General features: G+C 42.1%; 1 protein-coding gene across 1 annotated transcript; it reads left to right on the top strand.

The window, feature by feature from the left end:
• Positions 1 to 56,722: 56,722 nt before the first annotated feature.
• On the top strand, positions 56,723 to 61,410 carry LOC309700181 (uncharacterized protein; the record flags this gene model as incomplete). The annotated part of the gene is made up of 7 exons (XM_082523629.1): positions 56,723 to 57,188; positions 57,253 to 57,371; positions 57,444 to 57,551; positions 57,627 to 57,692; positions 57,767 to 57,855; positions 58,010 to 58,115; positions 58,182 to 61,410. The coding sequence occupies 7 exons, from the start codon at positions 56,723 to 56,725 to the stop codon at positions 58,323 to 58,325; spliced, it is 1,098 nt and encodes a 365-aa protein (XP_082379755.1). The 3' UTR covers positions 58,326 to 61,410.
• Positions 61,411 to 72,089: the final 10,679 nt, after the last annotated feature.

Below are 72,089 nucleotides of genomic sequence, written 5' to 3'. Positions count from 1 at the left end.
CGTGTCCACATAATCACCATATTAGAGATACATGTTAGCTCGTCTCAGCTGGGTTTCATGCCAGAAAGATGTATTTGCTCAAAGCTGCTCTTAGCTAAGGCGTGACCATTTTTACGCTCTTTTGACTGTCAAACTGTTTGCCTTTTCAAAATGTAAATGAGTCAGCCAATGAGAATGCAAGGTTAAGTGTAAAAGTAAAAAGCCAACAAACAAACTGTTTCAGTGTGGAAATTCAAACAATACCATCTTCACTAAATGATTAGAGACTTGTGGCTGTGTCGCATCCTCCTACACAACCTGAATCAGACTTTGTATCTCCATCAGAATGAAAGCCCTTGAATTTCTGCACATGACCATAACTAAAGAGAAACTCTGGCTGTTTCACAAACAGCCCTCAAACCGTTTTGTATTGGACTGCATAGGAGTCCAACCTTGTGAAATATTAGAAACATCCATTAGATGGATTGGCATCAGCACCTCTCAGTCTATCAGCAGGTTGGTCTGTTGGGTTCTCAAAATGAATCTTTCCTTCATCTACCCACAACAGCAGTCAGATTTCAGGCATCACACTGACCTGGGTGTCTGCTGACATGACAGCACATGTTTTTATGAAAGAATGAAGTTAATTCAATGTTAATAATAAGTGGAGCTGTCAAAACAAAAAGCCTGTTTTGTTTTCTTTGTGCCAAACCGGAGCAGATTTATTCTAAACATTATGGATGCATTTCAATGTCTTACGGGTGGTAGATGCTCTTGAAGGCTCGAGGTGAAGCATCTACAAACCAGACAGTATGCACAGTATACTTAGAATCTGTCCATCACCACCCACCTACACACACATACACACACACACACATGTAGCATTGCTGTTTTACCATTTCTCATTCCCTTTATATCTCTCTGTTCTCTCTTTTCAGTTTCCAAGAGCAGGGTGCAGGGAGTCATTTGCTAATTGGTTTTTGCAGAGAAAACGTATTCGCTCGCCTCTTTCTCCTCAATACCCCAGGGCTCCCTTCCTCTTAGATGATTCCCCTGTCTCTTGCTCCTGCCAACTCAGCCGAGCATTCTCAGAGGCTTGTTATTCTTCAGCGCAGTTTAAATCCGCAGAGCTGCAGGGGCTTCAAAAACACTTCCCCCAGACCTGGAATCTGTAAAGTGTTTAAGGGTGGGAATCTGCTGCCTTACACTTGTTTTACAAAGGTAGAAAATTATGTTACTTTGCTGTTAAAAGGCTCAATAAATAAATGCAAGGTCCCAATCATGCTGATTATTGGTGCGGAAAAGCTTCACATCACAGCATTTCAAAAAGAAATTCTGCAAGTTTCATGAGCTTGATTACATGAGAGGAGTTCAAATTTAGTGCACTAATTAATTGGTTCAGGAGGTTTTGTAGCAGGCATGAACATGTGCAGCGAGATCACAAAAGTAACAACTTCTGATATCCAATAAATCACCACCCAGTGAGAAATGATTTGTACACGACAAACATGATTCTTCTTTTAAAAAAATTTTGTTTTTTTTTAATTGTAAAATAAATACATAAAGGGATACTTTTGAACTCCAAATGAAAGACAGTCAGCTATGTTGTACAGTTCCAGGGCCCTGCTATAAAAACCATCTGAATGTATTAGGTTGTAGGGCAAAAAATAATAAATCCTGTATGTGTTCTGGCCAAGGTCCTTGTTTTAAGTGGTTCCCATGTTCACAGTCTCTCTCTGCAGTTGAATATTGAGAAAATAAATACTTCAGCCATTCATTTAGAACCACATTGTTACTGTGTCTGATGGTGTCCCACACCTGTTGCTCATTCACTTCATAACCCCACCAGTACTTAAGGAGAAGCCCTTTTTTAAGACCCCCATGTGTAATTAACTCATTGTGTACAATAAAGACTTATTGTACACTTGGGTCTTGATTTCGAGTCCGCTCACCTTTTGGCGTTGTTATGACTTGCCACCAGCGGGTCAGTCATGGATTTGCTTCCCCAGAGCCAGTGTAGGATCATTTTGAATGAGAACAAAACAAAAGGCAGCCAGTAATACAAAATATTAATTTCCAAGCTCATCAGAATTGTACAAATTCTAAATTAAATCCAATATGATGCACGGCAAAACTTTATTATGAGCTACTGTACTAACAATGATCGTCTGTCGACAGGCACATCTTTATCTTCTTCTTATGTGAGTTTAAAAGTATCACATTCACACACCTTACACAACCTTTTCATTTAACTGTGTTAACATGCTGTGTGTACCCTGGATATGTCTTCAGCCTCAGCAAGCTGTTCTCCCCAGTTTCAATGTGTGAGAAATGAAACAAATCACAGATGGGCACATCTGCTCAGGGGTATTTAGGCGTTTGTAAAAGGAGAAAAAAAAAACCTGTGAAAGTCTTGAAAACTTGCAAAACATCCCTTGCTTGTAAGAATGGAGTGCACTGGATTGTGGATGAAAAAAGCCTGAAAATGCTTGTCCTCGTTTCACATATTTCACTCTTCTGCCAAAAGCATTTCTTAGAGTCAGCTTTTAAGATTGTACGGGCTCTCAGGTGTGATTGTTATGAGCGACGGGTCGTTTATATCATAAATCACTCAAGTAGCTTGTCTGATTAAAAGTGGCAATGTCAAACGCCACTATGAGGCAAAGCACAAAGCCTTTGAACAATCATACCAACCGAAGTCTGAACTCAGGTCCCAGAAAATTAGCAGTCTCAGAGCCCAATATGATCAATCCACAAGGATCTTAACCAGTTCTTTCACCGCCCAACAACGTGCTCACAAATGTTCCCTCAGAGTTGCTTGGATTTTAGGTCCACACAAAAAGCCTTTTACAGATGCAGGTGTTGTCAAAGAAACATTACTTGAGGGTAAACAAAAAGAAGAGCTTTGTGATAAAATAAAGCAAATACCTATGTCAGCATCAACAGCCACAAAGAGAAGTGAAATATTAGCTCAGGATGTGCTGTCCCAGCTGGAAGAAGCTATACATAAGACACCATGTGTAGGCTTGGCTGTAGATGAGTCCACTGATGTGTCTGACAATGCTCAGCTGTTAGTTTATGTAAGGTTCTTCAACAACGATAAGAAAGAGTTCTGTGAAGATCTGCAAGGGGTAACTTCCCTTCAGAGCACTACAAGAGGAGAGGATATTTACCTGGCCATTAAGGAAATGTTAACAAAGCGAGGAATAGAGCCAAACCAAGTGGTTTCAATAACCACAGATGGAGCCCCTGCTATGATGGGGAGAGAGAAAGGAGCTGTAGCAAGAATGAAAGAGGACAATCCTGAGCTAATCTCTTACCATTGCATTATTCATCAGTCTGTCTTATGCTCCACCCTGTCAGACGAGTATGCTGAGGTGATGAAAACAATGATGAAAATGATAAATTTTCTCAGGGCATCTTCTTCTTGTTAGCATCGCATGCTCAGGGAATTTCTTAGAGAAGTTGATGCACATGCTGATGATCTTCTGCTTCACAACAATGTGAGATGGCTCAGAAACAAAAGGAATGTCTTTGATCATATAGTTTGAACCACGACTTACAAATTTAAGTACAATAATGGCAACATTTAACAATTTGACTCCAACACCTACAGTTTGTTTTTTTCTGGTCCAAATCAGTTAAAGGGTGTTTTTTTTAACTTGTTGTTTTTGTATTTTATTTTCATACAGAGAAAACCAAAAAAAAAAAACTCACTATAAGCCATGTGAGAATGTTCACAGCACACAGGCTTATCAGGCAACAAAATTAATACAAGAATAAGGTGCTGTATTCTGTACTGCCGGATAACTTTTAGTGGACAAATTACACCTAACTCATATTTATTTGAGCCATACTTTACTTTGCATGCTCTCCACATCTATAGTACTCATTGTATTTACCTCAAACTTACAATGTACCCCTAGTAGTTGGTTGATGGACATTTGCTCATTTTCTAACCATAGAAAAACCCATGTGGACTTCTTTTGGAACCGTAGTAAGACCACTCTATGGTCAAAATATGCTAACCTTTGGCACAAATAAAGTAACACTGAGGCAGCTAGAACAATAATGTTGAGGATTCAAAATACAGAGTATAGAAACCCGTGGATGATATCGCCATCCCTACATACACTAATTCTGCACACTTCACAGTAAAATAATAGCTATAAACCTACCAAAAATACTGCTGCTTCCGCAACAAAAAGAAAAAACACAATCCAGCAAGAGCAGACACATTCACTGTCACCCTCTTGATAAGTTCACATTAAAACTCTCAAGTCACACCCATGTGACTGCCACTGTCTGGTCGGACCCTGGGTGACAGAGAAGAAGTCGTGTCCTCGGGGTTATATGTGCATCTAAGAGCAGAGATGAAGCTCCATAGGCAATGTTTTGTCTGCTGTCACGCTTAGTTTTTTTTTTACACCCTAAGTTTCTTTGACTTTTGGGACTTTACTGCTGTCTTCCTGCTCATGAGATTTTTCTCATCCAGTGAGTAGCTCTGCTGTCAAATTCTTGGATTTGTTGAAAAAAAAATCTTACTACCACTGTTATAGCAATGTATTTTGATGTATATTGTTAAATTTATGATGTAACTGCTAGAAAGACCAGGAAATAACATGGAGAAAAATGCCCCACTGTAAGATAAATGCTGATTTTTCCATTAATATTCCAATTAAGTGAATATAGGAGAAGCGCTTCTTGATTTTTAGCTTTTACTCCATAACCCAGACACTGACTACATTGCAAAGGCATCCAAAAAAGGGCTGCACTAACCTGGGAAGAAAATGTTTCCTGTAAGGCAGAAGGGAAAGAAAAGGAACACGCATTTAAAGAAAGCTCTTAAAACATTTTGTTATCCCAACTGGGTCTTGATCAATTTGGCAAAGACACACAAGAAAGAAGGTCAGACACCAACTAGGGAGAAACAGAATGATGAAAAAACCCAACATTGTCATCCCTTATGTAGCAGGTTAAAAACTAAGGACAATTTTCTTGAAGCATGAGATCCCAGTACACTTTAGACCTATCTACACCCTCAGACAAAAACTGGTTCATTCCACGGGCAAAACTCCCGAACACAAACTAAACAACACAGTGTATGCTGTGCAGTGCACCAAGGAGTACTCAGACCTCTACGTTGGAGAAACCAAAAAGCAACTTCATAAATGCATGGTAAACATTCGGTGGTGTGAAAAGGTGTTTGCCCTCTTCCTGATTTCTTATTTTTTTGTATGTTTGTCAAATTTAAATGTTTAAGATCATCAAACACATTTACATTTTGGACAAATATAACACAAGTACCAAGGTGAAAACCACTGCTGAGCAAAAACAACACAAAGGCTCGTCTCAGTTTTGCCAGAAAACATCTTGATGACTTTTGGGAAAATACTTTGTGGGCTGATGAGACAAAAGTTGAACTTTTTGGAACATCTATCATCTTACCAAGAATAAAATATGGTGGTGGTAGTGTGATTTTGTTGCCTCATGACATTGGAAGACTTGCTGTGGTAAATGGAACCTTGAATTCTTCGGTCTACCAAAATATCCTGAAGGAGAAGTCCAGACATTCGTGACCTCAAGCTGAAGCACACTTGGGTTCTGCAACAGGACAATGAACCAAAACACAAGTCCACAGCTAAATGGCCTGAGAAATACAAAATGAAGACTTACTAGTCCTGACCTGAATCCAATCAAGATGCTGTGGTGTGACCTTCAAAAGTCCATGTATATTTTTTTCCCCCTTAATGATAAACACCTTAGTTTGGAAACAGAATTTTGTGTTTGCTTATCTACGTTATCTTAGTTTAATATTTAAATGTGTTTGATGGTCTGAAACATTTAAGGGTGACAAAAATTAAAAAAAAAACAAAAAAAAAACAGAGGGGGCGTGGGGGGGGGGGGGGGGGGCTGTACATCTACATCTAAAGGATAAAGGTCACTCTGTCAAGGATAGCACTGCTCACATTTTGGACAGAGAAGACAAATGGCATCTTTCACTCCTTCAAACCATCTATGTCCACTGTGAATGACCATCTTTGAACAGAGGGTGTGGCTTATGACACCAACTGTGTGCCACCTACCTACAATGTAGTTTGAGATCCCTTCCTAGGTGCCTTATTGCCCATGCACATCTTGTTTCAGGTGATCTCCCATTATAGGGTGAGGCTGTCTCACGATGGTTTCACTCGAAACCTCTACTGTTAATGACCCACACGTTTCTTCACACCTTGGCACATGTGATGAGCCACATGATCAATAGTGGTTCAACTGACCTATTGAGGGACAACTCCCACTAGGGATTAAATACCTGGGACTCTCCACCATATGGTCTTAGAACTGAAGAAGCTTCTTGGATGAGAGGTGAAGAAGCAGAAGTCCAGTCGCTTTCTTTCCACGCTCCTTAGACTACCATGACCTGGATGACTGAGAATCTACACAGACATCATACTTCTGTGTTAAATCTTCAGTGTAGGTATTCCATATCTTACACCGTAACCTGACATGCACCTCCGCAGCAACTGCCATTTCCTCCTATATGTTTCCTGCTACTGGCATACCACACACAGGCACAAATGCTTGCAGTGGCCTTTGCCACTGAGTAGGCTACAATGTAAACACTACATATATTTCAGGCATGAGTATAAATTAAACTTTAACCTCAATTATCCAAATTTGCAATGCGAAAGAAGAGCCTTGTATTGTATGTACAGACCATCCATCCACCTTCTCCCACTTACCTACAGTTCGGCTAGTAGAGACCCAAGACAAGAGTATAAAATAAAACCTGAGATGGACAGTTTTTAGAAAAGTATTTATTTGTTCCTTATGGGAACACTAAAACAGGTGGGCATCATGAGGAGCAAGAGGAAATGATCATTCAAATACAGGGATTAAAGTAGACATTTTCTGACAAAAAGGTGGTGCGTGAGTCATAGCACAGTAGCAAATTCCATGCAACGCATGATGGCATTTACAAGACTATTTGGCTTTCCTGTTCTTTCACTCCTGAGAGATGGAACACAGAAACATCCAAGTGTTGCACTAAAAAGAGCTTCAAATATCTTCAGTGCATCTTAAGCAAGTGGTTAAGGGGTAGGGCAATCTTACCAGTGCTAAATGTCAATGGAGAAAAAAAAATGCATTATGATGTAAGTGCAAAATGTGTTACGGAAATTGCTGTTGTTAATATGCCATTTCATAATACTCGACCTGCTCCTTCTGCTAAACTGGGCACTGGGGGCTTTACCTTTCTTTTGCACATCAGTTATCTAAACCGATATTTGCATCTAAACCAGTTTGCAAGCTCCAAGGGTGAACAATTGGCCCAATATGGAAATGCCAAAAATTACAGTTCCTCTAATGGCTACTTGAGGATGGCTCAGAAAAGCAAGTCAATTTCCAAAGATTCCCATGGTAACATACCCAGTTTAATAGCATTAAAAAGCATTTTTACAGCCTAGTACAAAAAAGTTCTTGGCTGCTATGGATAGTTTGCACTTTCATTGCAATTGTACACTGGAAATTATAGTACCTTATTAGACTGTTGTCCAAACGGTAACTGCTGGTTTGTTTGTTTTTTTCCATTTCTTTTTTTGTTGAGTTCAACCACCTCTTCGCCTTTCACCTGTGTAAGGCTCTTTTCCTGTGACCCCACTCAAGACTGAACGTGCAACCAACCATAAACTCATAAACATGGAGCCCTCAACTCCAGTGGGGATCAGAAAAATCTTGACATAAAAAAAGAAAACTTTCTACAGGTACAGTGAACACTTGTTTGGCTGTCATCCCAAGGTTGCACTACCACTGAAACCGCCAGCATGGTGATACAGAGTGTACAGCAACTGTGACAACCAAAGTTGAAGTCAGCTCCCAGTGACAGAAGAGCAGCGAAGGCTTCTCTCCAGAGGTAGTGTAACCACTGTCAGGTATAGGCAGGATCCCATTACCATCCTCATCCATCTCCTTATTCACTTCCTTTTCTTTGTAGTAAGAGGAAGGGGGGAAGGATATAAGTAAGCAGAGATTGACAGAAACAGATGGTCCCGTCTCAACAGAGCTATGGTCACTCTCCATCTAACAGTCCTCCCAATGGACCTCACACAGAGACTCAGCTTGGGCAAAGTAATCCCTGCTCTGCTTATGCTGGCCAATCTCTGTGCCCAGTCACAGTGTGATTGACCCTCGAGCAGAGGCAGCTTGCCTGCTGAGGAACCCTGCCAGGCACTGTCTTAAATGGCCAAAGTTATCTTACGCCACTTCTTCATGTCCCACTCTGGCATAAGCTGATGTTTGCTTTATAGAACTGTTGTAATAGAAAGATGCCCTTCGAATTTGATGAATAAAAGTGAGGCTTTTTTAATGAAAATATGTTTTTATAAAATGTGCAACTTTGATATAGAAGTCTGTTTCATATCATCGTGGTATGTTCAAAGCCTCTTTTATTGTGTGTGCTGCATAGGGAATATTCCATGCAGACAGTTTGGATTTAAGTGCCAAAATTTGTATAAAACGCATTGTTTTCATTTTTAATATTTAATGAGCTTTCATAAATCTTACATAGCATGTAGTTTCAAACTGCTCACATTTGTGCCAGTTGCAGTTTAGCATTTCTGATGTTTGGGAAGCAGTTTGCATAGCTGAGAGGCTGGTCTAATCCTCAAACTTAAAGACATTAATATGACTGACCCACTGAAGTATTTGTACAAGAGGAGGATGACAGTGTAGGTACTAGTGTGCCTCTGCAGAAAAGAAACTACTGGTAAGGGTTAATAATTATTGTTAATAAATGGTAAATTAACATTTTTTTTTATTGTTAAACAAGTATAAAGTAGAATTTTACATTTCAGTTAATAATTAGCATATAGAAATGTATATGGATGGTCTGATAAGGAACGAAAACTATAATTACAATGTAAAATGTAAAGGGTTCCCGACTGTAGTTGATATGCATCTAATGGCATGCCTGAATCTAAATTAGAGCCAAACTAATTGCTAGTAAGCTTACAAATAGGAGTAAATAAATTGTAATTTGTACCTGGCTTGGTTGGTAAAATGACCTTGGCAGAATAAATAAATAAATAATGACAACAATTCAGGCACATCCCTGTGTCAGTATCTAGGCTGTCCTAGATACTAATATAATCGTAAAGCTGTAATATTTGAAATACATCAGAGCTACGGTTTCATTTTCATAACACCTTTAAATAAATGTAAATAACAAGCAATAGTAGATCATATAACCAGTTACTCCTGCAATAGCTGAAAATTACATATTGTTTCAAGATTAATGTTTTTAACATGCTATTTTTGTTTCTCTTTTTGTTTCCAAATGTCCCTCTTGCACAAAAATAGCACATCACTTCTGACACACTTTCTGTGAGAAGTAAATTACATTAAAATTACATTTCTGATATGTTAAGTCTAGTTTTGTTAATTAGCAATTCATATATGGCACTAATTGCCAGTGGAAACAAAAATTGCATTCTGATTACAGCATGAAAATAATTTCTAAATAATTTCAAATAATTGGTCTGTTTCATGATACATGATACTTAGCATAGATTAACCTACCTTGCTGAACGCTATCTTGGTCTTGCACATTGAAAATTCAGTTATGTGACTATAAGAAAAACATGCTGTAGTGGTAAGTGATACAGTTTGCTAGTATTTAAGTATATTATTTGTTGCATTTTGTTGTTACAGCATTTTGTATGATATTTAACGTTAGCTGACTTCTTCTGCCTCTTTACACCTAAAGCGGTGGAAGAAAAAGAATTGGTGATACATAAAGTTCACTGGGATTCAGTGTTGTTTCTGTCACTAAAAAAAGCTAATGGTAGGTCTGCTGCGTTTTTTAAGAGAACACATTTGCTGTAAAAGTATGAAAGACTTTATACTTCTGTGTGCTGACACAGCAGCACAAATTATTCATTAAATCCAGCATCGTGTCCTTCATTTGATTTTGTCTCCTGGTTTTCTTGTGAGAATGTGTTTGCAGCTCTTTTTAGTGTTGTTGTGGACTGAACAGATTGATAATGTTGTGTTAAAGGAAAGAATAACTTTCCTGTCTCAGAGACTGTCCCACTGTTAGTGTTACTGAGTTAGCTCTGTGGATAAACAGATTGATTTGCGTAACCCAAGCTGTCTCTCCCTCCTTATGTGTGTCCCCAGGCCCCTTCCAACTGCTGCCTGACTCATTATTTAATAAAAAGACTGTGTTTTCACCACACTTACCATCCCAGTCTGTGTCCCTGCCACAAAGCAAAAGGAGAGTATGACAGGCAGCATGCCAAAACAATGATTTTTTTTTTTAAGTGAAGATCACAGTTGCTACTTTAAAGTAACCAGCATTGAGCTGCCCTTTGATTTAATTTATTCCTTAAATAAAAAGATTTTGGAAACACCCTTTGTTTTAGTTTTTTAAGCTCTGCAATCAGTGATGCTGGAAATGCTACAAATTGTTTTACCACAAAGTCATGATGGCCTTTAAATGGAGATTTGAATGTATCACCTGCCGTTTCAAACCTTTTTAGCACATGCCTCTGTTTAGCTTATGGGATATACATTTCCAGTTAGATTATGTGATGTCATACTGGAGATATTTTCAGTCTATTTTAATGTCCATGGGTTTCTGACTTTAGGCAGTGAAATGATTTGCATCTAAGAAACAATCCTTTCATCATGTAAGTTTGTCCAGTTACTGTTGAATTCTGAAAATGAAGGGACTATGTGAAAATGTATTAAAAGTAAACTTTTTTTCATAATATTGTTGAATTAAAACAGTAAATCTTAAGTAACACATTTATTGTGATATTCCAAATACATTGTAGCTTCATAAGGAGAAAAAAGTATTAAAATTGTGTCACTGAATGTAGCAGTCGCTGGATGATCTACAGTCAACCATTACATTTACTAACTGTATCAGAGGAGATTGGATGGAGGGCATACAAAGCTTCAAAAAGCACTAGGATTAAAAAGATCTTTTTCTAACCTCAAGAAAAATGAAATAGTGAGGTAGCATAAACACTACAGTTTTTCTAATGGCCCGTTGAGGTTGTTGCACAACTTTATAGCAGTTAAAAAACTATTTATTAGAGCTGCACCAATTGCAGTTTTCTCCTTTAAGATTTACGGTTTTCTCAAAGTGTGACCTGTTCGTGCCAGTTTCTACTGACTCAGATTTTCTTTTTAAGAAGTACCAAACCTTTGCCTTTCTTAGCTTCTTTAAAATATTCCTATTCGGCTGGTGTAGGGTGATTTAAGTATCCGTGTAGGTTTCATTGTTACAGATGTGTTTGTGGTGGTCCATTCACGGTTTGGTTTGCAGAACTTTGTGTCTTCACTCTCAGAGAGGAGTTGCCAAGCTTCCATGTTAGCATATGGATGAGAGTGCAACTATTTGCCCATGTAGCTGTGCGTGTGTTGTGCATGAATGAAGCTGATGATTGAATGATCAAACATAATGGGGCTGACAGGTCACCGGTCAGTGCAGAGAATGCTGGAAATCAACCAAATCCGCTCCCTGGTCAGCCATTTGGAGCAACTGTATCGTTTTTAGAGTGACTCAGAAAAAAAAAGTCTGGTGCCACATTATGAATTAGTGATGGTAAATTTGATTCTTTTTACTGAATCGAGTTTTAATGAGTCACTCACCAAAGTGAATCGGATTTTTTGAGTCATTTGATTCACTGAGTCAGTTGACCAGAGAGTGCAAAAAATTTACATTTTCACTCAAACTTAATTTGTTTCTCTTTTCATGTAAATCCTACTGCTAAGATGAGAGATTCTAAAAGAAAAAAACTATTTTATAGAGCAAAAAAGAGCAAAAACATTTCTAAAATTAAGCAATTTCCTATCAAAATTGCTTAATAAACATTTATTAATTTTTTTTTATTATTAGTATTTTCCTTAAATGTGTCAAATATATATTTTCTCATCTAAATGTCCACTGAGCTGTGAGCCAGGGGCGGTAATGCGCCTTAACATTCGTAGCCAACCAAGAAGAAGAAGAAGAAGCTGTGAGCCAGGAGGGAGGGGGTTAGCGAGTCCTGAGTGATTCGCTTATGCTTACGATTCAGCACAGGAGGGAGGGGGTGAGTAGCTCAAATGTGCTGTTAGCATGTTAGCAAAGCGATGCTACTGTGAACCGAGGAGCTATTGTCTTGATGTGAGCTTCTACCCAGGGTTTTTTCTTCCAGTTCAGAGCAGAAATTTTTTTGTTAAGATACTGGATGTTGTGTTTTTCTCCACAATTTTAATTATAAGCTAGATACATTGCTGCTAACAGCAACAGGGATGAGTCAGTGAGTCAGTTGGGCTTGTGAATCATGATTCATGAGTCAGTAAAGTGATTCTCGAGTATTGAACGATTCGTTCATGATTCGCGCATCACTACTATGAATTATTTTATACCACATATGTATCTCTAACATCGCTAACAAAGCTTGCTAGCATTTGCTAATAACTTAAATAGTAACATCCTGGAAGCTAAAACACTAGTACTGAGGTTGAGAATGTGGAGTCCAAAACTAATGGGTCATGTCAGCTATGTCCATCTTTTATGTACAGTCTATCTTCACCAAGCGCTGTGAGTGTTGAAAGACTGGCAGTGCTCAACCATTGAAAGGTTGAGCACTGTCATCATCAAGTAAATAATGTAACTTGATAGTTTTATAGGAAAAGTTGACTATATAAATGATAAATCCCTACCAATGTATTTACAACTTGCCAAAAAAGATTATTAACGAGGTTTCCTGCTCGCATATGTTTAATTGTATGGAAACATATTTTATAGGAGACAGGGTTATTCACTTTAATAAAAAAAAAAGGGTTACATATTTGCTTTTCTTTTTGAAAACCTTTGAGTCTTATAAAATCATTAATTTTTCAGGCAAAGCCATGAGACCAGGCCACTAGAGCTAATAGTTCATTCATCAGTTTCAGCTATTAAGCTATCACTCTTAAGATAATAAGAATTTTCCACTTGTTATTTTCACACCTTTGGAAAAAACTTTCAATGTTAATGCACCCACCCGTTTCCTGGCCCCCGTACTCCACTTCTCAGTAAAGTCATTGCTTGGAAGTTCATCTATAGCAATGTGACAATTTTTGGATGCTCATAATTTTGTAATCTTATGGTTTTTGACAGAGGTGCTTAGAGGCTTATTACAAAAGGTTGAAAACAGTGTGAAATGATCAAAATTCAACTATTGTTGTTGAACTTGGCTACCCAAGTGATGCTAATTTCCTAAATTCCACAGCTGATCTCTTCAGTTGGTCTCCAGTTACACAGCGAGTCTCTCAAGGTGATAGACAAAAAAAAAAAAATCTTGGCTTGAGGGATGCACAAACAAAGCTTTTCCTTTTCTTTTTTTTTGTGAGGGAAAAAAAAGTTTTGTTATTGGCACAAATTTAAACATATAACATCTTTTGACCTCCATTTGGCCTTAAACTCAAACACAGTGAGATTATTTTCTGCATGTCTGCACAGGCATGCTAGAAATTGTGTGTACTGTATCTGCACACAATCATACACACAACTGCTCTCTTCCGACCAATTTAACTCACACAAAGCTGAGCTAACTAGTAATCCCTGTTTTCTCCCTGGGGCTGTCTTCACTTTGCACTTGTCTCCGTGAATTATTGGAGGCCCTGCCTTTTCTTTGCAGGGTTCCATTTATATCAAAGTGCTTAAAAACAAATGTTTCAAACAACAACAGGTCAGCTGCTACCAAAAGCATTTTTTTTCTGATAACCCAAAATCAAAGTGACATCAAAAAAGTGTTTAACGCAGTAAGCATCCACTTGGTCCTGACAATTTTGCAACCATGGTTTGGCTGACTTCCTTTTGAAAAACTGGACCTTCCCAAGTAGTTAAGAATATAAAGCAGTGTAAATGTAAAATATGTCCTTTCTCATGAAACTCAAGTGTCCATATTGCATGAACGATACACGAACAGACAGGCTTATTATCAATCTGTGCCATGTTCTCAGACATAATGTCAAATTTTTTCGTAGTTCAGTGACTCTCCAGTCAATCAACGGCCAAGAGACCGTGAGCCATGCCCAGCAGGCAGCACTGTATCTGTGCAGCCGTACAGTTCAAACTGTGAAAGCTATAGCTGGCCTGCTGTCAGGTCAAGAATCTTTTACAGCCTTATCTCCATCTTACATTTTTTTTTAGATGCCACACCGCCATTAATTATGATCTCGTGCTGAATATGCTCAAGCGATGTAAGCAATTTGTATGGAGCTGGAAACAAAACGCAGCCGTATACATCTGCTTTGCATGTGAAGGCCTTGTAATGTATTGTGCTTAGTCTGAGTTTTTGTGCAATGAGTATGCAAAATGATGGGAAGCTCAAGGGATCTTAGAGGTTTCAGGGCAGAGCTAATTTAGGCGGGGATGTTCATTTCAGTGAACATTAATTTTCATAAGAGAGATCTCGTTGTGCCCTTCTCTTTTATTTAGTCATTTGTCTTCAAGTGTGGATGATATGAATGAAAGCTGTAGGCAGAAAACTTCTGTCTTAAATACTTGAAATCTAACAGGTCATTGGCAGCCCATCTAGGCTGTGGGTTTAGTTCCTGTCCACCACTTTTTAACAATGGAAAAGACTGGAAAAGATTTTAATAAAAAACTTAAATGCCAAAATGTGTTGTACTTCATTTGAATTAAACATCTAGCATGCATTTACAGTAAGGAAATTCACTGTCTACAAAAAGAGATAGATAGATAGATAGATAGATAGATAGATAGATAGATAGATAGATAGATAGATAGATAGATAGATAGATAGATAGATAGATAGATAGATAGATAGATAGAGAAACCCTTTTATGTTTCTGTACTGATTAATCCTCTAGTATGTGCAAGCACTTCAATCAAGATTATGGTTTTCATGGTAATATATATTTATCATTCTTGTCCATTAATTTTCAAAATGACAGTTTTCCAAAAAAAAAAGCAGATAAAACAGTAAAAGCAAATGATTATTTTTTGATTAAGTCGCCAAATTGCAGTTATTTACTTGCATTCCTGAACAGAAAAAAATGGTTTTAATGTTAAAAAAAACTTATGTTGATCTGGCTGTTGAGAATGTTTCCAGCTGGTTCTAAACCTAGTTCTTAAAACCTAAAAGGGGACCAATAAACATGTTTTAGAACTTAGTGCTGTCTGGATTGGGTTTTTGATAACAAGTAGAAAAGCCCACAGATGTGAAGAAAGTCACAATACAATACAATGAAAATCTTGAAAACTGCCAGGACTTTATTTTATACAGGTACCATCTTTCACAACTGTATATATAGAAATCTGGAAGATGATCTTTGTGTGTATAAAACACTGAAACAGAATAACAACCGGTCACGGCAGATTGCTGCCCCTCCCTGAGCCTGGTTCTGCCGCAGGTTTCTTCCTGTTAAAAGGGAGTTTTTCCTTCCCACTGACGCCAAAGTGTTTGCTCATAAGGGGTCATATGATTGTTGGGTTTTTCTCTGTATGTATTATTGTGGGGTGTACTTTATAATATAAAGTGCCTTAAGGCGACTGTTGTTGTGATTTGGTGCTGTATAAATAAAACTGAATTGAATTAAATTGAACAAAATACAGAATTATTATTTCTCTTAAAATTAAATTAGCATGAGGCGGAAAGTTACTCAATGCCTCACCCTCACCCTTACCTCATAGCTGGTTATGATGCTCGAAAGAGGGATAGTGACAATACTGACCAATATACAGTAGTGTGCAAATGTTTTGAGCCAACCTCCCCATATGGAAAAGATATATATAAATCTTATAAAGTTTGTATCTGTCTTGTGTGAGACTTGTATGAAAAGAATATAAGAGTGAAAACAGATATAAGATCCCTTGAAAATTTATATAAGGAAACTTGTATGTTTTGGATACTTACTAAAACAATGTATGAAAGTAATGAGAAAGTGGCCACTTTCATGAGTAAATCATGTAAGCCTTATATGATTTACTCATGAAAGTGGCCACTTTCATGAGTAATCACATATAAGTTTTTACTATCTCTTTTCCATATGGGTCATTTCTTTATATTTTCTAAGAAAATGAGAAAAGGGTACATTGTTCAATGAAACGTGGAAACAAAAATGAAAATACAATATATAAGGCAAAAGCCAAGTTTGTACAATTCTAATGAGCTTGAAGCGTCAATATTTGCTGTGACCTATTCCTCAGCACAGTTATCTTCAAGAATAGTTCTTCAGGCTTCTTGAAAGACATTCTAAGCTCTTCTTCAGATGTTGGCTGCCTTTTGTTCCATTCTGTGTCAACATTATCCCACACTTCTTCAATGATTTTGAGGTTTGGGCTCCGGGTAGGCCAATCCATGACTCAGAGTCTTTGTTTGTGTGTTTTTCTATCCATGTATGTTTTTAGTGCATTGGCAGTGTGCTTGGGATAACTGTCCTGCTATTAACCTTTTGCCAATAGGAAATTTTTCTGATGGTATTGCATTTTGGCTCAAAGTATGTCATTCCAGTGATAACGCCATCAATTTTGACATACTGAAGATAAACCAAAATAGTTATTCTGTAATTTGACATACCTCAGCCCGATCTCTCCTTAAGAATTACTTAATTTCTGATAAAGCCTCAGTAGACCTATCAAATGCATTTCCCAGAGCCTCAGTCATGTACAGTGTTGGCCATGTTACTTTGAAAAAGTAATTAGTTATCGTTTTTAGTTACTTCTTCAAAAAAGTAGATTCTAAAAGTAATTAATTACTTGAAAAGTAACTATTGCGTTACTTAAAAAAAAGTTTAACCCTCTATAATTGGCCATTTTTAACTACTTTTGATTTTCCCTCTACATTTCACCTTTAAAAACTATTTATTTTGCCTTGTTTGGTATCATTCTTTTCAGCACAACCTCACATGTTGTTAACACAATTGATCTAAAATCAGACAGAAAACATAAAATCAGAGTAGAAAAAGTTATATTTTTTTTACCGTAACAACCACAAACATGTTTAATGAATCATATTTCATTAATTCAAATATAAATTGTCAATTTTAAAATCCTACACACAAGTTTTGCAAACAACGTTATTTGCAGCCATTTACCTTTTACGCCTTTTTAAATAACCATTTCAAACTATTTACACAATAATCAGGTGTTTTGCATTCAATAAGATGCCACACAAATTATTTGGGCCACTCCAAAAATTTCGGTCCACTATAAATCAGAATCAATCAGAATCAGAATACTTTATTGATCCCTGGGGGAAATTATTTTTTGTTACAGTGCTCCATTTTAAACCAACATTAAGACAAGACAGACAATACACTAACTAAGAATAGTACAATATATACATATATATACATACATACATACATACATAAGTCACTCATAAATAAATAGTTGGAAAAGAAACATGTGTAGTTGTAGCAGTAACCAGTGTGTTAAGTGGATGCGTTGTACAGGGAGATGGCCACAGGCAGGAATGATTTCCTGTGTCGTTCAGTGGTGCTTTTCGGTAATCTCAGTCTCTCACTGAACGAGCTCCTGTGACTGACCAGCATGTCATGGAGTGGGTGGGAGGTGTTATCCAACATTGTCTTTATCTTGGACAGCATCCGCCTCTCCGACACCACCTTGAGGGAGTCCAGCTCCATCCCCACAACATTGCTGGCCTTACGGATTAGTTTATTAAGTCTGTTGGCATCTGCAACCCTCAGCCTGCTCCCCCAGCATGCAACAGCATAGAGGATCGCACTGGCCACAACAGACTCATAGAAAATCCTCAGCATTTTCTGGCAGATGTTGAAGGACCTCAGTCGCCTCAAAAAATAGAGACGACTCTGGCCCTTCCTGTAAAGTGCTGTGGTGTTTTTAGCCCAGTCCAGTTTATTGTCAATGTGTACTCCAAGGTATTTATAGTCCTCCACAATGTCAACACTGACCCCCTGAATTGAAACAGGGGTCAAGTGTTTCCTGGTCTTCCTGAAGTCCACGATCAGTTCCTTGGTCTTTGCCACGTTGAGCTGCAGATGATTCTGCTCACACCACGTGACAAAGGAGTCGACCACAGCCCGGTACTCTGTCTCATCATCCCTGCTGATGCATCCAACCACCGCAGAGTCATCAGAAAACTTCTGAAGATGGCATGTCTCTGTGCAGTGGCTGAAGTCTGTGGTGTAGAGGGTGAAGAGGAAGGGGGAGAGGACAGTCCCCTGTGGTGCCCCTGTGTTGCTGATCACCTTGTCAGACACACACTGTGGGAGACGTACATATTGTGGTCTTCCTGTCAGGTAATAAACAATCCAGGACACCAGAGAAGCATCCACCTGCATCGCTGCTAACTTATCACCCAGGAGGGTCGGCCTGATGGTGTTGAAAGCACTGGAAAAGTCAAAAAACATGACCCTCACAGTGCTCGCTGGCTGGTCCAGATGGATGTAGACACGATTGAGCAGGTAGATGATGGCGTCCTCAGTTCCGAGACGAGGCTGATAAGCGAACTGAAGGGGATCCAGGTGTGGTCTTACTATGGGTCGCAGCTGGTCCAGGATGAGCCTTTCCAGGGTCTTCATGATGTGGGAGGTCAATGCCACGGGCCTGTAATCCTGGGGGCCACTGGGACGTGGCGTCTTTGGTACAGGGACGAGGCATGATGTCTTCCACATCACCGGGACCCTCTGCAGACTCAGACTCAGCATAAACAGACTCCACACAGCTGGGGGGCACAGGTCTTGAGGACAAGGGGACTCACTCCGTCTGGTCCAGCAGACTTGCCTGAGTGAAGTCTCCTCATTTGCATCTCAACCTGGTATTGAGTGAAGGTGATGGGTGGGGGAGGGGTGTCAGGAATCTCACAGGAGGCAACATGTGAAGAGAGAGGCTGGCACAGTGGTGTGGCTCTGGATTCCAGGCTGACTGCAGGTGAGGTTGTGGGGGTGGGAGCAGACACTGTGGTGTCGAATCTATTGAAAAACAGATTCAACTCATTGGCTCTATTCTCACCTCCCTCAGCTCCCCTGCTGTTGGTTGGCCTGAATCCAGTGATGGTCTTCATGCCCCTCCACACCTCTCTCATGCTGTTCTGCTGGAGTTTCCACTCCAGCTTCCTCCTGTAATTGTCCTTAGCCTCTCTGATCTTGTCCTTTAGTAACACCTGGATCTTCCTCACCTCCTCTTTGTTGCCCCCTCTGAAAGCCCTCTTCTTGTTGTTGAGGAGGGCTTTGATGTCCTTAGTCACCCACGGCTTGTTATTTGGGTAACAATGAACAGTCTGAGCTGGAACAATGGAGTCGGTGCAGAAAGTTATGTAGTCTGTGATACACTCAGTAAGCCCATTGATGTCCTCGGCGTGAGGCTCACAGAGTGTTTCCCAGTCGGTCACCTCGAAACAGCCCTGTAGTTCTGCTAAGGCCTCCTCTGACCACCTCCTGACAGTCCTGGTGGTCACAGGTTCCCTCCTCACAATTGGCACATAGCGGGGGGTGAGGTGAATCAGGTTATGATCTGACCTACCAAGTGGGGGGAGGGAGGAAGAGCTGTATGCATCCTTGACGTTAGCATACAGTAAGTCTAAAGTTTTCTCTCCCCTGGTGGGACAGTCCACATATTGTTTGAATGTTGGTAGTGTATTGTCCAGTGATACATGGTTGAAGTCACCCGAGATCACAATAAAGGCACTCGGGTGCTGAGTCTGTAGCCGAGCTATGGCAGAGTGGATAGTGTCACATGCAGCTGTGGGGTTAGCAGAGGGGGGTACATAAACAGCCACCAAGATGACGTGAGAGAATTCCCTGGGTAAATAATACGGCCTGAGTCCAACAGCACACAGTTCAGTGTCCGGGCAACAAATCCTTTCTTTGATTGTTATGTTGGCAGGGTTACACTACCGGTTGTTAACTAAAACAGCAAGCCCACCTCCTTTCCGCTTACCGCTAGCGATGCTGTCCCTGTCCGCCCGAACAGTGTGGAAGCCTTCCACGGAAGCATTCTCATCGGGAATGTCCTGGTGCAGCCATGATTCGGTGAAACACATCAGGCTACACTCTCGGTATTCCCTCTGACTCCGTACCAGTGCTGAGAGCTCGTCGATTTTAATTGCCAACGATCGCACATTACCCATCACGATAGACGGCAGACACGGTTTAAACCTCCTCCTCGCTTCGAGCCTCCGCTGTCTCACCGTCACATTTTTTCTTCTCTTCTGTCCTTGACCTCTGCATCCCCGATGTGTTTTCCTCCAAATTTCAGCTGGTACTTCTGCGGGCCTGGCCAGCGAACCGGCCGGCATCAGGGCGATCAGCTGATCTCTGGAGTAAACAGTCCGTGCGTGTAGGAGATGTGCCGCGGTCCCGTTCCTTGATAAAAGTAACAGTTCCACGGCCACCAGAAGAACAAAAACTCTCTCAATCCACATGATTGAGTAAGAGATAGAAAACGGAGGAAAATACAAGTCAGGAAAAAAAAGAATACGTAAGAAAAAAAAAAGCTAAACTAAGAGAAAAGCAGGAGTGACTGTAACAGGCTGCACGCTGGTTGGCGCATGCGCACTAAAGGAGAACATCACAGCCTGATACCTGCAGGACTGACAGCAGCAGGTGTATCACTCCTGTTCTCTACCTGGAGACAGCAGTCACCTCATTGTTCTGACACACAACACAAAACTATCCACAACACTACACACTAACTACACAAGACAACACATTAACTACACACTACAAACATGCTAAACGTCACAAATCTCTCACATCTCAAAACTCGCTCTCTCTCTTTTTCTGCTCTTTCTTTCTCTCTCTCTCGCTATCACTCCTAAAACTTCCCCCCTCTTCCTAAACAGCCAAATGTCATGTTGCCATATCATTTTTGATTGGTCGACATGGTGCATTTTTCCACCAACACGAAATGGCAGTTTTTTGTTTTGTTTTGGGGTTTTTTGTCATAAGCAGAGAGTGCTTGCTAGCGCTGTCCTTAGACAGTAAATGTGACAAAACTATTGAGGAAAAAACGCCGCGTATATATTGTTTATCCTGACTTTTACGTGGCCTATCAACACAATTTAAAAACTTGTTGCTTTGTCATCTTGAAGTGGTCATGTGATTGGCTTACCACGACTACTTTATTCTTCCTCAGTCAAACAGCAGTGCTCATGCGATTGTTTTGCCCCCTAGCTCCAGGTGTTGTGCCAAAAAAGTGATCGTCGGGCAGAAAGCGATTGCCGTCCGCGTGCAGCTGCTTGAAGCTGTAGCACCCAGATTACTTACATAGACAGCTACTTCCATGCAACTGATAAGCTGCGGTAAGCTGAAGACAGCTTCAACCGTCTGTTTGTTGAAAAATAGTAACGCGACCGCACCGCATTTTCTTGTTAGTAACGGTAACGGCGTTGTAACGATAGAAATAGTAATTAGTTAGATTACTCGTTGCTGAAAAAAGTAACGCCGTTAGTAACGCCGGTATTCCCATCACTGGTCATGTCTTTGTTGGATTTCTTCTTTTCATAGATTCAACTACACGTCATTGAGTCATAGGTCAGTCTTACATGGCTTAACAACCCAAAGAAAAATGCTTTGAAAATGGTCATACACGATTGCAGTGAAAATGAAAGAAAAATCATTGACAGTGAAAGATGTGCTCAATACTGCTTTGAGAAATTTCAAGAAAATCCAGCTCATTGAATTCAAAATATGAGGGGTGGCTCAAGACTTTTGCTCAGTACTGTATAGTATCTTTCTCTTAAAATGTCTCACTAAGTTTATTTACAGTGTTTACAATTAAAGGTTAATTGAAGGTTAATTGCAACAATTGCAACAAACTCAGGACTTTAACTTTCAAAAACTGATGACCCCAAACAAAATGTATTTCAGTTGTTTGTATTGATTAGTGCTGATAGTGTGCAGCAGTTTGCTGAGGTCATGGGTGCCAGTGATTATTTTATACTGAAATGGGTCAGCAGCTTTGGCAGCCTATTGATTCCACATAAAAGGCATAATAACAAGTTATGAAGTGTGCTGTTCTTGTCCACTGGACTGTAAGTATTCTTTGTGATGCTATTTTGGGGGTATTTCTAGTTTCTTAGAGAAAAAAAAAAGAACCCAGATGAACCCACTTAGACCACGTGAAGCACAATTGTTCTTGTTACAACTTTAAACTGAATATTTACTACTGTAAATATTTTAAAATAAAGTTTGAATTCAAGTTAAAGGAAAATAATTCACTGGAAAACTACTAAAAAATAATGAGGTAAAATCCATGTCAACTAAAAGAACATGACTTGTGCTTTGAGATTAACCCATTATTTCCGCAAGAAACAATGTCAAACCTGTGATGTTTTTCCAATTCTTCATTGCATTTTTAATAATGAGTCAAACATAATTCCTGTCAATCATGAACCCAAATTTTGGTCAACATTTAATTACAACATAAAACAAACATGAATGGAGAAAGTAACACAGCATTTGCAGGCAGATGATGAATCGGGAAATGAGAAGATAAACTGTATTCATAGCAAAAATAGTAAAGAAGCTCAAATATTCATGATTTTTTATTTTTTATTTTTTTTAGTTTTAACATTAAATTCCATCTCTTAAATGTTTTTTTTCTTAACCATGTCTCACACATGATTTAACCTCCTAAGACCCGAACTCTTTCATGGCATGCATTTTAAATTTTTCTTTGCTATTTGGGTTGATTGGGACCTGAGGAATGTAAAACCAAAGAATTACCAGATTTTTTTTTACCTAATTTTTGTTTCTGAGACAAATGAGATCCACATATGAGGACAAATTTTGATAGAACAGTGGCAGTATAATGTCCTTGTAAGTGGATATCAGGCCCTTGTAGAGAAAAATTAAGTATTTTCGTCTAGACATCCCAAAATATGATGTCCACATATGTGGACGCCAGGTCCTAGGAGGTTAATTGATTGATTGATTGATTGATTTTGCTGAAGTATTTCCTCATCCTCAGCTGGCAGATCATATGATCCTTATGTCCATTTGACAATGTAGGACCTGAACTTGTCTCCGCAGTTCTCAAACACAGTGTTTTTAAATAAAAAGACAATCAAGATGTTGGCAAATTCAAAATCACATCAAGTGTGTTGTTGCATTTTAAGCTTTGTTGACATGTTGTCTTTGTACTTTTTTCATTAAGTTACTAGCCAATGATTACATTTTATTTTTATTTAATATTTTACATAGCACCTCATTTTTCAATAAACAATAAACAAAACAAAATTAACTAAAGATCATTCTGAAGTATTTACCACACTTAAAGAATCTAATTCTACTGACCTATAATCCTTTTCTTTGGCTTTTTTTTTTTATCTAGTTTTACAATTTGTCCATTATTTAACACCAAATGATCACAATATTAATTCACATAATATGACTAATAAAATAAAATATATACAGAATAATTCCTGACATATAAACAACCCCCCTGGACCACATTGCAACTGATTTTACAGCATCAGACTGTTAACAATAGTCTCTCCAGCGAGTGAGATGACTGCAGTTCAACCGATGAAGGTTGCTTCTAAAAACTAATTAGAGTGAACACAGATCCCATTTGTGTTGGCAAGGGTCGACCACTTTCCGATCGGATTTTCCAGCCTGTTGGAAATTCACGCCGCACTAATCTTGTTGTGCACTGTTTGTTTTCAGCGCGGCGTTTGCGGTGACAGCGTTGTCACATTAGAACAGACAGCTGGGATTTAAAAGGGAAACAGTAGTTCAAGCCACTTTTTTTGTTGTTGTTTGCAGAATATTTGCATTCAAATGTGAAATATTTTGACATTCATAAAAATGAAAGTCTGCAATATAAATTCAAATTGACATTGAAGTGGATCTCTGGCTAATTCTATGGAAATGCCTGCTGGACATGCCGTGCTTTTTTTTCTTCCACTGTTTTACAAGCAGAGTTCAATGAAAAATATTCATGACTGCTGACAAGTCCCTGTGTGTGGGCTCTGCTTCTCACAGTTTTCACCATGGAAACCGCAGATGGTTGGAATCAGAATGACAATGGCTGATATTATAATCCAAATGGTGCTTGTTGTTGCAGATAGAGAACAATGATGATGATGTGCACTCTTGCGTGATGATGATGTTTCTTCTTCTTGTGAAACTAAAATGAACCACTTGACTCTATGCTATGGTTGAATTCCTGCCTTAATTTACCTTTCTTCTTTTTTCTTTTTTTTTTCCTTCATCCCAGCAGTCTTTCCCTCTTTAGCTAGAGCTGCAACAGAGGTTGCTAACATTTCAAGAACTAGGTTTGTGATTAAAATGTCACCTGGTCAAACCTGGTTAGGAAATTCTGGCTGAGGGTGAGTAAAGGAGACACACTCTGGCCTCTGCTCAACAGTTACTGTCAAGGTCTGGCCCGTAGCACAAGACTGTGGCAGGACTTCAGTGGGAAGATCCCAAATATGGGTCTGTCTTCGTGTAACACTCGCTTCCTACGCAACTCCCACCATGTTAGCTGTCATTCGAAATACAGGAAAATCCAAAGAGAATCATGAATTTGTATGAATAGGTTAGGATTAAGCAGAATATAATATTTTGTGTCCCAAAAGGTACTTCTTTCAGAAAAAAGATTTTGTCCATAAGCCACTTTGAAAGCTTAAATCACCCTGCTATGTTCTTTTTAGAGAGAAGATGTTTTCTCCTGGTTACCCTTCCAAACAACCCTGCTTTACTGTTGTTGGGTTTTGTATTCTATAATACTGACCCCCCCCCCCCCCAAGACCCCAAATTATTGGTGATAATCAGTTAATCACATGTATTTGATTAGCAGTAGCTGGCTGCTACTTACCCTCTTATTTTCTGTGGAAGCAGTAAGGCTGTACTCTACATAGTATTCATAGTATTTTTAAAAAAACTTCCTTTTTCACATCACTACAAATTCTTGCATTTACAATACACTGCAAAAAGGAACCACTTTGTTTTTTCCTTGAAAGGGGGGATTCAGGCTTCCACCGATCCTTGATGTTGTGATGACACAATATTTTGTTGGGACCAGTCAAATTTCAGCAAGGTTTTTATATATAGTATAAATTGTCATCATATAAATCACAATCATATAAGTTGTGTAAAAAGACAATATTACTACTTTTATGCCTGGGACTTTAAAAGTGGTAATTCTAGTTTAATTTTGAAAGGTGTGCGTTCTTAGCAACAGCTCTAAAATCAGATTGTGATGATGTTTTTGCTTTAAATTACAGCCTTTTATTGCTGACCATTTTTTTCTGTAATAATAGTGTAGTTACAGATTGTGCCAGCTAAAAAATAACGTCTTGTATGCACCCTCAGTTTGTTGCAATCAAAACGTAGTAAACACCTTTCTAAAGCACCCTCGGTCTACATAGTCTTTATATCTGCTGGCGCACTAAAACTAGACTCCCACTCTGTTTCCATTCCAAAGTCCAAGATTTTTGTTTTGTTGTCTGTGTAAACCTTTCCCATGTCACAACTATTGAATCCTGTTAACACAGAATGACTAACAACGAACAACCCACTCATGCCACACGGTACTTAAAGACAAACCCACCCTTGGAGCTGTAGCTAACAGGCGGAATGTAAACAGGATATATACAGGGGCAGGTTTAATGGGGCACGAAATAAAGGTGGAAATTATCATTACATACAGTAACTTGTAATACCTACGGCCAAGGTTAAGTAATTATAAAAAATTATACGTTATTTTTACGTAACATTTGTTTAACAGTTTGTTCCTGCTTTACAGCTTCGGTTGAATAAAACTCTACCGCTCTTCTCCTATCCTCCCACACATTAATTGCAGGGGCTGAAAATAACACATTCCAAGTTTGCATAGTATAATGTGCACTCCTCTATGTCATATGGGGTGTAAATTGTTCATGATATAAAGAAAAGAAGAAAAAGTAACTTATATAAAAATAGCCTGACGATGAGACTTGTAGACTAGAAAGCAGGGCACATGAAAAAAAAAAAAGCTGGTTGTAGTTTATTTTTAAGAACATAATCTGAACACAGCTAAAATCAAAATAGCTAGCAACTTTCACTCTTATATAAGAAGCAATTACTGAGAGGGGGGGAGCAAAGGCTTCACCTTGAAATTTGTAAAGTCTAGAAAAACACTATGTAAATTTTAGTCCATCCTATCCACTGCCTGAAACTTCTCATTTATTTCCTCTCTTCTTTCATTTAAGTCCCGTTCTTATATCACACAGAACGGGTTTTACCAGCAGGTGGGTAGGGTTTGTGAATATACAGCCCCTGCCGTGTGCCTGAGGTGGTTGTATCCTTATTGACATCATGCAGAGCCAACAGTAGAAAAAAATCTGTCTGAAATAGAGTGTGTAGACCTGTCTCAATAGAGTGTGTAGACCAGTCTCAAGCCTGAGTACTTGGATCACAAAGATTACTTCCACATAAACTGACCTCATTAAAAAGTGATAGATGGACGGATGGATTTAAAACAGTTCACATATTTGTAGTTTTTAAGGAACTTTCTGAGTTTTATCGTAATACGAATTTGATACTCCTTTTTCTTATACTTTTTGACTTGTACCCTCAGAGATTTCCTTGAGCCCCTCCATACTATGACTGTATCTTGCAGATCTGATGTCAGGTCATCTGTACAGCTCATTCCACTCCCAGACCCTCTGAAACCTGAGTTTGATGATGTCAGTGTATGTTTGATCTTGCTCATCAAATATTAACGGTATTTCAACTTTTCTTTGAATTTTCTGAAGAAAATATCTTTCTTTTTTTCTTTCCAAAGTGTGTCTGTGTGACATAAAACCTTACTCTAAAAGTTCTTCTGAGCCTTTCACAACTTGAAATGGGTTATCTATGAATTCTTGCTTCATTAGGTTGTGAATACTTTATGAGGTAAGACATGATCCAAAATGTTTAGGCATCTTCTACCGGTGGGATGTAATGGCTATAAAAATAACCATGGACCTTGAAAGTGACATCATTTGATATATCTGACTGCACAAGGACACAACTATGATTTTGCTGATACATAATGAGGTGGACAATTAGGAAAATGTTGTTGCATTTGCAAACGAATCTGTAGTGGTATGTTGCATGAAAAAAGCAATATTGATCACAGTTACAAGCAGCCTTTAGTTTGCTCATCAAAGTCAGATCGTAAAATAATTTTAATCAAGAACAGTAGAGGTTGATTTGATAATATTACCAGACTGAGTCATCGTTAACCACCCAGTCACCATCGGATCATCTAGGGTTAAAGTCGCTTTTTGTTTTGGCTATATGCTGAACTGGCAAATATTCAGGAAATGGAAGATACTGATCTCAGATTAAGTTTCATACATTCATTTATCAATTAACAATTTGATTCCTTATCTATTCTCTTATTGATTCTGAGTGTGTTCTTTATCCGATTTGAGATTCACCATCATCGCTTAAGACAGAGTATTGTGTGACTGTGGTGATTCCAGAAACAAGCTGCTCCCAAAAACGTTATGTCTTCAGTGTAAGTGCTTTCTTTTCAAGACATCTTTTATTTACAGCAAGTTTTAAGTGCAATATACATTTTCTGCTGGGGGGGAGTTTGTTTTATATGAGAAACTTGTTAAACCACACCCTACTGATGTCATGAATTAATAGGGATGGGAATTGATACGAATGTAACGAATCTGATTCCTTTATCTTTATCAATTAACAATTTGATTCCTTATCTATTCTCTTATTGATTCTGAGTGTGTTCTTTATCCGATTTGAGAGTCACCATCATCGCTACACAGCGTATCTGTCAAGAATTGCTGTGTGGCAGGCAGGAGTTGGACCTAAAATGCAGGCTCTCAGACACGAGGGGTGAACACAAAATCACAGCTTTATTGCTGGCGTGGTGGGACACAAATAACAATACAAAAACTACACTAGGAAAATATAAACTAAACTTTACAGAGAGGCACACAAGGGAACACACAGCTTGAGGGACGACGCGACACTGACACAGAGAGTGTCAGTGTCTTTGTTCGGAACAAAACAGGAGCACCAAGAGATCAAAAATGAGAAGTCCACAAGAAACACAGGAGCTTGTGTCACAGTTTGAAAACAGTTCAGGAGACCGACCCGGAGGACAGGAAGACAGAGGTCTAAAGCAGTTCAGTTCAGGAAGTCGCCCCAGGGGATGGCACAAAAGTTCAAAACAGGGCAGTTCAGGGGGCTGGCCCGGCGGGCGATGGCACAACAGTTCATAATTCAAAAGGTCCGGAGGTCGACCCGGCAGGTGGTGGCATAGGTGACAGAGCTGGTCCAGAGAAGACAGTGTCGCAGGCAAAGGAGATCCGGAGGCCGGCCGCACGGAAGGCAGCTGTGGCGACTGAGCAGGAGGTGATGATGCCCAGCCAGTGGCCTGGAAAGTGGCCAGTGATGTTGAGGCGCTGGATGTACCTTGGAGAGTGGCATAGCAACCGCAGGACCAGGCGAGGCAGGCGACGGCATGGAAGCCAGAGGCGGAGGCGCTGCAGGCTGGATAGATCCGCTGAGTGGGCCCCTCGGACCCTCCAGCGGACACGAAGAAGTGCTGGCCGGGCTCTCCAGAACCCCCAGCGGATGAGGCAGGCGGCAGCATGGGAGCCGTGGAGTGCTGGATGGGCTCACCCGAGCTTCCAGCAGGAGCTGATGAGAGACGAGATAGCCTTTATTTGTCAGTTGCAGGTCTTTTGCCCACAACCGAGATCACAGACCTTGCCGACCGTACATACAATACACAAACATCACATTGGGGAGACAGGTCAGGTAGCGAGGAAAAAGAAACATCGAAATGTGTAACACCAAAGGACAATACAGGAATGCACAGATATCAATACACCATAGCACAATAAACACAGACAAGCAACATGGGAAAGTGTTCCAGTGTGTACATCTGATCTGGGACCGCTGCAATCTTCGACTGCGCCTCCAGCTGACCCGATGTCCACATCAAAGGGGAGGTAAGCGTTGGAGGTGGCGTTGGATCCGGGGTAGGGAGGGTGATGCGTCAGTGAGTGCTTATCAGTATCAGTATATGTATGTGTGTGCGTGTCCATAGTTCAGCTGAGACAGTGTCCTTCGCCCTGCCAGGCTAAGTAAACAGTCTTCACGCCAACCCAGGTGGCCTTGCATGGAATGGGAAGGAACAGACTCAACACAGTCGTTATCAGGGTGTTTTTGTTCGGCTCCAGCCTTGAGCCCACAGCTGGCGCCGAAGGGGTAGCCGGATTATGATGGTAATTTTTCTTTTGCAACAACTCATGAGAATTTCAAAGCTGTTCTTTAACACTCCGACACTGGTCTCTCAATCTCCCGTTGGAGAACTGCGAGCTTCCCCATGATGGTATCAAACTTGCTGGTGTTGTCATTCTTTAGCTCAGATAGCTGATTCTGAGACCTCACGACTGCAGTGAGCTGTTCTACGATGTAATCCAACTTTCGCTCAAAGGGTTTATTTTGAGCAGGCCTCTCCCTGATGTATCCCAATATACGTTCAGAGGTGTTATTCTGAGTATTCACGGCAGCTGTAAGCGTCTCCAAGGTCTTAACCATGCTGCTTTCAATGAGCCCGTTCTGAGAAGTCGCGCCTCGTCCCATCGTTTCAATTCCAGTGGGGGTTGAACAGCCGGTTCCGCTGTCTTAATTCTCCGATAAGCCAGGGCCAAGCCAGCTCCGATCGGCAAGAACCCTGTTATCATGGTTCCGAATAGGTAGATATCTTCAGCGTCTTCAATCGACAGTCCCGCCAGGCACACGACCCTCCATTTCTGCCACCTGTCCATCGTGTATCCGGCAGGGAAAGTCCCTCCAGGGCACTCGGGCTCTCCCGAGCCCAGACTTCTCGTTGAGAAAAGGGTGTCAATAGCATTCAGAGACCAGTTGATCAAATCCATAATTCTCTTTAGGTTTTAGAAACAGACTGTGAGAGAGTGTTCCAGGGAAAGTAATACAAAAAACACGAGACTAGACAAGGACATGAGCAGGGAAGATAAGGGAGAGGAGAAAAAGTGCGTCCGCCTCCTCCGAGAGCCAAAGTCAAGCAGGGCCACATTGTATTGGGACCCCTGGCTGAATCTGTAGCTGACCAGGGGACTGCGCAGCTAATGGTTCAGGTGCAGGCTGACCGAACTCGGAACTGAACAGGCAAATGAGAAAAGTATTGCACAAGTGGCCGAACTAAAGGATGAGCAGAACACTGATTAGCAGACTGGGCTAATGGCAATACAGGAGGCTGAATAGCAGGCTGAGTTAATGGCTGAAGCGATAGCTGAGGTGAAAATGGAGCTTGTGGCTGGGCAGCTAACTGAGCTTGTGGCTGGGCAGCTGACTCAAAAACACGGCCCCGGAATAAACAGTTCCTAAGTCAGAAAATTCTTGGTTATTTTCTCTTTCACTCACCACAGCCGGCAACTCAAAAGTCTTGGGGTCCAGCTGTGGCAATGGGCGTCGGCGGCGATCACCGCTTCCCTTTTGATGACGGCTCCGATGGGCCGGCCTGCTCCACATCTGGCGAGTCGGGCAGGTGAGCAGTAGCAGCTGGGGGATGAGGGGGGAGTTCGTTTAGGATAAGATCCTGTTCAAGCGGGTGGAGCGCACCTAGTACCAAGGAAGACCGGAAATTAACCGCTGTAGCTTTGCTTCCACAGCGCGATGAAACTCCCTCCCCTCATGTTCAAGCCACAGTTCAAGGAGTTTCTCCACGGAGTAAATAATGTCCTGGCGAAGGTCTTCTGACGGGTTGAGTGCCGCTGGGTCCATGTCTGGTCGCATCATTCTGTCAAGAATCGCTGTGTGGCAGGCAGGAGTTGGACACAAAATCACAGCTTTATTGCTGGCATGGTGGGACACAAATAACAATACAAAGCTAAACTGGGAAAATACAAACTAAACTTTAAAGAGAGGCACACAAGGGAGCACACACCTTGAGGGACAACGCAACACTGATACAGCGAAACACAGGGCTTAAATACACTGGGGAATAACGAGGGAATGAGACACAGAAGGAGGGCACAGCTGGGAGAAATCAGAACTGACGAGACAAGGAAGCAAAGCAGGATACACTCACATGAGACACAGACATTCAAAGTAAAACAGGAAGTATAACACTGAGACGTGAACTTGACATGGTGGAGACAGAGCAACTAAGAAACACAGAGACATAACCATAAGGCAGAACCAAAACCAAAAGACTAGAGATGATAAATAATACACAGAAGGAAATACTGTATTTTGTTGTGTGGAACACAAGAAACTAGACTCAAGGGAGTAACCAAAGACCAACAATGAGAACACAATTCACAATACAGAGTGACAAAAAACACAGGAAACTCAAAACACCTAGTCAAAAAACCCAGGACCCTTACAGTATCAAAGACATTACATTCATGCAAATTAGTTGCATGCTGTGTGGTCAAATGTTTGTGCACTGATCACCTCTTTGTTATGATCAGTGTTGGTGTCATTACTCAGTAGTAATGTATTATACAAATTACACAGAAGACGTTTCTTAAAAGTATTGCACGATGTTACTTTCTTACTTCCACGAGAAAAAAGTTTTTTTATGCTCCTCATTACATCACTCTGCCTTTCTCCGTATAATTACCATCTCATATGCACTGCCTCATAATTACCATTTAACAATATAAACCTATAGGCTGCAGTCCCACAGACCAACAAAAATCCCTATCCTAATGAAGACACCCAGTGTCAATACCTACTGTGTCAGTAGGTATGAACACAAAGCTAGCAGCACAAAGCAAATATAAAAGCCAGCACAAAGAGACTCCAAAGCGATTGCCACAGTGATTCTACAGTAGAAACATGAACATGTAGAAACGGAGGCTGCAGCCTGACTGCTCATCCATCTGCTATCCATTGTAGATCAGGGTCTGGCTGCTGGGCTTAATTCAGCTTGAGCATTGTCACTACTGGCTAGCTTAGTGTTAGCATTCTTACAAAGAGTCAAAGTTGTTTTAGCAACATAATGCAGCTGTTTATGTTCTGGGTCCAGTTAGCACTGGACACAAAAGGAGTGCGCTCCTTTTTTCCACTTTTTTCCACACAAACTGAAATCAGCTGACTGTGGCATGCACTCATTGGCAAATGGAACCAATGAGTGGGATCAATAGGCAAGCATTCCAAGGAACTGAACTACTGGGAATAGTATTTCGGTTCCCATTTCCATGAATGAAGCTCGGCTGTAAAGTTACAGCAATGCAAACTGTGCATTGCATCATCAGTGGAATGGGCATGTAATCATTTCGTTATTCAGAATATATGTAAAGATTCTTATACTTATATTTTTTTACCTATACAATCATTAACATTCATTTCAGTTTGATTTGCCAACAAGCAATTTCCACATCTTTTGTGTTATGAAAGTGTAATTTGAGAAAGTAATATTCATTATTTAAATCTATACATTTTAAAATTTCAGAACTCTGATTTGCAGTAATTGCCTTACATGCCAGCACTAAGAGTGCACTCCTCGTCAAAATACTTAACTTGAATTAAAATCTTCATTTTTTGTGCTAAATCACCAGTTTCTGAACCCTTATAATCTGAAAAATACGGTAACTTCTACCTTCCTTTGGCATTTCCAGAAGTCCAACTTTTTGTGCAATGGTTAGCATCTTCCTCTGCTTTTTGGGTGCTACCACAGGTGCCTTTGATGGTGCAAAACGTTTCGTCGACACTGTTGTGTTTGTTGGGGAGAAAACTTACAAACATATAGTACAGCAAAAAAAAAGCATACAAAATTGCACAAAAAAAAATCTGCGAAACAGCAAGGCTGCGAAAGGTGAACCGCGTTATACCCCGCGTTATACCATACTGTATACCCCTCTGGTTCATGACTATATTCTCAGAGAGCACAATAATATAAAAGACTGATGGCTATGGCTAGAGGGATAGCTTCTGGATGTGAAAAGTACAGTAAAGAAAAGTGAAATTGACTTAAACCTGCATTCTACATGAGGTACAAACAAGCACAACTCAACAAAAGTTGCAACAGAAGATACATCATAGGTCTCCATTGCTAGTATTATTGAATACTGCAGAGTGTTCCCTTTATAAATTCTGTAGTCAAATGGAGGTTAAAGCAAGATATGGTTTATGGTCTGGCATACCTTATCATTGATTATCATGTGAGGATATCCTCAGATTCCACATCAAATATTGTATGCAATGCATAAATGACAGCCGTAGTGCAAAATCTGTAGTACCGAATAGATATCATGGCATCTGTTTTATATAAACTCTTTATTCTGGATCAGTAGTGGTTAATAAATTCGCATTGTGTAATGAGTAAAGCAATGTAATCTACAGTCATCAGTTGTAACTATTTCTTATAAAACATGTTTGATATTTTCAATAATTTAACTCCCTCTTTTTCTCCATTCATGATCAAACCTAGAGCCTTTCCTTTTGTTTCTTTTCTTCAGCATTTAAGGATAAAAAGAACTAAAGAGAATTTGTATTTTTGCTAGTATTGCAGTTTAATACCAAAACTCCTAGCCATTACTGCATTTCATTTTTAAGAAGATGCTGTAAATCAGTGCAATGTATGTGACTGAGGTTAAACCTTTCCACAGAGTTAATGGGAAAGAGAAATTTCCTAAACTCCTTGTTGTCCCATGTATTTATTAAGCCACAGAGGTTCAGGTTAGGGATAGGGGGAGTTTTGGGTCAGTCCACATCTACTCCATTTTCATAAAATATTCAGTGATTTCTAGGTCTAGATGGAAATGACTATTTAAAAGAAAATCTGTAATGCTGAAATGAATGAGGCATCTTTCAGTTTCTTAAAAAAATGCCTGTGCATAATGTGACTAAGGCAAAAAGCTCAGCTCAAACCAAAGCCTTAGATTGCTAATAAAATGACATTTCAGGAAGTTTTATGACAGGCAAAAATGCATGTAATGGGTAAGGTATCACTTACGTGCAATCTTCACTCCAACCCTGATTTTAAATTGTTTGCTGGTAACCCAGAGGAAGTCAAAAGGTCAACAAAACTTCCTACCCTTTAAATTCAAATAATATCTTGGGTAGATACCCCACTATAGATTTATCACTTTCAGCGTTATACAAGAGTGATTGTTATTTGGAGTGTCCCTTGTGGCTGTAAAGTATAGGGGAAAATTGGGGAAAAAAGCACACCTCCCTGTCAAGCACCGAGTACCCACTCCAGCTTGAATAGATTTTGGACAAAGGATTTAAGCAGCCGGTGCTATCTTCAACCCTCCTCGAGGCTGTGCCACATATCCTGTCAGGGCCACATACTGGTTCTTTACACAACATGACCCACTGCGCTGCTGCTGCATAATACATCACCTCCTTGACACCAAACGGTAGAGACACCATTGCGGCTTACATCTTCCAACTCATGAAAGACACATCTTTGAAGCTCCACTGCGTGTTAACTCCAGAGAGTGTCAGGACCTGACACTCTCTGGAGTTAACATATACACACACACATATATATATATATATATATATATATATATATATATATATATATATATATATATATGCACAGCAAAATTTTAAAAACTGGACTGTCTATCTAAACATAAATTTACTTCTGGGGTGGGGGGAGGGAATAAAAAAAGGACCAACTTTATCTCAAATGCAACGCTGTACTCAGTGACAAGTAAATAATGATGTGTTGTTATCTGGATGAGGCCAAAGAAGGCCCCTGTTTTCTTACAACCTCACAATTTCGTCTCCCTGTCATATGCTACAAAGATGGAGAAAAATCAGGCATGCTCTCATTTTCCTCAACTGATGCCACTGGGAAGCAAATAGGATAATGCAGCATGAAAGAGGCATAAAGGATGGGGATTGAGAGGGCATATGATACTGCTAGATAGAGTGTGCTACAGTTTGTTTTCTGCCACTTTAGAAGACAAGTAATAGCCAACGTATGGCTGGATTGAAATCCAATTATTTGGATTTAAATGTGATCAAATGTTCCACTGACTGCCAAGTTAAATTCTGCTGTTGTCTCCTTCTCAGTGAAACAATTGACTTAACCTGACAGCAATTATGTACTTATTTGACAAAAACTTTTAATCAAACTGACTATTGATTTGAGGTCCCTGAAATTGGGGGCAGAATTAAGCAAACACAGTTCACATCCAGAGGCACAGACTTCAAACAGCAATCAGGCTGCTTTGTTAGTGCTCTTACTAGGGGAAGGAAAAAAATCTGATTCTAAGCAGCACATGCACCTTTATGATCAGTGATGAAATTGTTACTTTTGTGATTAAAGTCTAAGCTGAACTGTCAGAGAACATGTAATTAAACTGCGGTTTACTCTTGTCCAATATTCGTCAGTGAAAGCTCTCACTGAATGTCAGAACAAAACAATAAAGAGGCCGTGTTGCACAGAACCTTGTCATTAAAGCTTCTAAGTGTCTGTTCCCTTTTGTGACAAATTAATGCAACAGCTCCACCCCATCCCTCCACCACCACCACCCCTTCCAAAACTGGGCGACAAATTATATGTTCAAACAGAAAAGATGCGATGTAACTTTAGCAACTACAGAGCAGCTTTTGGGCATACCAATTTTTTTTTTCCAATTAAAAGGAGCAGGCAGCAGCCTTCTGGGCTGAAAATTGAAGCCAAGGAAGAATTTCCAAATAGTTCACTTGAGGTTAGATTGAGACTGACATAGGTTGAAACCAAAACCCATGTCATTCTCCATCAATTCTCATTTTAAAATGTCCAAATTTACAGCATTGGAACAGATCTTCATAGATTGGTACCAAAAAAATAAAAAAGTTTTCCCCTTCATTTTTCATTTTCAATTCAGATCAAACAGTAATCTTCCATTGCCTGTTTGCTCATTTCAACTTCATTTTTGTTGTTTGAAAATGTGTAATGTTAGTTTACTTTTTATTAGCTTTAGTGTTACTTTTAATCTTCTTAATAATCACACGCACGATATTTGTCAGAGGCAAGACTTAGGAAAATTCAAACTTTCTAAAAGTATGGTCACTTCTAACATACTTTGTGAAGGCAGTTGATAAATGACCACCACAGTATCATCAGACACGGTAACAAATTTGACCGAAATGGCAAATCTGCTGTCTACTTTAGTGTTTATTAGTTTTGTAAGTTTGATAAATTTAGGTGGCATTCTTTTCTGAAAGTCTACTTTTTGATTTATTTCCTTTAAATAAAATATTTTACCACAATTAGTTGTAAATTTTCATTTATTTGTAATTAACCATAATAACCCTATATTGCTTTTATGCTCGCTGTTCACCCCATCACCTGGTGAAAAACACAATTGCCATTTTGGGATCGCTTTGGCTGATTGTGAACTTCGTGATTTTTGTAATATGTTGCATTGTGCCATCAACGACGCAGTTGGGTTGAAGAGATCAGTGTGCAATCATGTCCATTTTTACCAACATTTTAATTTTATATCGTTACAGAAATGCTGAAAAAAACTCTCTGCAATATATTTGATTCCACTTTCTTTACTTGTTTTCGGCACATGTGAGCGCTGATGTCTCTTCAAGAAAATACTGCAGTCATTACCCATGACTTAATAACAAGAAAAAATACAAGTGGCTGTGTAATGATATTACTGGCAACCAGAGATGGGTGGCCATGATTACTTTTTTCAAGTAACGAGTAAAGTAAGGGATTACTATTGCAAAAACGGTAATTAGATTACCGTTACTTTCCCGTAGGAATGCTGCGTTACTGCGTTACTAAAACCATGATTTTTTGCGAGAATGTCTCACGACAGTGACGTAAGCGAGTGCACCGTTAGTGACAACAGCTGTGTGCAGATCAACAATGGATCACATATCGATTGTGGGAGAGAGTATGAGCGTGCAGCGTTTAAAGCGTGGAAGTACTGACCTTACTTTGAGTTTGATTCCATAAAAAGTGACAAAAACATTAGCGTCCATCGTGCGTGGGAAGAAAACTTCTTTTTACAGCGAAAAAAACCCCTAAACTTCCAAGCAAGCACCGAGTGCGAAACAACGTAATGGGAAATTCACAAAGAAACTCGCGGATTCTTCAACTGACCGCGGCACACCTGCACCAGGGTAAACCTCCGCCTACCGCCGTCCTGCTTTACAGGTGAAAATAGAGCAACAGGACCGCTGAGTCTTTGACTTTATTTATTTTCTGCTGTGTTTTACTTGCATCTATTTGAAAGAGTGAGTGTAAACACAAAAAAACATTTTATTTTATGTGCTGGAATGTGTAGAAAATAGGTTTAAATGTTAAACTACCGTAATTTTCGGGCTATAAGCCGCTACTTTTTGCACAAGCTTTTGAACCCTGCGGCTTTTAGTCAGGTGCGGCTTTTCTATGGATTGTCCATGATTTTTGTCATATCGTAAGACGATTTGTTTTGTTTGTTCCGCTGTTGTACGGCACTACGTTGCCTGGCGGAAGGGCATGTGATCAGACACACAGTATCGGGGTTCAAGAGTGGTATGTTGGTCACGTGTCCATCCGCCAGGCAACATAGTGCCGTACAAGTAGCGCAAAAAACAAACTTCAAATTAACGCTACGCGTTCAGCGGGAGTCGTGGATGACGAGCGGCGATAAACTTGCGAAAAGCAAGTTATGCTCAACTCCACCGGTGGAATCTGACAGCGTGGAAAAGTGTGAAAACATCCATGATCACCAACGGATTTCGAAGGGCTGGACTGCTGCATGATGGAGAGGAGGACACCGCCACGGCCCTTCAGAGGGTGTTCGACTCTGACACTTGACAACGAGGATTTCTTTGGTTTTGAAAGTGACAACGAAGGAAAGAAGCTGAGAGTGGATGACGTAGCCATCCTGACCCTGTTCGTATCCGACACTGGAGAAGAGGACTTTGGTGGTTTTAGTGTGCAGGAAGATGGTGGTGAATGACTGACTTTTCTTCTTGTTAAAGCCGTGTCACTGCACCTGAGCCTAAAAGGTAGTCTGAATCTATTTTTCTGGTGTGCTGTAGGTTATTGTTATGTACTACATTTGTTACTCATTTATGAAGCACAGTACATGTTTCGTACTTGTAATTACCACTACTTGTACATATACCTAAAAAGTTATGCAAATATGTACCCATAACTTGTTTTTCAAAATATTAAAAAAAGGGGTGTGTCTCCAAACAGCCATCTCTTTCCTGACAATTCTCTTACATATGATAAGTCAACATTGAAACACCTGCGGCTTTTGGTCAGGTGCGGCTAATGTATGTACAAAACAGGATTTTCCCCTGATTTTAGCTTGTGCGGCTAATATTCAGGTGCGCTTTGTAGTCCGAGAAATACGGTAATTTATTCAAGTCAGAGAATGTTGCATATAATTACATTTTTGCTTGATGCATAAAGTTAAAAGATTAAAACTGATAAAACAAGTAAAAAAAAAGAGACTTTTCCATTTGATTACATTTTGTATGATGGATTATGTAGAAAAAGTAGAATTGGGCTGAAAGATCTATCGCTTTATCACCTCTTCAGGTTGTAAATCGTATTTTTAAAAAGTAACTAAGTAATTAATTACTTTTGAAAATAAGTAATCAGTAAAGTAACGGGATTACTTTTTTGGGGAAGTAATCAGTAATTAGTTACTGATTACTTTTTTCAAGTAACTTGACCAACACTGCTGGCGACTAAACGACCCAGGCATACTTAGTCTTGATGCACGCCGATTTTAAGAGATTTCTTGCATGATGTTCTCACATTGCTCAAGAATTGCCAGACATCCAGATTTCCTGGATGCAACATACAGCCACCAATCGCAAAGGAAAAATGTGTATCCCTAGACTCATTGGTAAATAAATCTTTTGAAAAGAGCTTGCTGCACCATAAACCTCCATTTACTACTAGCGTATTGCTGCAGTCACTTGTAGTTTGCATGAAACACAATTGGTTGTCTCCAAACTTGCTTGAAACTTGAAAAAGTTTCACTACCTCAAGGTTTCAAAAGGCACAACACTAGTGCTGTATTAGCTGATGTTAGCAGTGAATTTTCTGGATGTTGATTTCTTAGTAGCTTATTTAGCAGGCAATTGTTTGTTACTACAGGACTCTCTTTACTTGACCTTTATGTGGGCAAGTGTGGTCGCTTGAGAATGAAATTCTCTGCGTTTTGATGTTGACCAAAACGTCATCACAATAAGCTGTTATATCTCTTATTTTGAAGCAAAATATCCAGTTGCCTTGAAAACACAGATTGCTGCGGACAGTCTGTAGCCCGTTTGCTCACTGGATGTGGCTTGTAGTCAAGTTTTAAGTGATAATAGACTTGATGCTCGCCTTGCACACTTCCCTGCTGCCACAACACTGTCCACAACTCTCTTTCCGGCTCATTCTGTCCTATTTTTCCTGCAGTCAAAACGTTCCTTATGACTCACCAGTGCTATGAATTTGACAAGCGGGGACAACATTGCTAATGTGAACACATTTCCTGTCCACTGAGTGCCGCTTGGCATGTATGCTTCAGATGCACTGGATTTCAATAGGGATCAGGCAACAAAGCGACCAGCCGACAGATCGACTATTACTTCACACACTCCTGCGCACACATACACACACACACACACACATACACACCCAGAAATCAATTACCTGCTGTTGCCTGAAACAGAGCTTGAGTAAGCAAAAGTGTAAAAATGTAAAGGTAATTAGCAAAAGGCGCTATGTCGATTTGGAGCCTGGTGAGAGTGTTTCTGTGTGCACTGGTGCATATTTGTTTGTTAGTGTATGCGCATTAGCTCTGGCCGAACACAGCCAAGGGTACTATTGTCTCTCACACTCTGTGCCGCCTGCAAACGTTATTGCCTAACACCATGCATCTATACAGCAGGGAAGCTATACAGAATAGCCAGCAAAGGCCAAATATGTGGCTATTCAAAATGCAAGGATGTGGGCACTGCCAAGGGCACTGCAGTATAACATACGCTTAAAATGTAAAACGCATAATGTTCTCAAATTTTAGGTAGCATAAGGTTGCTCTAATATTTCTTGGCAAGTTTTGACAACTATTTGTTAACAGTTCAGTCTAGAAAATAGAGCCTGAAATGATACCAAAGAAAACAGAGGACCAGCAATAATTCAATACAGTATCAACATTGTAAGGAGACAACAATGAAATACAATAATTTATTAGATTTACTTTGGCACCAAATTACTCCAACCTAAGAGATGTTGGTGCCTGGGACTGCAAAGTGTGCATCAGGCATGAGAAATTGATTATTTTATACCCGTATTCTATAATGGCACACAACAGACAATGCTGCATCTGGGACACCTCAAGATGCCCAGTGTAAAAACACTAGAAAAAAGCAAAAGAAAAAAGATTTTATATTTGTTTTTTGTCTTTTTCAATCCACAATGTTAACAGTTAACTGATAGGAGCTCAAAGCAATCTAACAAAGTGGACAATATGCAGTTTGTGAAAAACACCAAATTACGACTGGTTGGTGAACCAAACTTGCATCGACTAGGTCAAGGCAAGAATTTATGGCTCTATTATCACCTGATGTGATTAAGTCTCGCTTATCATGCAGAAAAACCTGTGGCTGCTTTTGGTATTTTTTTAATCAAAAGAAACTTTTGAGATGCTCAATAAATATGTCTAATATTTGCTTGGCAGCATACACTATTTTGTCAAGAAAACGAAAAAAAGAAAAACGGAAGAACGCAAAGTGGTAGAAATACATTATGTGACCAAAATTGTGGTAATACCTGAACCTTAACCCCATCAATAATAAATATGCCTTTGAGTCCAAGGATAATGGTTTGCTGTTAAAGCCTCTACAAAAGCTACTTTGGACCTGTTTTTGGAACCTCCAAAAGCATCGTTTTGTTTAGTCAGCCTTGAATGGTACTGAAAAAGGATAAATTCAACCGTTACATATTTTCGCATGTCCACATATGATATTAAATAGCAAAAAAAATACAAATCATCTTCAAAAGCTAAAGGATTTAGTGCCCTCCAAGTATGAAAATATTTAAGAAGTAAAGAGAAGATGGACTGACATATTTTTCAAATTTTGCTTTTCCAAAACCAATAAGAAGGAAGCAAAAAAAAAATCTGAACAAAGTGTCATACTTAAAATCTGAGCAAAGTTGTCAGGGCTCGTGTGCGGAGGCGAGGAAGGGATGACCCACATGCAGGACTCGTGGTGCAGAACGAGGTTTATTGAATATGTAGACAACAGATGATAGGATGGATGGCTGGCTGGCTGGACTTAGCGGACTGGTAGACTGGCTGGCTAACTGACTGACTGGACGGAACACACGACAGAAACAACATCATCAATGACCCGACACTGAATGGGTAGAACAGAGGGCTTAAATACACAGACTGGTGATAATGATGATAATGAGGGACCGGTGAGTACACAGCTGAACATAATGAACTAATGATAATGGGAAGAGGATTGAACATAATACACACAGACCAAGGCTAACACAATAAAACAGGAAGTGGAACAGGCAGTAGATAAACAGTGAGTGTGAACTGAAAACACTGGGTCACCGACCCAGGAACCCTGACAGGACCCCCCCCCCTTCAAAGGCCGGCACCCGACGGCCAAACGAAAAAGAACCAGAACAGGGCGGGCGGAGGGGGCCCAGGACGGAGGGACGGAGGCCACACAGAGACAGTTCGGGTGGGCGGCCACGTGGCCCGAGGCGAGACTGTTCCGGTGGACCGACCGTGCGGAAGGCAACGGCGGTGACGTGGACACAGTTCGGGAGGCCGGCAGTGCGGAAGGCAACGGCAGCCAGCTCCGAGGCCGGGCCAGACGAGGACGAAGGCTCTGAGGCCGGACCAGGCGAGGCAGAGGCAGGGTCTGAGGCCGGGCCAGGCGAGGCAGAAGCAGAGCTAGGTGACAGCGAGGCATGAGGCTGGTGCGGTTCCCCTGAACCCCCAGTTGACGAAGAAGGTTGCCGGACGGGCTCCTCGGGCCCTCCAGCCGACGAGGCATGAGGCTGGTGCGGTTCTCCTGAACCCCCAGCTGACGAGGAAGGTTGCCGGACGGGCTCCTCGGGCCCTCCAGCCGACGAGGCATGAGGCTGGTGCGGTTCTCCTGAACCCCCAGCTGACGAGGAAGGTTGCCGGACGGGCTCCTCGGGCCCTCCAGCCGACGAGGCATGAGGCTGGTGCGGTTCTCCTGAACCCCCAGCTGACAAGGAAGGTTGCCGGACGGGCTCCTCGGGCCCTCCAGCTGACGAGGCATGAGGCTGGTGCGGTTCTCCTGAACCCCCAGCTGACGAGGAAGGTTGCCGGACGGGCTCCTCGGGCCCTCCAGCCAACGAGGCATGAGGCTGGTGCGGTTCTCCTGAACCCCCAGCTGACGAGGAAGGTTGCCGGACGGGCTCCTCGGGCCCTCCAGCGAAAACGGTCTCAGAACCAGTGGGCACTGGAGCCCCTGGCACACACAGGACAGGGCCAGCGGGTGCGGAAACCCCTGGCTGAGGAGCGGCCGGGCCAGCGGGTGCGGAAACCCCTGGCAGGGCAGCAGGGTAGCTCACAGCAGGCTCTGGGTACTGAACAGGTTGGTGGACGGGCGACTGGACTACTGGTGACTGGACAGGAGGCGACTGGGCTACTGGTGACTGGACAGGAGGCGACTGAGCTACTGGTGACTGGACAGGAGGCGACTGAGCTACGGGTGACTGGACAGGAGGAGACTGAGCTACGGGTGACTGGACAGGAGACTGAGCTACGGGTGACTGGACAGGAGTGGACTGGAGAGCAGGTGAGTGAACTGACGGGGCTGGAAGCTGAACAGCAGGTGAGGCTGACGACGGAGCTGAGGTTGGTGTGGCTAATGGCTGGGCTACAGACTGAGCTAATGAGGGAGATAAAGCTACAGCCTGAGCTAGTAAGGCCGGTGCCTGAGCAGGGGACACTTCAGCCAGCCTAACCAGGGATAAAGCTAGTGCGTGAAAGGCTGGGTCAGGAGGTGGATGAAGTGGTGGACTGATTAGCTCTTCCGTGCCTCCAGAGCGTGAGGGCACTGGCTGGAGAGCCTCAGCTGAGTCTCTAGGGGGGTCAGGCTGGATCCTGGCCGTCCTCAGCCTAGGTGCTGGGACAGGCACGGGAGGTGGCTGGACACCAGTCACCCCCACTCGAGAAACCGAAGCGGGTGTGGCGGTAGACTGGGTCGCAGCTGCCCTCCTCCTGGGAGCTGGCACTGGTGTGGGGGTAGACTGACTGACGGGAGTGGAGATAATGACTGGGTGTGTGATGTTAGCAGGTTTATTGGGGATTGTTCTGGTTTTCCTGCCACCACTATTTACAGTCTTTGGGAGAGCAGAGCAGAACAAATCTTCCCAGTCCACAGAATCTTCCAGGAGGGAAACATCCCACGAATCAGAGATGGGGTTATTGTGCGTTTTGAGTGAATAATCAGATGGTGAGTGTGAAAAACAGTCACTGGAGCTCACCATCGGGAGTGGCTGAAAGTGGTCTGTTTTATGGCGGCGTGTGCGCCGATTTCTCCGGGAGGAGGAAGCGGGCGGGGTACACGTCCGAGCCTCTGGCACGGGAGCCTCTGGTGGAAGACGGAGGCGCTGTGCCGTGGCGAGGTTGAAGGTCCGGTGAATGAGGCAGGTGATGTGTGAGCGTGGAGCGGAGTGGCGAGAGAGGGAGCGGCCGAAGCGCGGCGTGAAACGTCCACTCTCCGCGACAGATGCTCCGGTGCAGGTGAGGCAGGAGGTGGGGGAACGCGGCGTCTCCGAGGCCCGCCCAGAGCCAAGCGAGTGCCCTCGAAGACGTGCTCTCGCTCCGCGAAGAGCCGCTGTCTCTCCTTGAGTTTTTCAGCCCACAAGGAGAGCGCTACCTCCTGCCGCTCGTAGAGGTCCGAGTCCGCTGGGTCAAAAGCGTGTCTTCTTGGCACGGGTCGGGTCATTCTGTCAGGGCTCGTGTGCGGAGGCGAGGAAGGGATGACCCACATGCAGGACTCGTGGTGCAGAACGAGGTTTATTGAATATGTAGACAACAGATGATAGGATGGATGGCTGGCTGGCTGGACTTAGCGGACTGGTAGACTGGCTGGCTAACTGACTGACTGGACGGAACACACGACAGAAACAACATCATCAATGACCCGACACTGAATGGGTAGAACAGAGGGCTTAAATACACAGACTGGTGATAATGATGATAATGAGGGACCGGTGAGTACACAGCTGAACATAATGAACTAATGATAATGGGAAGAGGATTGAACATAATACACACAGACCAAGGCTAACACAATAAAACAGGAAGTGGAACAGGGAGTAGATAAACAGTGAGTGTGAACTGAAAACACTGGGTCACCGACCCAGGAACCCTGACAAAAGTAAAGTTCTGATTATGTAATTAGCAATTCACTTTAACTCCATCAATATGTTTTTGTCCAAAACCTCTTTTCATTATTAGATTTTATAATAGCTCTTCACAAAAATAGACTTTAAATAGACTTTAACTGCTACATGTCAATCAGGTGTCACAATAAGATGTCACACAAATTATTTGCGCTATTTCAAAAATAGCTCCTGTTCACAACAAGACAGAGGAGCACATCAGAGGCCTAGCAACAATGAGGTGTATCACTCCTCCCGTTTTCCACCTGGAGAAGGCATTTACATTGTAATCTGTCTTTGGTAGCTTTTTGGCTAGTAACTGTGACATTTAAACAGTCAGGTCAAACAAACAACTAAACTACACACTAGCCATACACTCGCTGCCCTCAGAAAATCATATTTTTTATCCTTTCTTCCTGCACTAAACATGGGAACAATATTCAGGGAAAAGTATAGTGTAAATGATTTATCATAACTCTGGTTTTACTTGGCCAAACAATGCAATTTAAAATATAGAGTTTAGAGGCCACACTTTCAACACAAGTTGAAACGGAGACTCAGCAGCATCCTAAATCGGTCACAGGCTGAAAACTTCTCAATATTAGCTAGCTTCCGCTAATGTCCTTTTGAGGATATTCAAAAGTGAGCTAGTGTGTGGTACAGCTTGTCCTGAATGGTTGTGCTTCAGTTTTGGTTAACTTCTTGTGTTGTATGAATCTATCACCTAACAGTTGTAAATGTGCCAGGTAAGTGTGTCAGTAGGATGAAACCATATGGACTAAGAATATAGGATGCTAACCATGCTTGCTAGCCTTAGCTGATCACTTAGCTCATTCCATCCTCAGTACTTCGCTTAGCACTCTTAGCACCTCAAGCTCTTGTCTAAATATGTCTAAACTTAGGGCCCAGACAAAATCTTATCCAACATTAAACCACTACTTTCCAAGAAAGTATGGAGTCACTCTATCCAGTTCTCTTTGCTATATAATGTATATGTACCTTGTTATCCCTTGTATGCCTGTCTGTCTCTCTTAGTCTTTTTCCTCTCTGTCTCAGAGCTCAAGGTGAGTTAAGCCCTTCACAGCCCAGTGGGCTGGTAACATTTCCTTCCCATTAGGATGGCTAGCTATGCACATGCATTCACACACACATGTACGCACACTCACTCACACAGGCAGAGAAGAAAAGGGAAGGCGAGGCGAGTGGCAGGCGGAATGCGGGCAGGCCAGCCAAGGTTTTCCGGTACACGGGTCTCATCCCGCCACACGTCACCCTCAATTGTGGTTAACGCTGCTGTGATCAGAGGCTCCCCGACACTTTTCTGTTGCTTCAGCACCCAAAGGCGAAGGAGGGGTAGAGAACAAGAGATTGTGAGGGGAGACGGGGTGAAAGAAAGGAGAGTGGGAGGTAGTACAGGGAAATAAGAAGAAGGAAGGAGAGGAAATAGAATGGAATGTGGGTTTATATATGTGAGTGTTGGTGTGACTGCTCTGCTCTAACGTGCAACAACTTTATATAAACAGTCAGTGTGGATTAATATAAACAGTCAGTGTACATTAATATTTGCTCAAAGTAACACAGATGTAATTAAAAGATTATACTGTCAACAGATTCAACAATGGCAAATGAATAATCAATGATAACTGATTGTGAGAATACAAAATAAAATATCTCCTGATCACAAGAGGGAGAATAGGCAGCAGGAGAGGAACAAACACGGTGGCAGAGGAGGAGGAGGAGGAGGAGAGTGGTGACGGAAGCGACAAGAAGAAGGCAGTGGGTGAATCAGGAACACAGGCTTGAAAGTGTGAGGAAAGGAAGAGGACTGGCGACAGAGTGGTTGAAGGGAACATCGACGCCGGTGTCCCATCCGCTGTTTTTTCTGCTCCTCTCTCCTGTCATTAGCTGGCATCACTGCCGCGCCAATTATCCTCACAACAGTGTGTGCGAGCGGCCTCGCGCGTGTGTGTAAATTAATTAGGAGTGAGAAAATGAGGGATGCAGGGAAGAGTGATCATTCTCTTCATCAAGCACAGACAAAATGCAGGCAAGACACACACAGACAGACAGCCCCTGTGGAGACAGGCTGTGTGTGTGTGTGTTCAATTCAATCAAGCTGCTAATTATTTGATGTGTCCATTTGCTGCATGTTTCTGTGAGTGTCCTCCTCTCTGCAGCTCCATGCCTCACGCTGGATTCAGTCACGCAATCATATGTGTGAGTGGGTGTGTTTCTCACTTTGTATGTGACTTTTTCTGACTCAGTCTGAACATGTGTGTCTGTGTATGTGGGTGCATGCGCATGTTGTGCCAGCAGTAGTAGTAGTAGTAGCCTCCCTCAGTTTGTAGTCATTCCTTAGTGTCCCTGCATGTCGCTACTCTTCTTTCCTTTCTTTTCTCACTCTGTGATACCACTGTCTGTGTCTGTGTGTCTGTGTTGGGCGGGGGCGGAGTATTTGGTTGCAGATGTGTCCCCATCAGTGTATGTGTGTGTTTCAGTAATAGTAGACTAAGCCGAGCAGTTTTTCTGCCCCAGTGTGGCTCGGTGATTCACCTTTTCTCCTCCAGGTTTCCACCTGGTCACTGGAGCGATGCTCTGATACGACCTGACACCTGTCCGCTTGGATGGCCAGCAACAGGCCTCACACACACACACACACACACGTACACGACTGTGCATAAACACATTCACACTCATACAGACGAAGGTGCATTTGCGCTGTTGCAAAAGCTTGACGATGAAGATAGATAAATGTGGACGTACAGGACATATGCATGCATGTGCACATATACACAGAAGGGGGAAAGAGGCTTTGTTTTGTTTCCTTCTTTATCTAGAACCTCGCAGCATCTAAGAAAGAAAAAATCCTGGCTTTATTGCGCGCACACAATGCCTCGAAAGCTGACAAAACCCTCCCGTGTTCTGTAAGAGAGTCGTGCCGCGATGTGTGTAAATATGTCAGAGTTTATCTAGAGCTGTTCATAAAGCAACAAGGCACAGTGATTCACAGTCAGCCAGAGTGCATTCATGCAACCTGGCTGGCTGCGCGCTGTTAAAAAAAACATGTATTTGTAGTTAAGTCTGCCACAGCGAAAGGACAAGTCGTCTTGCTGAACTTTATGCTATTTTAAACACTCTGGGGTTGCATAAATATTCAGAGCTACCAAATACGTTTTCATAAAAATATTAGTACTTCCCTCTGCTTTGGAATAAACTCAGAAGCAGGTGTAATTTAGAGCAATTAACGCATGTTCAGTTAAAAGACAGAGATGAGTGAAATATTTATTTACATGAGATTTTCAAAATGACTAAGAGTCTGCGCTAATGGCTGTGTGAAACTTCTTTAATCATATTGCTAATGTCAGGGGTAATAGTCTGTTTACTAGGTAGAATTATGTCAGTGTTTGTTTTTTCTAAAATATGACTATAATGGAAAACAGTTTTTACACAGATGGATTTAAAGCATGGGATTGACTGCTTGGGGCGACTGTGGTAGAGTTGGTCAACTAACAGTCGAAAGGTATGGCATCTTCCTTGGGGGGCTCAACCCGGGGTAGCGGTCATGTCCGGTTGGGGGCTCTGTTGGCTCTCAGGTGACTGTTTCCTCACGGCTGCGTGCAGCGGGGCTAGGGGAGGGTCTGTGCTGACGGACGTGGGTTACTGACCTGGTAGCCTGGCTGGCCCTGGGTGGGTCCGGGATGGGCGTGAGGTTCTGGGGGCGCTCCGTCTCTGGGCTGGGGCCCGGGCCGGGCCTCGGGGGCTTGGATCCTGGTTGGTGTGTTGCCGGGGTTGTGGGCGGGTGGGTGCATGGGGGCCCGGCCCTGGAGCAGGGTGCCGCCGGTGCGTCGAACCACCTGGGGGGCTCTTCAACTGGTGGGGGAGATGGTCACATCTTGCAGGAGCTTTCCTCTCTTCAGGAACTCTCTCTGCAGGAGGGGGAGATACAGGAGAGGTGGAGGAAGATCTCAGCCTGGGCGTTTACTGTCTTATGTAGTCTGGAAGATGAGTGGATGGTGGGGTGGGTGCAGTTTTCTCTGTGGTGGGGTTGGGTGGACTGTCCCGGGCTCTGTGGGGCCGGGAGGCGCTGCTGCACTGGGCCCCGGTCTGGATGGGCCTGGGCCCCCTTTCCCTGGCGGGTCGCGGAGTATGGGGGTGCCTACTGGGGTCAGCGGGGGAGCTGGCCCCAGGGAGGGGTTACCTGCCCCTCCCTTCCTTCCCTCCCCATCTCCAGCTGCCTCTCTCTTCCCGCTCCACCACAACCACCCACACATGCAGGGCCTTGGAGTAGGGGTATGTCACCAGGGTGCAGAGGAGGCTACCCCCCCTCTGTCCCCTTCTGGCTGCCTCTGCCTCAATTTTATTCCACAACTTAGACATTCACATTATTCACACTCTCATTACACATACATATAGGATCTTGGGGGTGGGCACAATCACGGAGTCCAAATTACCATCAGGGTGTACACCTCACCCCTGGCGTCGTTGCCCACCTCTCAATTTTAAATACACTTAGACATTGAGGGCTATCAGGAGGGACTATGCGCTTACCTGCTGCTCCTTGGCAGGTAGCTCCATGCCCTCCTGGGTTTTAATTGCACCTTAGAACACACATGCATCAACACTACAATGAGCGGGTGGAGGGAGGTTTGGAGTCTTCTCCCACCCCCATTCTCTGCGGCCTGCTGGAGCGGGAGGGCTAGGTGGAGTTGGCCGTCCGACTGCGGTCTGGAGTGTGGGGCCTCCCTGCTGCTACGGAGTCGGGGTGGTCTGCCTCTCCCCACCGCAGGGAAAAGGGTAACACCACCTGGGTCTGGGTGCAGTTCCCCCCTCCAGGGGCAAGGGTACCTAGACCCGGTTTGTAGAGTACGCTTGGGGAGTGTGATCGTGTGTACAGCGTCTCTTTATGTCTGTCTCCACGTTGGTTGAGTGTGGAGTGAGTGCATATGAGAGCATGAGGGGGGGAATGGATGTTTGTGTCTGTGTGTGCCTGTATGTCTGTGTCTATATGTCAGGTTGGGTATCAGACGCCACCTCTCTGGGGACACCTCAGGCCCTCCAAGGTTTGGAGGCCTATCTCCACCTACCACCACTTCCCCTGCCGGTGGCGGACTCCCTCAGGTGTCGGTGCGTTGGTGGTTCTTTGTGTCTGGGGGTGGGCGTCCAGGTACACACCGGCTCACTCCTTGGCGGCCGCTTATCGGGGCCTGGAGCCTGGGGCTCGCTCGGGCCCCTTTGGGGGTGGGGTGCCCCCGGCCTCTCGGCCTTGGGCTCGGTCACTCAGGCACAGCTGGCGGCCGGCGGAGCTCACGGGCGCGTCACTGCAACTCCCCCTGGCTTCTGCTCCGCGGCTGTTGAGTGAACCCTCATCTGGGACTCTCCTCAGCTCTTACTGGAACAGTGGCGCGGCTGCCCCTCTGTTGGTCTTCCATGGTTTCTTGTGTTCTGGGGGCCTCTGGATGTCTGGAGTTTTGATCTCCTCCATACCTGCTTCACACCCTGGAGGACGGGGCTGTGGCCCCCCCACACTCCCTAGCAGATCGTTACATGGAGAAACCTTTGGAATACAAGCGCGCTGATCCACACAGGTATGCACACGGGTGTTCACTGCTCGTAGACCCAAATTACACCTTTCTTGGCTGCTACTTCGAAGCACATCTGTCCTGCGTGCTGCACAACAACATTGAATATTTAGTATTTACTGCTGTTTACACTTAGCTAGATTAATGCGATGGTGTTGTGTTTAGTATGTTGCTTTGTTTCTTTTTTTTTTTTGTCTTTTTTTGCTTGTTTTCTATTCTTCTCTCAACAGGTGATCCAGGAGATTTTTATTTTTTTTTCTCCCCCCCTTTCTCACTGTCCCTCTCCCCTTCAGTTTTTCCTTTCCTTCCTCTTTCTTTCTCCCTTTCTTATCTCTCACTCATGTCTGTCCTGTCTGTAACATCTGAAAATAAAATATAATAAATAATAAAAACAAAGATTGACCAAATGGACCAATACGGCAATGCCACGATGATCCATTTGGCAAAGTAAATCCATTGGGTATCCTTGTTGGTCTTCAGACAACAATTCTGATGGCTAAAGAACCAAATGGGACAGGCGAAAAAAAAAAAAAAAAACAGTCGAAAGGTCGGTAGATTCAGTTCACTTCAGTTTTATTTATATAGCACCAGATCACGACAATCAACTCAAGGTGCTTTATATTGTTATATTTATTTTATATTGTAAAGACCCACAATAATAGAGAGAAAATGCCAACAATCAGCTATCACCTATTAGAAACTCTTGGCAACAGTGAAAACATCCAGCAGAACCAGGCTCAGGAAGGAGTAGCCACCTGCTACGACCGGATGGGGATGGATCAATCCCTAGTTTGTGTATGTACTGTATGTGTTAAAGCATCATTGAGCAAGATACTGAAAGAGATAAATTGATAAAAGCACTGTATGAATGCACGTGTGACTGGGTGAATGAGACTTTGAGTACTCAAAATTGAGTAGAAAGGTGCTATAGAAGTACCAATTCATTTAATGGATGTTAAAATGTAGATAAATTGGAGATTTTTCAGATCAGAGATTATGTTGGCCAGTAACCTAACACTTGAAAGGAAACCCAAAATAACATTTTTGAAGTTTTCCCCTGTGAAATCACAGATATTACATTTGTGAAGTCTTTCTACTAAAATTGTTAAATATCCATATGATATTAATGGTTAAAGTTGGCCATTTAAAAAAATGATTAGAGTTAATAGCTTGAGCATATGAAATTATGAAATTTCCCCTTGTGGGACTAATAAAGGTATATCAAAAATCAAATAAATGTGTTTCTCAGTCTGGTAAATGTTCACTCTTGTATTAGAGCAGTTAAACCACCCCCAAGTACTTTGAAGGTCTGTAAATTCAAAAATATTCATAGTATGGAAGTAAAACTTTTCATGGCTTTGTAAATACGCTTAAGCTCATACAGAGAAGAATTCGAGTGATTCTCAGGGGATCCGTTGATAACCATTCACAGATTTTTTTCCTGGAAGAACTAAACACACAGGTGAGGCTGACTGCCAGTAATTTGGCAGGTGTTTGGATTTGGTCACAGCTATTCTACACTACTCTGGTTTATTATCAGAGTCAAAAAAGTAACAATTCACTCAGTACATTTTAGATTGTGCAATCTTTCAATCTTGTGCTTCTTTATATCTTACTTTGGATGTTGGCTGTCTTTTGTTCCACTGTCTATCAGAGATGGGCAAATCCGATTACTTTTTTCGAGTAACGAGTAAAGTAAGGGATTACTATTGCAAAAAAGGTAATTAGATTACTGTTACTTTCCCATAGGAAGGCTGCGTTTCTGTGTTACTAAAACCGTGATTTTTTTGCGAGAGTGTCTCATAACAATGACGTAAGCGAATGCGACGTTCGTGGCAACAGCTGTGTGCAGATCAAAAATGGATAGTATAACGAGTGCAGGAGAGAGTATGACCATGCAGCGTTTAAAGCGTGGAAGTACTGACCTTACTTTGAGTTTGATTCCGTAAAAAGTGACAAAAACATTAGCGTCCGCTGCTCACTGTGTGGGAAGTAAACTTCTTTTTACAGCGAAAAAAACCCCTAAACGCCCGAGCAAGTGTAGCTGTTGCTGTTCTGTGAGTCTATTGTGCAAGTGGTGTGATATGCCCATGTAGAAAGGTCGGCACTGCAACGCTGGACTTGCCCTTACTCTGGGCTCCCTCTTTATTCTGGCAACTTGTACAAAGAAAACAGCACACAGTCTTCATTAACAGTAGTGATGGGTCGTTCGCGAACGAAATGGCTCTTAGAGCCGGCTCTTTGACATGAACGACGCGAGCCGGCTCCTTATCGCGAGCCGTCACGTGGGGGTTTTTTTTTTTTCTTTCTCTCAGCCTCTCTCTCGCACTTTTTTTCCGCTTCACTCTGCACGCGAGCCTTGTGCTTTACGCTGGGCAGAGGGGGGAGGGGCGGTAGTTACACTCAGTAGCACAGGAACGGAGCCAGAGAGAGAGAAAGAGAGGCAGGGACAACAACATTAGAAAGGTATAGTAATCATCCACAACTATTTTCGGTTGCAGATGATAAAGGATTGAGAAAGTTTATTTATGCAGGTCCATATGACAGAGAATATGCATGTTCTTTTAGTTTTCATATTATAATTTATATTTAATTGTGTTGTGGTTTGCAGTGTTTTGTGTTCTTTTCACTTTAAATTTGTGAAAGGAAAAAGCTGAAAATTTAAATAGTTAAAACTTGAAATGTGAATAGTTGATTTTTGTATTATATGATTTATTTATTACATTTTATGTGGAGTGAATAAATAAAAGTATATTTACGGTGGCCCCTAGAGACAAAGCACATACAAACTTCAAATCACGTACGAACTCTGAAGCATGTACAAACTCCAAAACACGTAAAAACGTACAAACTCCAAAACACATAAAAACACGTACAAACTCCGAAGCACGTAAAAACTCAGAAGCATATAAAAACTCAGAAGCACATAAAAACTCAAAACACGTACAAAAGACAACAGAAGTGCTCCAGGATGCTGGGCGCAGTGTTGAGCCTTTGTTATCTTGTGGCTACACAAGCCAGCAAGTACCAACGACCGGATTTGGTGTGTGGTAATAACAGGTAAATGAACTTTTTTTTAAATTATTTGAATATATATATGAGTGCCTGTGTATAAATACACAAACAATACACACATGCTTTCAATTGTGTCATTTAAGTGATCTAGTAGCTCTGCTTTGGAAGTTCAGTTCATGCTAGAAATGTGTTTTGGAGTTTGTACGTGTTTTGTCTCTAGGGGCCACCGCATATATTTATATATAAACATATATAAATAAAACCACTTGTTTTTACGTTAGTAATTCCTTTTGTGCATAATTTTATATTATTGTTAATAATAAATAAATTAAAGCAACAAAACAACCTGAAGAGCCGGTTCGGAGCCGAAAGAGCCGGTGTTCCAGATCAACTGGCGTTTAGATCAACTGGCGTTGGTCGAACAGATGTGTGGCAGTCTTGCGTTTCAGGAGCTCCTACCGACAAACCAGCAAAAAAACGCCAAATGTGTCATCTGTGACACTTGTGAGGTTGTCTCAAACACACTCCGTCAGTCTTGATGCTGTTGAACAACAAAATGTTTAAAAATGTGGCGAGTTTACCTGGTGATATCCTCATGCGCGACGCGATCGCGAAAACAGCAAACAAGTAACACCACGCCGTTGTTGTTCACAGGACAGCAAGAGTAAACGATCGGGAGACCCTTGTCGTCGTTATCGTTCCACTCGCACGGTTTATTTCACCGAATTCAGCGTTTTTGCTCCACAACTAAAGCGAGCAGTTTGCTCTGTGCACCAACATGGAGTCGAGTCAACCAGCGCCACCTCTGGCCAAGTGCCACAGCCTACAGCCAGATCAACTGGTGACACACATCTGCAGCACGTTTGAATTCGTGTCATGCACATTTGTACCTTTCAATTGTGTGTTTGTGCGTCATGCAAATAAACCTTTGAAATGAATGAAATGATATCATGTATTTATTATCAGCCTACATTTGTACAAAATGCCAAATGACATACACATAGTCATAAGAATCACCATCCTGATATCAACACTTTTGCCCATAAGAAAAATGTCGTGAACAAATATATGACACACCAATATTTCACCAGTGTTGTAACTCACGTGTCGCCAGCATAGTCTGCCTGTGTCTCCCCTCTGCAAACGCACATTTCAGAGTTGGATGTGATATACAGTCTGCATAAGTGTGGTCAATCCCATAACGATCCGTAAGGGGATGGCAGCTATGCTGAATGTACAGCAGTCACACAGTGATCAGCAATAAACAGTCCCCAAAACTTGCATATAATCCCCAATGTGGAGCCCATCTACTGACTACCACATAGCAGCTGGACCAGTCCCCAATGCAGGTCAGTCCACTGCTGCCACCTGTGGCCAAGTACCATAGCCTACCACTAGATTAACTTGTGACACACATCTGCACCTGCTGCTATGATCACATTGAGTAAAGGCTGAGTGGCTGCACTCACACGTGGTGCATCTAAATCTACCCACAAATATGTTGAAACATGCAATGCCAGCAATGTGGATTGTCAACACTACAAACAATCAGTAAGCAAAGACTACACGGGTCAATTCCTTCTGTCCATCATCCAGCCAGATATACGTATGACACACATCTGCAGCTGGTCCCATCACCACGTTTGAATATGTTACCTGCACAACACATTTGTAATTGTCAATGTTGTCTTTGCTGTCCCATAAACCATGCAACCACATGAAACACAATTGTGTATCCATTTAAATCCCATCATATACATGAAGTTGTAGACATCACAACTCCTTCTGTTCATGTTATTACCCAACAACAATATGCATTCCACACATAGATCACATAGAAATATGTCATCAGTGTGCTCACAACACACCTTGTCAGAATAGGCTGCCTATGTCTCTACTGTGATTCTGTATATTTCAATTGTGCAACTGGAGTCACATGAGGCAACCGTGTGGTGTTTGCTAGGAACACTGGTAGCCAATATAGGTGATTAAGCAGCACAGCTGGAAGGAATTGGTAGTCATATGCAGTCTATATAAGCCCAGTGAGTACAACCAACATCTGTGGGTTTCGTGAGGTGGTAGCAGTCAGTGAATTTACAGCAGTTAGATAGTGATTAGAAGGCAACTATAGCCAGTGTGGTTGGGAAGAGCTTGTGAGAGAGTGGACTCCTGAAAGTGAGTGACTGAGGTGTGCTAGTTGGTTTGTGTGGTGTGTCTGTTAGTCTGTGTGTTTGTGGTACAGTGGAGTAGGTAGATAGGTGGACAGGTGTAGGTGAGGGAAATGGATCCCAGAATTGTGAGGGAGCTTCTGGAGTTCAAGCTCCACGATCGCTATCCTGAAGGATCAACCAGCAGGGAAAGATATACAATCAAAAGAAGAGCTGAGACCTTCAGGATAAATGGTGAGTACAATGGATAATGTCATGTAAACCATCAGAGTGTAGCATTGTGCGTCAATGTGAACATTCCCTCTTGTCTGTTTGTTCTTGTCTCGCCCCACATGCCCAATGGAGATGGAGACCTGTACTATGTATGCAGGCAGAAGAAGAACAGAACGGAGAACCTGGCAAAAGTGGTCTGCACTGCCAAGGAGGCAAATGACATTTTTGAGGAATTTCATTCCAGCCACTTTGGTGGACACTGTGGATGGGAGAAGACCCACTGTGCCATCATGGCACGCTATTACTGGCCTGGCATGGAGGGTGACATTAAAAAATGGGTGAGCACATTCTGTCAGAATGAGCCTCAAACGCATTGTGGAAACCCAAGAACCCCCCCCCCCCCCCCCCTCTTTGTTTTTTTCTACATTTGTTTGTTTCTCTGTTGTTCGTATGTCTTGTGTTCGTACCCTGTTGCTCCTAACTAACCCATATAACCTACAGCTCCAAGGCACTTTGCTGATCATTAACATGTAATGTTACTTAATTTGGCAATAGGTTGCTCAGTGCCCACAATGCCAGTGTAAGCGGGCCAATATTAAGGAAAAGAAAGGATACATTCCAATCGAGGTACAGTAACACAGACAGCATATTTGTTACTGTCCAAATACATCAAATGTGACATGTTCTTCTTTACCCCCCTCACAGGTCACAGAGCCCTTTGAGCTCGTTGGAATGGATCTTGTGGGTAAACTGACCTTAACGGATGGTGGTAATCAGTACATTTGTGTGATGGTTGACTATTTCACCAAATGGGCAGAGGCCTACCCACTGAAAAACAAAACTGCAGATGAGGTCACCAGTTGTATTCTGGATTTTTTCTACAAATTTGGTGCACCTAAAAGACTGCTAACAGACCAGGGCTCAGAGTTCTGCAACAAGGTGGGGTATTAGTAGCTCAAGCACATATGTAATGTCAGCTTGGATGACCAATGTGATCACCGTTTCAAGGTCAACTATGGCCTGTGTAAAACCCTGGGCATCCGAAGAAGCCTCTGCTCACCATACCATCCCCAAACCAATGGCTTGGTGGAGAGATTAAATGGCACAATCCAGAGGTACAATACTGTCATTTATATATTGTGCTGTAACTATGTCACAACGATGGCCATTTAGTATATTGTATTCATGCATTGACATTTCAGATCCCTCAATAAACTGGTGAGTGACGAGCCCAAGAACTGGGACAAATTCCTGCAGTCAACCATGTTTGGACTGAGGACAAAAAAGCAGCTGACAACACAATACAGCCCATATTACCTCATGTTCGGCAGAGAGGCAAGGTATCCATCGGAGATCCCAAAGGCATACAAGGTAAAATGGTGTAATGTACAAGAGAGAAGATGTCTCAATCCTAATCCAGTTACTCAGTCATTGTATTTTGGCAGGTTACAGAGGGCATGGTCACTAAACTCATTTCAAATGAAGACGTGTGTGAGGGCCTAAAATCCCAGGAGGTGGTTTACGCTGACGTAACCAAAAATGTCAAAACCACCCAAGACAAGATCCGCAGGGGGAAGGCAGAAAGGGGAGAGGAGGATGGCTTCCAGGTGGGAGACATGGTTTTGCGGAAAAATGTGAGGCAGGAACAGAGAAAAGGTGGCAAACTGGATGCTGATATGCTGGGACCCTTGAGGATTGTGAAGCTGGAAGGCAAAAGTGCTGACTTGGTGTCAGGGAAGGGCAAGCGGACTGTGAAGGTCAACGTTGACCAACTGACGCACTACTTCCAGCCTGAGGAGAGGGTCCCAGCAAAGCTGAAGAACCTGTCACCGCCACCCTGCCAGGGGCCATCAGCACCCCCACTGTCACCGCCACCCTGCCAGGGGCCAGCACTGGTGCAGTCTCGCTGTGACCCCGAAAATGGTGAGTAAGCAGACAATGTACAAATGATATGTCTGACAAGTTCCTGACAATGTTGTCTTCACAGTAATAACCAGAATCTGGGCTGGTGAAAGGGGAAAGGTGCTGTGGTCCAGAATTGGGCCTTACAAGCTATTTGCGGAGAACATTGCAGATTTGGCCCCTGGGAAAGAGTTGGAAAGTGAGGTATGTAGATGTTTTCCACATGAGTGGTCACCTCATTGGACGGGAATGACAATGTACCGTGTGTGCCCCTAGATCATAAATGCATATTTGACACTGGTGGGGCGCCAACACGCTGTATTGATTATGGACTCCTATTTCGTGACATCAGTTTGGCAGGGGTCCATGAAAGGTGTCAGGAAGGTGAGTTGGCTTTGACATGTAACCATCCTCATTCACGACTATTCATGATGTAATGCCACGATCTTCACTTTGTAGCTGGATCTGCTGAATTATGACGTGGCAGCTGGGGCAGTCTGTGACAACAGACACTGGACACTCATTGTAAGACGCCACACAACCATCAGAATTTGACGTGAACCAACTAGGTTTAACATGATCTCCATTTGTTTTTCAAGATAATGTATCTGAAAGAAATGCGGGCTGTCTTTGTTGACCCATTTGGGGCAACACAAGCACAACTCGATAGGTGCAGGGATGTGACAAGGTACGCACGACAGGCTAATGTTAACCACAGCAGTCATATTTCTAACTTGTACATGTGGATCACATAAGGCTGCTGCACTGGATGACATTCAGTACCTGTTCCTTTTCTTGTTTTTTGTACCCATCTGTTTTTTCTTTTTTTTAACATTTGAAAGAGCTCTGGCTAGACGGAAATGTCCAGCCATCGGCAAATGGACATGCTCAACTGTTGCCCATCCAAAACAGCAGGACCTAACATCCTGTGGCGTCTTTGTATGCAAGGTCAGTACAATGCTCATGGTGTATTGTACCTAAATGGACAGATTCTGATGAGTAGACAATGTTCAGCTTGCAGAACAAATACTTTCGGGGACCAATATATCTTTCCCTGTTGACGAGGAGGGGGTTGCCAGGCTCAGACTGGAGCTAGCGCTCTCTCTGCTCCAAAACTCAGGTATACCCGGGAAACGGCATTTGGACCTCCATTTGTGACAGTTATGTGTGTATCCACATTGTGACATATGTATTTATAGATGACATTTCCCAGCTATGTCGTGCCTGTGGTGAGGCAAGCTCAGGTGCAGAAACCGATGACTGGGTAAGATAACAGAATCAATACCTAAGATGGACGCACCTTGACTGGGTTACTTCAACATCACTGGGTGACATGTCACTTTGATGCACCAACAGTGGAATTCTAGTTCAGGTGACCTGCATGCCTCTGCACTTCAAAGACACTAGAGCACCTACAGGACGCATGGAAACAGCAAGTGATGCACAGATGAGACTGTTGCACAGAAATATGCAGTATCTGTACACTGTGACATGTTTAGTTGCTTTACTCAAGAGCCTGACTCCAGCTGAATGACACTGACAATCTACTTTTCCTTGCAGATTGAATGCACCTTCTGTGGGAAGTGGTACCACACAGTGTGTGTCGACTTCCCCTCTGCAGTAGGCGACTACAAATGTAGCGGGTGTTGAATGAACACAGAAGGAATTGACCCGTGTAGTCTTTGCTTACTGATTGTTTGTAGTGTTGACAATCCACATTGCTGGCATTGCATGTTTCAACATATTTGTGGGTAGATTTAGATGCACCACGTGTGAGTGCAGCCACTCAGCCTTTACTCAATGTGATCATAGCAGCAGGTGCAGATGTGTGTCACAAGTTAATCTAGTGGTAGGCTATGGTACTTGGCCACAGGTGGCAGCAGTGGACTGACCTGCATTGGGGACTGGTCCAGCTGCTATGTGGTAGTCAGTAGATGGGCTCCACATTGGGGATTATATGCAAGTTTTGGGGACTGTTTATTGCTGATCACTGTGTGACTGCTGTACATTCAGCGTAGCTGCCATCCCCTTACGGATCGTTATGGGATTGACCACACTTATGCAGACTGTATATCACATCCAACTCTGAAATGTGCGTTTGCAGAGGGGAGACACAGGCAGACTATGCTGGCGACATGTGAGTTACAACACTGGTGAAATATTGGTGTGTCATATATTTGTTCACGACATTTTTCTTATGGGCAAAAGTGTTGATATCAGGATGGTGATTCTTATGACTATGTGTATGTCATTTGGCATTTTGTACAAATGTAGGCTGATAATAAATACATGATATCATTTCATTCATTTCAAAGGTTTATTTGCATGACGCACAAACACACAATTGAAAGGTACAAATGTGCATGACACGAATTCAAACGTGCTGCAGATGTGTGTCACCAGTTGATCTGGCTGTAGGCTGTGGCACTTGGCCAGAGGTGGCGCTGGTTGACTCGACTCCATGTTGGTGCACAGAGCAAACTGCTCGCTTTATTTGTGGAGCAGAAACGCTGAATTCGGTGAAATAAACCGTGCGAGTGGAACGATAACGACGACAAGGGTCTCCCGATCGTTTACTCTTGCTGTCCTGTGAACAACAACGGCGTGGTGTAACTTGTTTGCTGTTTTCGCGATCGCGTCGCGCATGAGGATATCACCAGGTAAACTCGCCACATTTTTAAACATTTTGTTGTTCAACAGCATCAAGACTGACGGAGTGTGTTTGAGACAACCTCACAAGTGTCACAGATGACACATTTGGCGTTTTTTTGCTGGTTTGTCGGTAGGAGCTCCTGAAACGCAAGACTGCCACACATCTGTTCGACCAACGCCAGTTGATCTAAACGCCAGTTGATCTGGAACACCGGCTCTTTTTAGTGAGCCGAACCGAAAGAGCCGGATCTCTAAAAAGAGCCGGAAATCCCATCACTAATTAACAGTGTGCAAAGCAACTGCAACATTCAGTTCTGTTAAAAAGAATTAGAACAATTACAATCTCATAGAGAAACATTAGAGCTGAGTGCAAGTCAAAAAGCACCCGACTAGCTAACGAGTATTAGCTTAGCATGCTAACAAAAATGCTACTCGTGAATAAAGTTACTACCCATGCATCAAAATGCCTGTAACTTTCAGGATACATGCTAGTACTGCTTACAATCAAAATACACGTTGACAATTACCACTGTAAGAATGTTTTCATTAATACACATACAAAATTGACAACAGTATCGCTCACTAGCACCTACCACCAGCTTGGGAGTTTTTTTTCCTTTGCTGAGGCATGCGCTGTGCAGCAATTTGGAACCTTAACAGTTGCAGTTGCTGTGGTTGTCCACCAGGTGGCTCCAACTATTCACAAAGCACATCAATTTTGAGGAAATTCATTAAGCTATTTTCTAAGTCTGTTACACAAGCACCAAATATGCTGCAGCTGGAATGTGAAATTCACAGAGAAACTGCCGTATCCTTCCACTGACCGCTGCAGCACACCTGCACCAGGGCAAACCTCCGCCTGCCCTGCCCAGTCCTGAAATTGAGATTGAAAATGTGACGTCACTCAGGGGTAAAACCGCAAAGAATTCTGGGAACTCGTGGCAAGAGGTACTAGCGCACGCAGGCTTTGAATTGAAATCAGTTATACAGCGATAAAAAGAAACACAAAAAATGGCAAGAAGCTGTTGTATTATTAACTGAAATAGCCGGTCGCATGACAGCCACGGGAAGCCGACGGGTAAAGAGATCGTTTTTATCGGATTACGTCGTTGAAGAGAAATTGTTCGAGCCATGTTTCCGAAGTAACAAAGAGGCAACTGGATTGCAGCCATTCAAAGATAAAATATAACGTCCTAGAACACTCCAGCTCACAGGTTAGTCTGCTCCAAGCATTTCCACAAAGGTCAGTCTGCTGTTGTAGTTAATGCGTCATTTTTCATAACATAATTGGTGATATAGGTTACAAGCAAGTCTGGCGCTGAACAGAAATTGTCGCACTATGCTCCTTTATTTATTGTGCATAAATAGTAAATTGTCCTGACACAATATTGTGTTTCGCTTCTGTTATTACCATGGTACACTGACAAAAACATATACTTTCATTCACAGGATAAAACAGTTGTTTTGTATCACTAATTGCCCAGTACGATTACAGCATACAATATTATTGTCACTGCTACATTTCTGTGATGGGTACCAGAAATTATTTCTACTACTAATTAATTACCATTGAGCTCAAAGGTCCTATTAATAAACGGTCAACGAATGTGTATTTATGAAGACAATTTGTGAGACTGGTAAACTTACCTTTGTTCGTATGATGGTCTTTACTTTCTACACGGTGCATTTCAAGGTCCTGTACCCATCCGTCGGTAAACTGTACCTGGGCTTGTTGCAGTGACCTGAAGTTACTAAACTTCACGAGTGTATGCACTCACTCCAAGAACCGTATAATTATAAATATGAGCGTGGTGAAGTTGGGCAGCACGCTAACGTATTTTGTCCCTCTGTGTGCTCGTAAGGATCTAACACTTTCACTGGTTTGATTTTTTTCCTCGTATCTTTTCTTTGACTTTTCATTAAGTCTGTCTTTGTACGGACCGGCATTGTTCTCCTTCGTTTTGTACATACCTTTTTGGGGGGCAAAGAAAAAGCAAGAATTTATTGGAACCGAAGAATGAACGTTTTGCGGTGCTGCAAATGCTTGCATTTGATGCGGTACTTGGATTGTTTTGCCACGAGTTACCGGCATGCAATGCACGAAAGTCACGTGGTCTGTCAATCTCTATACAGGTGAAAATAGAGCAACAGGACCGCTGAGTCTTTGATTTTATTTATTTTCTGCTGTGTTTTACTTGCATCTATTTGAAAGAGTGAGTGTAAACACAAAAAACTATTTTATTTTATATGCTGGAATGTGCAGAAAATAGGTTTAAATGTTAAACAAATTTCTTCCAGTCAGAGAATGTTGCATATAATTAAATTTTTGCTTGTTGCATAAAGTTAAAAGATTAAAACTGATAAAACAAGTTAAAAAAAGAGACTTTTCCATTTGATTACATTTTGTATGATGGATTATGTAGAAAAAGTAGAATTGGGCTAAAAGATTTATTGCTTTATTACCTATTTAGGGGATAAATCATGTTTTAAAAAGTAACTAAGTAACTAATTACTTTTGAAAATAAGTAATCAGTAAAGTAACAGGATTACCTGTTTCAGGAAGTAATCAGTAATTAGTTACTGATTACTTTTTTCAAGTAACTTGGCCAACACTGCTGTCTATTAAGATTATTCTACACTGTTTAAGGTCAGGTGTGGTCTGGGGAGGTCAATCCATGACTGATATTGTTCCACTGTGTATCCAACAGTGTTTAGGATCATTATCATTTTGAACATAGAAGTTGTTCCCAATCAGATGCTATCCAGCCAGTGTTGCATGGTGGTTTAAGATCCCTTGGTGCTTGTCTACATTCGTAATTCCACCAATTAATAGAATGTGCTGGCAGAAAAGCAGCACTAAACCTTGACAAAGCCCCAGCAAGTTAAACCACAAATTTTAAGTTTAGATTCATCACCCCACGACCCCTGAGGCCACTGCTTTAAAGTCCAGTTGTTGTGTAATGTGTCATACCTCAGCAGTTTCTTCCTGTTTCTCTTCCTCAAGAATGGCTTTTTGACAGCCACGATTCCATTGACGCCATTTCTGATGCAACTTCAGCAAAAACCTGATGTTACCAACAACTGTTTAAAGATTTAAACAGTTTAAACCTTAAACAATCTGAAACAGTTTAAACAATTTAAAAACAAGTACAAGGACTGGACTGCAAATGAGTGACAAAAAGCAGCCAACGTCCCAAAAAAAACCTTTGAAAGCTCTTCAGAAAGTCTTCAGAAATCATAATGAAGATTGGTGTCAATCTGGTTCAAAGTTGCCACTCCTGTAATCATTTGACTGTTGTCCTTAAAATGTCACCTGTGACGTAATTAGTTTGTGTCTTTCATGGTACGGGTAACTGTACTGTATTTAATGTATTTATTTATTTTTTTACAACTTCCTATTCTCAAGCTAGCATTATTACAATCACCAAGTACAAGATTGAAAATTTAGGCCATATCAACACGACTCGCTGTTTTTGTAGCTTTTTAGCACTTTCACCAGTTATGTCAAATAAATGGTAGAATCTTGCCTTTTTTTAAGAGCCTTATGTAAAGAAAGAGAATGAAATGTTCTTTTGGTGTAATCTCCTTTGCACCCTGTGTCTATCTGAAGTCATTTCACAGAGCTGAAGCTCCTCTTCAAAGGATGTGGGTGTTTGGGAAAGAGTTGGCTGCAGTGCACAGCCCATTTGACTATGTCACTGCAAAGAGTGTGCTCTGACAAGTTGTTCACAGTCCATATGTATCATCAACACCATACTTTTTTCATAATTCAGGTATTCTGTGAAGGAGCAAGCCAGTTATCAAAAACTCAGGAAACTCAAGATTTTTCCATGAAATGCATGAGTGCATTAAGTGCAAGGGTTAATTAACAGAACAAGTGTTCTTTTCCTTAGCAAAGTTTGTACATGTTTTATTAATTACGTTCACTATGAAGACTTTGACATCAGCGGGGACTTGCTGTACATAATGTAATTCATGCATATGCATTATAAAGCATGCACAGGAAATACTGTATGTAACTATCTAATTAAATGTGTATAGCAGCTTTTTCTTTTAAATGTAGACTGGGTCACGCTGTTGAAGTGAGAAACCACTGGAGCTCTGGCATGGATAACCATGGAAAATACAACAAAAATCAAATATTTAGAACATATACTAGAAGGAACAGAATTTATTTCATTTGACAGACTAGTTACACAATATGGGATCAACAAGAAAAGATTTTTAGAATATCAACAAATTAAATCCATAGTAAAAAAGAAATTTAAACCGGGTCAAGTTGAACTACAAACACCACCAAGTGTGGTTCAATTTCTTACTCTTAAAACCCCCAAATTACTATCCAAAATATACAGAATGCTTTCTGAAACAGATGAATCAATATCACTTCCTATTGCAAAATGGGAAGCGGATTTATCAGTTAACTTAGACCTAAACTTCTGGTCTCAGATTTGCTTAAAAACCTTTCATCTAATTAGAAATCCCAGTCTTCAATTAATTCAATACAAAATATTTCATAGAGTGCACTATACAGGTCATCGGATGTTCAAGATGGGCTTTACGTCTACCAACAACTGCTCACACTGCCAAACCAATTCACCGGACAATTATATCCACACTCTTTGGTTCTGTCCACCAGTTCAGAAGTTTTGGCGCGAGATATGTGAAGACTTATCGAAGTGTCTGAAATGTAACATTCCAACTTCCCCCTTAGTGTGTTTGTTGGGCAGCTTAGCTAATGTCACTTCAGAAAAGAATATCGCCCATATGGTTTTCACTGCCCTATGCATAGCCAAGAAAACAGTCCTCATGAACTGGAAAAATAAAAATAATCTTAATTCTAACCAATATAGAAATTATCTATTAGATTACATTAGTCTTGATACAGCCTCTGCCACCACATCAGATCAATTGCTCTGGGCTCCTTTGATCAGCTCCATCACCTAGTGGGGGTGGGGGGTCATAGTTTGGTCCCTCCTTCACTGTTGTGATTGGTGTGGGGGTAGGGACAGGCTTAGGGCGTCAGGGGGTTCCCCGGAGGCATCTTCCTTCGGGGGCTCAACCCGGGGTAGCAGTCATGTCCGGTTAGGGGCTCTGTTGGCTCTCAGGTGACTGTTTCCTCGCGGCTGCGTGCAGCGGGGCTAGGGGAGGGTCTGTGCTGACGGACGTGGGTTACTGACCTGGTAGCCTGGCTGCCCCTGGGTGGGTCCGGGATGGGCGTGAGGTTCTGGGGGCGCTCCGTCTCTGGGCTGGGGCCCGGGCCGGGCCTCGGGGGCTTGGGTCCTGGTTGGTGTGTTGCCGGGGTTGTGGGCAGGTGGGTGCATGGGGGCCCAGCCCTGGCGCTGGGTGCCGCTGGTGCATCAAGCCACCTGGGGGGCTCTTCAACTGGTGGCGGAGATTGTCACATCTTGCAGGAACTTTCCTCTCTTCAGGAACTCTCTCTGCAGGAGGGGGAGATACAGGAGAGGTGGAGGAAGATCTCAGCCTGGGCGTTTATTGTCTTATGTAGTCTGGAAGATGAGTGGATGGTGGGGTGGGTGCAGTTTTCTCTGTGGTGGGGTTGGGTGGCATGTCCCGGGCTCTGTGGGGCTGGGAGGCGCTGCTGCACTGGGCCCCGGTCTGGATGGGCCTGGGCCCCCTTTCCCTGGCGGGTCGCGGAGTATGGGGGTGCCTACTGGGGTAAGCGGGGGAGCTGGCCCCAGGGAGGGGTCACTTGCCCCTCCCTTCCTTCCCTCCCCATCACCAGCTGCCTCCCTCTTCCCGCTCCACCACAACCACCCACACATGCAGGACCTTGGAGTAGGGGTATGTCACCAGGGTGCAGAGGAGGCTACCCCCCCCCCCCCCCCCCCTGTCCCCTTCTGACTGCCTCTGCCTCAATTTTATCCCACAACTTAGACATTCACATTACTCACACTCTCATTACACATACATATAGGATCTTGGGGGTGGGCACGATACACGGAATCCAAATTACCATCAGGGTGTACACCCCACCCCTGGTGTCGTTGCCCACCTCTCAATTTTAAATACACGTAGACATTGAGGGCTATCAGGAGAGACCATGCGCTTACCTGCTGCTCTCTGGCAGGTAGCTCCATGCCCTCCTGGGTTTTAAATGCACCTTAGAACACACATGCATCAACACTACAATGAGCGGGTGGAGGGAGGTTTGGAGTCTTCTCTCACCCCCATTCTCTGCGGCCTGCTGGAGCGGGGGGCTAGGAGGAGGAGTTGGCCGTCCGACTGCGGTCTGGAGTGTGGGGCCTCCCTGCTGCTGCGGAGTCGGGGCGGTCTGCCTCCCCCCACCGCAGGGAAAAGGGTAACACCACCTGGGTCTGGGTGCAGTTCCCCCTTCCAGGGGCAAGGGTACCTAGACCCGGTTCGTAGAGTACGCTTGGGGAGTGTGATCGTGTGTACAGCGTCTCTTTATGTCTGTCTCCACGTTGGTTGAGTGTGGAGTAAGTGCATATGAGAGCATGAGGGTGGGAATGGATGTTTGTATCTGTGTGTGCCTGTATGTCTGTGTCTATATGTCAGGTTGGGTGTCAGACGCCACCTCTCTGGGGACATCTCAGGCCCTCCAAGGTTTGGAGGCCTATCTCCCCCCACCACCACTTCCCCTGCCAGTGGTGGACTCCCTCAGACATCAGTGCGTTGGTGGTTCTTTGTGTCCGGGGATGGGCGTCCAGGTACACACCGGCTCACTCCTTGGCAGCCGCTTATCGGGGCCTGGAGCCTGGGGCTCGCTCAGGCCACTTCAGGGGTGGGGTGCCCCTGGCCTCTCGGCCTGGGGCTCGGTCACTCAGGCACGGCTGGCTGCCGGCGGAGCTCACGGGCGCGTCACTGCAACTCCCCCTGGCTTCTGCTCTGCGGCTGCTGAGTGACCCCTCATCTGGGACTCTCCTCAGCTCTTTCTGGGACAGTGGCGTGGCTGCCCCTCTGTTAGTCTTCCTTGGTCTCTTGTGTTCTGGGGGCCTCTGGATGTCTGGAGTTTTGATCTCCTCCATACCTGCTTCATGCCCTGGAGGACGGGGCTGTGGCCCCCCCACACCCTCTAGCAGATCATTACATGAAGGAACCTTTTTTTAAAAAAAAACAAGCGCGTCCATGCTCACAGGTGTACACACGGGTGATCACACCCACAAACTACACCCTTTTTGGCTCCTACCTCAAAGCACACTGTGTTCTGTTGATCTTATGTCCTGCACAATAATGTTTAATATTTAGTATTTAGTGTCATATTCCCATATATCATTGTGATGTTGTTTATTCTATTACTCTTGTTCTCTTCTGCTTGTTTTCTTTTTTCTTTCTCAGCAGGTGATCCAGGTGATCGATATATGCATTTTTTTTTCTTTTTCTTTTTTTTTCTCCCCGTTCTGTTGGTTTTTGTTTTTTGCCCTTCTCCCCCGTCCCTCTTCTCAGCTGTTTCTCTTTCCCTCTTTCTTTCTCCCCTTCTTTCCCCCAGTCAAGTCTGTCCCGTATTCAGTAAGTGAAAATAAAATAAACACTAAAAGGTGAATCAAATGGACCATTACGACAAGGCTGGGATGGTCAATTTGGTAAAGTAAATCCGTTGGGCATCTTTCTTTGCCTTTAGACAACAATTCTGATGGCAAAAGAGCCAAACGGGACAGGCAAAAAAAAAAAAAAAAAAAGAGAAAATACAACACAAAAAACACACAAAAAGAAAAAAGCTGTATTAAGGAGAATCGAAACTTAAACTTCTACAAGACTTTTTATTGGGAAAAAAATAAGCAAGAGTTTGCAGATACTATTGCATGAATTTTGCTATGCCTGGGTTTCAAACAACAACAACACAACAACAATTATCACTGGGGAAAAATCTGTCAATTCTTGCTATTAACCAAAAACTACATTTGGTTATTGCCATGCAGTTGAAATTATTTCCTATTTGAGACTGGAGGAGCCATAGGTCAGGACCTCAAAATAAGAAAGCAAAATGCAGGCGCAACAAATGATACTAGCACAAATCTTAGAGCTCACTTTTAAAAGATCTACCTTATTCACAAGTACCTCCAAGTATTTATGCCAAATGCCCTCGCTATCACACACCAGAGGGTTTATGTCTCTTTCCAGGATCAAATTCAACTTAAATTTATTATTTTTATCACAAAAATTGAGGGTTCTGATCTTTTTTGAGAGCTTCTAAAGTGAGCCATGACAGAGTAAATTTGAGATCCAGTGCTATAGAGAGTTAGCAAGTTAGAAATATATCGAGGTAGTGTAATGTTCTTATACTCCACAGATGTTTTAGTAGAGGTTATAGCTCAGTGTGGATGGGTGATTGGACAATGGTTCATAATTGACTCTGGCCTTGACAGACAGTCAAAGCAGGATAACCAGAAGGTCTATCAAAGCAAAAAAACAACAACAAAAAAAAAACAGGAAAGTCGAGAGAAAAGAAAAATAAATCTTTCACAACTGTTGCTCCACAAATTGGATCAGATTTAAACATACCACTTCTTTCTTACTGTCTGTTGTTTCATGTTCCTTCTGGGCTGAAGAATTGTTAAATATTTTTATTCTAGTTACCATCAAAATATTTACCATTAGCTGACAATAATGAGCAGTAGAGGAACTTTATAGAACGTTTGCTTTTGTTAAAGCAGCAGTACCACACCATGAAAATACCAAACCACCCATGATTTTGTATTATTGGCAAATTGTAATTAAAGTATCACATGGAAAAGTAATTATTCTGCTGTAAGATGTTCCCTTTCAGTGTTACATGGATCAGTGTTTAAGGTTTAGCATATTTTTAAATGATTAAATTCTGATTATTCCACAGAACTGTATTAAGATTTTAGTCACAGACTGATGTTTTATTTATCTTACCACACATGTCTCTGTGTGTCTTAACTTAATGGACATAACTGATCTCTAAGCAGTGGAAGTTCAATCAAGCACACTGGCCTTCTGTTGGTCTCCAGATCGACGACAGTTTGTCCACAAGAACACTGCTGAAGATGTAAGCACAGAATTTACTTTAATTTTTCATTTCATTAATTACTGTCTATTTTAAATTTCAAAGGGCAAGCACTGCTGCCTTACTTGCCCTGAAAGAAAACAATTCAGCTAAATCCATCTAAAGTTTAATAGCATTAACCAGATCTGACTGACTAATCACACAGAGGGATGTACGACCAAAGAGCCCAGAGATTATTAGATTGAGCAATGGGGCATTTGATGCTTTTAGCAAACAGAAGAATTCTTTATTTCAAGGTCTGTCAAAGTTAACACAGTACTACTTGACATGCTTACAGTGATAGCATTAGCATAGTAGTGTTTCAAAGACATAATCTTCGTCATCCTTACTTGTTACTATGCCAATATCATGAAATATCCCACATCTTGTGTTTGGACATATGTCCATCTGGCCTCTGACCAATTAACTGGAATCAATAACACAGCCTTGCTTCTAGCGAGGCTTGACAAACACATCTCTATCAAGAAATAGTAAACTAGGAAATGGTTGGCTGATGTGATAATTGTAATTACTGTCTTAGACTTTATTGCATTATTGGCTTCATTACTGCAGCTGAGTGCTGTATCTATGACTCTGTCCTTTAACCTGTGCACAACCCCCATGCATTAACACAGCATTTTCTTTATTTGGGATTGAGTAACAGCGTAACAGCAGTCGTCTTCACAAATTACTCCCACATTTTCATTCATTTCCCACACGATGCCTCCAATTGTATGATTCAGAGATCTGGCAGTGGTTTCGGTGGTTTATGTCAATTTGAGCACACAGGCATCAAACGCTGTGAACAGATTTGCTAATTTGTGGTCTGGATGCTGTTGGCCTTTGTTTACATACAGCCATAAGCAAAAAGCTGTGACAGCACAATAGCTCACAAACCATCCTGTCACTGGTGGATTCAAAGAGGCTGCCCCAAATAAAAAATTAAAATAATAAGGAGGTTAATAAGGAGACAGAAAGATACCCCTAATGGATATTTTACAGGGGTGGATAAGGGATATTGAAACAGCACAGAAAGGGAATAAGTTATGCCTCCTATGTTTATTTTTTTTTTGAGATTTTGCTCTAGCATGCCCTGATTGCCACACCAGAGCCAAAAAAGTAATACCTTATTATTTCACCAGTTCTCTTCTGGATACAGCGGTGGATGTACTACTTTTAACAATAGAATCCATGGTAACAGCGTGATAATGATGCACTGTTACTTTTCCCCACATTCACATTGTTTGTGATGCTGTTATAGACTTCTTTCAGGCTGGGAAAGTGTGAGGAATGATGAGGCACTTATCAGTCACTCAAGAATTACAAGCAAGCTGGGCTAATATGCTATCTGGGTATTTTTTTAAGAAGATTTTCCAAAAAGTGATTGGTAATCACGTGGTGATTCTCAGGCTTCTATAATTGCTGTAAAGCACTGTGAAGCCAGTTTTTGTTGGTGAAGACTATTTCATCATCTGGACGTCTCTGCGAGTCTCTGTCTCGTCATAAAAAGTCTCCAAGGCTTTTGTCAAATGTCAACCAGTCATGTGGAGTCTCAGTCCACTAGAGAAGGATCTAGTAACACCTGGAAATGTCCCATGATGTCTGTAGTGCTGATATAAACTGGAATCTGCCTCAGTGCAGGTAGGCATCAAGGACTTCTTCACACTTAGTGAATCCATTTCCCTGTCTGTCCCTGTCATTTTCACTTGGATTCATTTTTTCAGGAACAGCTGAAACCAGACACACACAGGACAAACACAAGGTTGGAGTAATGGATTTTTTTGTAAGGCGTGGCTTTTTGGAGGAGGTCTTGTGCTCATTTATCAGCAATCATTTTGAAAATATCCCAATACCTTCAATACATTAAAGCTAATCAGTTTCATCTGTTAAGAAAGCAATCCAAAACTAAAGCTCACCGATCTATTCTTATAGAAACTGCACACATTGTTTCTAAGGACATGCTGTTAATATATATATAAAAAATACTAACAAATGCCATTCTTCCGAGTGTGTGTGACTAGCTGCCAGTCTCTGTTGACTGATCTCATTCATTAAGCATCTCTCTGAGACATGCAGCGATGGATTGCGGCGGCTGCTGCCAGGCTAATCACAGGCACAAAGGGAGGAGGTTAGTGAATTTGAATACTGGAAAATGCTTTCTTTTCCAAAATTTTACTTCCCAAGATGCCTGAATGATGTTCGCCATCTATCACTGTATCATGAGAGAAACCATTTCTCTTTGTTTTGGGGTTTTTATTTTTTCTTATTTTGGCTGTGATTAATAAATAAATAATCCTGTGGCAACATGGGTTTGCTACACAATGTAGCAGTATGGAAGGTATTTCATGTTTCATGCAGCAGCTGAATTAGATCTCCTTTTAATGCACAGTTTGACTATTCATAAACTACAAAATGTTGCTACATTAGAAAGACATCTCATAAATGAGGTTTTGTGTTTCATTTCAAAATAAATAATAAAAATATGAAATGAATCCTAACCCTAGAGGAGGCAGCAGTAACCTGGTTCATGTTAATGGGTGATAAATAACCATAACTACAATGCTAACCCTAGGAAGAATAGCAGACGATTTTTGGAATAGAGTTAAATTTAGAGTTGAAATGCTATGATGCTATTTACATTCTACTATAAATTTACAGTAGAATGATACATCATCAGACCTTCAATAAATAAAAGTATGAAAAAAAGTTAGATTTTCAAACTTTTTTTCATGAGAAGTATGCATCATTTTGTAGACCCTGATATAGGAAGCAGGTATGTTCTTATTTACTGACTCTAATATGCCTTACTGTAAATTTAAAATCATGTTTTGTGTACAATATAAGCTTTAGAGTAAAGCACTGTAAGCTTTCACTAACCTTCCCGTCTGTCATTACAGTCATAAAAGAAAAAAAATCACAGAATTGTACTGTAACTTGCTGTTCGTCTCAGCATTTACAGTATTTATATGTACTCACAAAGAACTGTACATTGCTGTACAAAATATTGTATTTTTACAGCAATTTGTTCCACTCTCTGTGTTTACAGTGCTTCAGCCCTTAGAGTGCAAACAGGTGCTCATAAATGTTACATTCCCCAAATCCTAAAACATCCAGCAACCCATCAGACTCCTTTCCTTTAGCAATCTGACCTTATAGTCTGGTGCCAGATCTGCAGAGGATTGCAGTTTCCCTTCTCCATTCCACTGGCCTCTGTGGTGCCAGGCAGGATCAATCAAGGCCTGCTGAGACATTTGAGGGGAAGTGAAGTTGTGTTTGAC

The sequence above is a fragment of the Aulonocara stuartgranti genome (genome assembly GCF_965226115.1).
Source record: "Aulonocara stuartgranti genome assembly, chromosome: 23".
NCBI classification, from domain to species: Eukaryota; Metazoa; Chordata; class Actinopteri; order Cichliformes; family Cichlidae; genus Aulonocara; species Aulonocara stuartgranti.
Note: the sequence above shows the minus strand (reverse complement) of the source record. Positions and strands in the feature narration are given on the sequence as shown.